The sequence below is a fragment of the Dasypus novemcinctus genome, chromosome 23 (assembly GCF_030445035.2).
Source record: "Dasypus novemcinctus isolate mDasNov1 chromosome 23, mDasNov1.1.hap2, whole genome shotgun sequence".
NCBI lineage: Eukaryota > Metazoa > Chordata > Mammalia > Cingulata > Dasypodidae > Dasypus > Dasypus novemcinctus.
In genome coordinates this window covers 49,102,735-49,173,718 of record NC_080695.1, presented here as the reverse complement: position 1 = coordinate 49,173,718, position 70,984 = coordinate 49,102,735, and the positions used below count along the sequence as shown (strand labels likewise).

Here is a 70,984-nt window from a genome sequence, read left to right as displayed (position 1 = left end):
CCTTCTTAATCAGAAACAGAGTGTCCATCACCATCCCAATATCCTCAAGATTGAGAATGAACAAACATAAGGGGGAGAAGCAATTTTGGACTAATGTAGAAATCATTTTTCCAGCAATGGAAGAACTTGTAACATTGTCATAAAGGCAGTGGCAACCAGAGATTCTAAGGCAAAGGATAGGGTGGAATTGGTGCAACACGGGCATTTCTGGGACAATGGAATTGTCCTGCATCGCATAGCAATGACAGACACAGATCATTTTATTTTCTGTCAAAACCTATAAAATTCTGCAGTGAAAAGTATCAACTATAATGTAAATTATACACTATGGCTAGTACAATGCCTCAATATGTGTTCATCAATTGTGACAAATATACTATAATAATGCAAGATGTTAATTGGGAAAAGTAAGGGAGGGATGGGGATGGATTTATGGAAATTGCCCCACATTTTTTCTCTCTTTATTTTTCTTTTTAATTTTACATTAAAAAATATGAGATGTCCATATAATGCCCACCCCACACACACACCACTCTTCCCATATCAATAACCTCTTCCATCATTGTGGGACATTCATTACATTTGGTGAATACATTTTGGAACACTGATGCACCACATGGATAGTGGTTTACATTGTAGTCTACACATACAATGTCCAGCATCTGTCCTTGCAGTACCATCCAAGACAACTCGCGCCGCCGGCACGGATGTTGGTTTCGCTTTCTCCACCACCGCCGCCGCTGTGGCTGCTGGAAACTGTCCTTGCACTGCCTTCATGAGCCACGAGCTGTCGACACACCTCACCAGCCTTGCGCCAGGGACTGCTGGCCGGGGCTGCTAGTCAGCGAAGAGGGACCGTGCTGCAAACTCACGCAAGCCACTGGCCAGGAGAAGTAGACAGCTTTATGGGCAATAGTGGGGGAGCCAGGGCGCGCCGGCTTATGAGCGATCTGCGAGCAAGTCCGGGGAAGGGGTAGTAGATGGGAGTTATATAGGGTGAATGCAGAAACATTATCTGATTGGTTGGGACAGCAATATATCTATATATGGTAACTATAGATTTACTAAACCAAACGGTGGAAGGAGATGAAATGGCAGTGCAGTGCATGTGCACTGTCCTCACCCCGTGACTCAGCACTTTGAAGACCATCCCTGAGTTTACTCAAGGGGGTGTGGGGCCTAGAGTTTACTCATAGTCCTGTGTCTTGTAGCACGAGTCTCATGGCTTGGACGGCTGAATGGTTGGGCCTTCCCTCAAACTCCAAGACCTGAAAATGCCCCCACATCATATCTCTTCTTCCCTCTCCCTACCCTCAGCAGCTACCATGGACACTTTCCACACATCAATGCTACAATTTCTTCCATTACTAACCACAATAATTCCATAGTAGAAAAACATTAAGTGCACTCTAATCCATACTCTATTCCTCTATCCCGTGGACCCTGGGATGTTTATGTCCACTCTACCTCTATCTTGAGAGGGAGCTTAGATTCCACATGGATGATGGATGTAATTCTCCTGCTTGCACTTGTAGGCATTCATGGCTCCCTGGTGTGGTGGTTGACGTTCTTTACCTCCCTGTTGGCTGGCCAGGGTAAGAAAAGAAGCTCTGAATAGCCAAAGACATACTGAAAAAGAAAAATGAAATTGGAGGAATCACACTTCCTGACTTCCCCTACATTTTTGATGTAGCATTTATGTAATTTAAAGCTTCTTTCAAAATAAAATTTAAAAATAAAGATTGTGGCCCCTAAATGTTTGTGATTGTTTATATTACAAACATGGCTCAAGATGAATATCCTTGAATATATGACCCTTTGCCATCTATGAGACTATGTGCAGAAAATATTCATAGAATTGAATGGAACTAAGACAAAGATTATGTATACTCTTAATTTCAGTAGTTTTGAATCAACATCACAAAAATGCCCTGCAAACAGTGTAGTAATAATTTACATAAGCAATATAATAGAATACATATTTCCCCATTCTCACTAAAATAAAATAAAAAAATTCAGCCCTGTGCAGCTATTGTGGAAACCAGTTCTTCAAAACGTGACCTGGAAATTACATTCCAGGTATATTCCAAAAGAACTGGAAACTGGGACTCAGATACCTGTACACCAACGTTTAGAGCAGCATTATTCACAATAGTTAAAAGACAGGGGTAAAACCCATGTGTTCTCCAATGGAAAATGGATAAGCAAAATGTGGTATATATATAACAGAATATTATGACTCAGCCCTAAAAAGGAATGAAGTTCTAACATACTTGCTACAATGTGGATGAATAGTGAAGACATCATGTGGAGTGGAATAAGTGAGACAGAAAAGGACAAATACTGTATGATTCTACTAAAGTGAAGTATCTAGATTAAGCAAATTCAGAGACAGAAAGTAGATCAGAGGTTGCCAGGATCTATGGGTAAGAAGAATGGGGAGTTAATGCTTAATGGGTAGTTTCTGTTTTGGGAAAGGGAAAAGCTTTGTAATGGATGGTGGTGATGGTAGCACATTGTACATGTAACTAATGCCACTGCATTGTACACTTTAAACTGGCAACTTTTGTTACATCTACGTTACCACAATAAAAGTAAACCACTCATTTATAGTAAATTAAGGATTACCCTAATTCAGTTTGGCCTCATTTTAACCAGTCACATCTATTTTCAAATAGATCCCACATTCAGAGACTAGGAGTTGTATATGAACCTGCCTTGTTAGGGTCATAATTCAGCCCATAATTTCTGTCATAAACAATCTTCAGAGTTCAAAGTTGGAACTCTAATAAGAGCTCTTTAGAAAACTTCATCTTCATTGTTTCAAGTTTTCTAGTCCAACTGCCCATAAAAAGATAAAAATGTTTCAGAATTCTTCAGACCTGAAATAATAAAGAAAATATATTACAGCAACACACAGACTACGCTCAGAGAGTCTCAACTAGGGAGGCAGTGAAAGACGATCAAGTATGTCACTTCCACAATAGAGCAGGCTAAGACCTCAACACAGTAGCAGCCTTCTGCTCCTGATCTACTTTAACACCTTCTTTAGTATCTTCTGAACTAATGCCCCTTAACCCAACTTTTATGTGAACATGTACCAAATCAAGAAATATTCTAAGATAAACAAGATAAAGAGGTTCATTCCACTGTAAGCAAGGGTTCAGCAAGATCTTTTTGTAAAGGATCATATTAGTAAATATTTTCAGTCCCATGGGCCACACTGTCTGTTGCAACTATTCAATTCTCTGTTTCATCATGAAAGAAACCAGACAACAAGCAGGCATGGCCATATTCCAAAAATCTCATGTACAAACAAGGGCAGTGGGCCAAATGCCGATCACTCAATCTTTATTAATTGACAAAACTATAATGTATTATTTTTCCAGAGCAGAAAAGATGCTTACTTAGAAAAATGAAAGAAATTGACCATTCCATAGAAATTAAAACCTGGGGATTCTGGAAGAAGGGATGTGTCTAAAGTTTTAGTTCCAAGAATTTTGACCCAGGTTTAGAGATGTACAAAATACACTGATAATTACCAAGTATTTATTACATGCTGTGACAATTTGAGATTATTTATGAACCCCAAAAAGAGAACGGTTATATTTGTAAACTTACCTGTTCCTTGGGTGTGATACCTTTGATAAGATTACTACTTAAGATTGCTTTCAGGGCTTTCTTTGATTGGACCACTGTCAGTATGGTGTGACTTGGATTGAGTTGCCCCCTTGCTGGGTTTGATATAAAAGAAAACACACTTGGAAGACACACAAGAGAGAACTTTGTCATTTTGATCTTGCCATGTGACAGAAAGAAGTCTCAAAGTTAAAACTGGTTTTATAGACCAGCGATATTGACCAGACTTTGAATAAAGTTCCAATTGAGAGCTTTATTAGCCACATGGCAACTGCCTCATCCTACACAGAGGAGAGAGCAGCCCCAGGTTGCAGGGGAAGTTTGCTTATATAGGCTTTTAGGTTGGGGGGGGCAATAGCTCAGCAAGCAAGCACATACAGAAGGAGATGTTTGCAGTTAATTAAGTGCTGGGGATTCTATCAGGTGAGATAAGCAGTTGGGGAGTTTTTGTTATTTAAAAGGGTCTGGGTCAGGTTGGTCTTTTGGCAGGGGCTGACAAGACTTTCTACAGGAGGAGGATTTGAGATAAGGTTTTACAGTTGAGCAAGCTTGTTACAGAAGCAAGATATATGTGGTTAGGGGGCTGTGGAATTTTCCTCTTGGGTGGGGGTTGTCACAGGCTCCTACTTCTCCACACTGGGGGTAGACCATTTGCCTCATGGCTTACAGTTGACCATGGGAAGAGAGCCTGCTATTGGAAGCCCAGAGGGGAAGGCCGAACCCTCACAGAGATTGCCCACCATTTTGCCTCAACACCCTGGCAGCGAAGTTTGGTGAGGAAGCACCTCTCATGATACCTTGTGTTGGAGTTTCCACAGCCTTAGGACTATAAGCTTTTACCCCAATAAATGCTCTTTATGAAAGCCAACAGATTTCTGGTACTTTGCATCCACACTCTTTTGGCAAACTAATACACAAGGTAACATGTAATATTTTTCTCTGAACCTGTTTCTTATCTGTAAAATGGGGATGTGAAAAACAGGTTCAAGGAGGTTAGATTTTTTTTAGTTACAAATCCAGAGTGTGGGGAAGCTTAGCAGTTAAACGCAGGCTGGGCTCTCTTCAAAGTTCACAGCACATAGATCTTGCACTCCCTTGGGTTTCTCTTTACTGTTCTGAAAGTGTTTGTTTATTTTTCTTCTATTGCCTGGACACAATGTAAAACACCAAATACAGATGATACAATAACTCTTTGTTTAGCTGTGATGCAGGTTTCCCAACCCCCAAAGTTATACTTCACAGAGCAAATCTAAGACGTTAGTCTTTTCATCCACTAATATATCCCATGCAACAAAATATTTTACCTTAAATATTAATACAATTTTCTGTTTGAGATCCCTTAAATTAAACCACAGGACTATTCTATAAAAGAACAGTGTGACTGAAATTACACTTAGTCTTGAATTCTATTTTTAGTTATCTCAATTGACTCATAACAGATATTCATAATTTATCTGTGCACACAAGGAGAATTGATGGTACCAACTTGTTATCAATAGTTTAGGAGACTAGCAGTTTTAATATGTTTACAAGGCAAAAAAATTCAAGGACAGAATATTCTATAGTAATATCGATAGAAAGTTTAAATGAGGAAATTTAGGCAGAAATTTAACCTCTTGTAAGAATTTGGTGGGAATTCCCTTAGGGAAAATGAAACAAGAGTCTAAATTTTTTCTAGCTCATCTACTCTCTGTGCAGGAATAGCAGCAAACAGTTACATCTTATTTACTGTCTGACACTCTGTACAGGTGTTAATCATTGCAACCCTAGAGAGGACTGTTGCCAACCCCATTGTACTGATGAAGAGAGGCTGGCCCTGGGGGTTAGTAACTGGCTAGTGAATGAGGGTGGAGGCGCCTTAGGCTGCAAACCCAGGCAAACTGTATTGGGGTTAATGACTGTGCCTTGCAGGTGGCCCCAGCAAGCTGGGAGAAAGACAGATCCTCCACCTTTGCTCACTGTCATGGCTAAGGCAAATCAATTGACAATTCATCTGAGTTTGGGTTTAAATTCATTTCTTTTAAAGTTTAATCACAGAAAAGAGCTCCTGTTCCTGCAAGATAAGCTTTTGGAAGGCGCTGTGCTGTGCCCCTTTCTAAGGAACTACACGTCCTTATTTCAGGGCCAGATTCCAATTTGTCTGCTTTTCTCAAAGTGAAGATCCCCATGCCTTCAGGGGGCCCCTGGGCACATGGAGAGGCAGAGTATGACCCCCAAGGGCCAGGCCTGGCCCAGGAGTTTGAGGGCCTTTGCCCCCCTGGCCTTGCACCACCACTCCCACCTCCTGGGATGCCTGGCATGGGGCCGGGGTCAGGGGTGCCCCCACCCAGCCCACCTGACTCCAGGTGAGGTCCCACCCATGCGGGGCCTGGAAGGGAAGCCTCATGATCACCCCGGGGTCTCCTTGCCTTACCCCATCCCCACTCTGACCCTGCAGGAGTCTGGCCTTCCTGCCCCAGGCTGCCCCTTGCTTGTGGAGGAGAGGGGTGGTGGGGCAGGGGATGGAGGGACTGGGCAGGGCTAGGGGCAGCACCCTCTTCTTCCAGGGCCCCCTCTCCACACCCCTGCAGTTTGTCCTGGGTTTTTGGAACTGGCTCTATTTCACCACACACACCCCTGTTGGAGTCCAGTAATTGGTTTCACTTTCTTTCAGTTCCTCCTCTCTATTTTATGCTCTTGTTCCCATGTGCCCCTTTCCAGCCATTGCTCATGCTTGGGCTTTCCCCACCTGTCCCCTGTCCCCGGCCTCCCAAACCTCTTTGGGGAGAAGACCTTACTTTGGGCCCTCAAGGTCCCTAGGACCTTCTTGAATGACATGTTAATTTCTCTTATTCCCTGGCAGGTATTCAGTCAAAAACCCACTTGCAAAGCACATAGGATATGCCACATAATCTGACAAGTGTTCATTTGTAGAATTACGTTAGGAGTTCCTGTGTCCACGGCACCATCAGTCTGCAAAGTCTTTTACAGAGAGGACCTCATTCTCTGCAGAATCCTGAGGGGCTTCAGCTTAAAACTCCAGTGTTCCTCACTTACTGGGTTCCCTTTGTCACCCTAGGAGGGGCACTAGCATTGCTTTTGTACAGTCCTGTATTTTGTAAAACTGGCAAATCTAAAATAAAATTTTAAGCACACAGGTTAAGGCTGCTGTATCTTTCCAGTTTGATTTTTCTTCCTATGCTTGGAGAGGACTTGGGATTTTGCTTTGGTATTAATAAATTCTCTGTGGTGCTTAATGCATGCAAGAGCTCTGGCTAGAGATTTGTGGGGCCAGGGAGGTCCAGGAGTGGTGGTGGCTTGCAGGTCTTCTGAGGAAATGGCTCTAGAACCGAGTTTGAAAGATTTCTCAAGCAAATAAAGAGAAGTTCATTCCAGGCCTCCCAGCCCAAGGGAACAAAGTGGCCTTAACAAAGGGAGTGATGGAGGCAGAATGGGGTGAAGCCACCAGATCAATCCTGTGTGGCTGGAGCCCAGGGGTGAGGCTGACAGCACATGGCTCCTAATGCTTGTGTGGCCTGGGGAGACCCTCATGGCTTAGGTAGGCTGTCCTGGAGAAGCCCTCATTTCTGATACTGTAAGATCCCTTTGGGTTTTTTGATGCTGATGTAAAATCTAGCTGCTAGGGCAGCTGAGCCTAGAGAAAAACAAGCCCTGGGAGAGAGACAAGATGTCCCAGCCTATGGCTGAGATTGGAAGAAGCTGGGACCATGGAGCTTTGGGAGGAGGAAGACTGAGCCCTTGTGGACATCGTCCACCATCTTGAAATGACACATGGCAATAGATTCAGGCTGAGAACTTATGGCACCGTGAGTTGGACACTTCAGGGCCTGGTCACTGTAAGCTTCTACCCCAAATAAATATGCTTTATAAAAACCAACCAATTTCTGGTATTTTGCATCACAACTCATTTGGCTGGTTAATACAGAGGGTGGAAAAATCTTAACTATTACAGGACCACAGTATATAAACCGATAACAAGTATATCTGTGGTATTACAGTGGACTTACCCTGGCCAGCTGACAGGGAGGTGAAGAGGGTCAACCACCACACCAGGGAGCTAAGAGTGCCTACAGCTGCAAACAGGAGAATCGCATCCATCATCCATGTGGAATCTAAGCCCCCTCTTGATATAGAGGGGAACTGGACATAACCATTCTAGGGTCCACAGGATGGAGGAATAGAGTATAGATTACACTGGACTTACTGGTGTTCTGCTGGGAAACTATTGTGATTAGTAAGAGAAGAAATTTTAGTAGTGAACTGGAGTGAGTGGCCACAGTGGCTGCTGATGGAAGGAAGATGGAAGAAGAGATATGGTGTGGGGGCATTTTCAGGATTTGGAGTTGTCCTAGGTGGTGCTGCAGGGATGGATGCTGGATGTTGTGTTTCCTGCCATGGCCCACTGGTGGACTGGGGGAGAGTGTGGACTACAACATAGACCACTGTCCATATCATGCAGAGGTGCTCCAGAAGGTATTCGCCAGGTGCAGTGGATATTCCACAATGATGGAAGAAGTTGTTGATGTGGGAGGGTGGGGTGGATGTGGTGGGAGGTATATGGGACTGCATTTTTTAAAATGTATCATTTAAAAGAAAATAAACAAGAAAAATAAGTTTAATGAGGGAGAGGTTAATTAGGAAGAGAAATGTCTAAAAGGGCCCCTTATGGGAACAATAATGAAAAAGTTTGAAAAATGCTATACTAGAATAGTGCTGTCCAATAGAAATACAATGGGAGTCACATATATAATTTAAAATTTTCTAGGAGATGAATTAAAGTGAAAAGAACAGGTGAAAATGCAAAGAATATATTTTCTTTGATCCAAAATATCAAAAATATCCTTGCGTTTTCGGGACTTGGAGTTGTCCTGGGTGGTGCTTCACAGACAACTACGGGACATTGTAGATCCCCCCAGGGCCCACTGGATGGGACGTGGGAGAGTGTGGGCTATGATGTGGACCATTGACTATGGGGTGCAGCGATGCCCAGAGATGTACTTACCAGGTGCAATGGATGTGTCATGATGATGGGAGAGAGTGTTGCTGTGGGGGGAGTAGGGGGTGGGGGTGGTGGGGTTGAATGGGACTTCATATTTTTTGAATGTAATATTTTTTAAAAAATGAATAAAAAATTTAAGAAAAAAAAGAAATTTTACCTTCCATTTTTCCACTCTATTTGAATCAAGTGAGTATGCTACACTTACAGCACATCTCAATTAAAACTGGTCACATTTCAATTGGTCAACAGCCATAAGTAGCTAGTGGCTACTCTACTGGACAGCACAGTTCTTGACCTTCCTTGGAGTCGTCCAGTCATCCACTGAGTTTGGATTCTGAAGAGCAGCTAGAGAACAAGGACAGCCTTGGTTGGTTTATGGCCAGGCTTGGAAGTGCCAAACCTCACTTCCATCCATATTCCTTTGCCCAGAAACCAGTCATGTGGCCCTATCCTAATTGCACAGTGTTGGGTGTTGGAACTGGGAAATATAGTCTACCTCTGTGCCCAGCAAGAAATAGGACTGTTTAGAATCAAGGCAATCTCTGCTGCAGCCCACCCCATGCTCTCCAAATATCCATAATAGAGCCCAGATTCAAGGGGAAGGGATATAGACCATACCTTTCAAAGGGAAGAAAGTCAAAGAATTTCAGGACTATGTATAAATGAGCCACAAGAAATTTAGGGACCCTTGTTTAAAATAGCCTTCAGATATCTATTTTATTAGAGAAATTGGTCAGTTTTTCACAGACTGGAATGCCATTTCCCCACCTTTCTGCTGTTGAAAGACTGCCCATTCCTTAAAGATTTTAAATTGATTTTCCTTCTATATCCTCTCAGTTACAATTAATCCTGGCCTCTTCTACTCTTCTGTAGCCTAGCTTACCTAGCCTTGCTTCCTCTATTTCCACCATTGCACTGTAAACCACTGGAGGGTAAAATTTAGAGTTAATCAATTTTCAGTCTTCATAGGGCCTGACATATTACACCGTACATAGCAAGTACCCAATAAATGAATGACAAATAAAGGATTGATAATTGGGCAGCTGGAAAGGGCAGAAAGAAGAGAAAGAGGGATCAGAGCAGGCAAGAGTCCCATTTTCTGTTTGAGACCTCAGGCTATATGGTTGGATATTGCCTCCTCTTAAATAATAACCAGGTGAATTTATGATAACCAAACATCTAGAAAGAGGAAGTATTGTTAGAAAATGCATCACTTTTCCCTCTGTTGGGTCATAAGTATTTCTGTGGCTTCAAAGGTTCTAGCTCAGGGCAATAATGAATGATTTTTTATGTAATGCAGCAAACAGATAACTTGACATATATTCCTTATGTGGGAGTCTTTCCTAAGAGAGGCATTTATAATAATAATAATATCTCCAACCTCTTGTTATTTAAAAAGTCAAATAGTAGTTAGGCCCAGGCACTGTCTCACTCACATTTGATTATAAATTCTCTCCTAGCTTTATATTCCTAAACAGTTTGCAAGGCACAATTTACTAAGCACAGCCCAAAAATGTGGCAGCAGTTCCAAAACTGAGATCTGAGTTTGATTCATTAATAAATGTTGCCACTCCATCAGTCTCAGAAGACAAGCAGTGATCAAAGCTTGCAACATGTAATAAACCTAAAATGATTAATAAATGTGGCATTGGTGTGGGAAGGGTGGCCATGGTGGCTGCTGGGTGCAGGGAATGGGAGGAAGAGATGAGATGGGGAGGCATTTATAATAATAATAATAATAATACCTCCAACCTCTTGTTATTTAAAAAGTCAAATAGTAGGTAGGCTCAGGTACTGTCTCACTCACATTTGATTATAAATTCTCTCCTAGCTTTATATTCCTAAACAGTTTGCAAGGCACAATTTACTAAGCACAGCCCAAAAATGTGGCAGCAGTTCCAAAACTGAGATCTGAGTTTGATTCATTAATAAATGTTGCCACTCCATCAGTCTCAGAAGACAAGCATTGCAGGGCACTCCTTGCATGTATCAGTGCTGCACATGGGCCAGCTCTACGCAGGCCAAGGAGGCCCGGGGTTTGAACCATGGACCTCCTATGTGGTAGACAGATGCCCTAACCACTGGGCCCAAGTCCGCCACCAGGATGTTATTTCTAAAGCTCACCTTCCTTTCCTTAAAACTTTGTAATAATTGCTCATGATCTTCAGAATAAAGTGGCAGAACATTAGGGAGAAGGTAAGAAATTGTTACTCAGTACTGAATGTGTGCCAAGCACTTTTCCATTTGCTTAATCAGTACCACCATCCACCCAGTTGCTGAAGCCAAAATTCAACTTCTTTTTCCATCCTGACATTCCTCTGCAAGTTCTGATAACTCTCATTCCAAAACATGTTAAACATCTATCAGCGTTTTTTAAAATCTCCCCACAACCACACCCACCCTAGGTCCAGTAGCTTCCTAGAGCAGTGCATGCTGGGGTGGGCCCTCTGACTCCCCCTTCAGGATGGAACCACTCATTCCTCCAGTTGCTGGGAAAGCTTGCTGCTGTTGTATCTTAGCTGAGAAACTCCCTGGCTGAAAAGACCTGCCTTACCCAAGGTTATGTCCCCTCCCTGCGGTCAGCCCTCATGCAATGATTGCTTAATGTGGAGACACAAAGGACTGGTCTCTTTGCCCAAATTTGGGATAATTCTGAAGGGCCATCCCAGCTTCAAGAACCCCAGGTTTCAATGGAGTCCCTTGAAGCAACTGCGTCATGATTGAATTTCTCTGTCTGCCCAACCTTATTTTTCTCACTGCCCCATGGGTGTGTTGCCTAGAGGACATGCCAGTGAACTTCCTGTGGGCAAATATCCCTCTCAGAATCTCCTTCCCAAGGGGCTTGACCTATTACACCTATCTAGTGTCTATTCTACCCCCTCTGTTGTGGGGCAACCATACAATTTGGATGGGATCAACCACACTCTTGGCTCTGGGATGGAATCTTACTAGCTTACAGCTGTCAGCAGAACTCTTTCTCCCTTGCAGCAGTTATTGGCTCAGGATGTTGAGGAATAAAAAGCATAACCTTGCAAAATATCTAACAAGTCAGTCCTGCCCCCACTTCTGTGGATCAACCTGTGAGGGCATCACCTTGCAGGAGAGTATCAAATACATAACTTCTGCCCCTGTTTCTGTAGATCAGCCTGTGGAAACATGGTCTAGTAGAAAGATATCAAACGCGTGACTTCACCCCTCACTTCTGTAAATCAACCTGCAAAATTGCAGCTACATTCTGCCTCTGCAACCCCACTGCTTACAAAATTTCACCTAGTATTGCATTAGCCAATCAACAAAAGTTGTGTTGATCCCACCAGAAATCCTATAAAAACCTATGAGAACTGAAAAATTGGGCTCAGAATTTGGAGATTGACTCTCCTCTGGGCCCACACATAAGAAAATTATCCATCCACCTTTCTGGCATGCTGGTTGTGAGTTTCTATGGTTCAGATCTTCTGGCTTTGCTGTAACATTTGATTCCCTGACCTGGAAACCCAACAGCGTTGACCGTTTGAGCCTGCAGTTTGGGGCTGGTGGGCATGGCCTGTGGAGAGATCTCCACACGAACAAGGCAGCAACGACTGTCCTCTTAATGGGGCCTGCTTCAGGGAAAGGATCCCTGTGGGCCGCCTCCTCCACCCTGGTCTGACTCAGTGGAGAGGTAGATTGAACATCAGGAATCATCAGAAATGTAAAGCCCCTGGGTTCTGAGTCCCAGTCTGGCCCATCTCTAGACGGAAGTGGAGATTGATCACCTTCCAACATCTTGAGATTTGAAAGTTCAGATAGGACAGTCCCTTGGGTGGGACTGCATAACCTCTGAGTGATTGAGTGAATGAATGGGGACTGCAGAGGCTTGCCTCACTGATCCAGTTTGTGGCTCCACGGCATGCACTACGGAGTGTGAGTGGTCCCCAACCTGCATTCCGCGGCCATGTCATATGGTGTAACAGCTAATCCGGACTCTACAGAGACACCCTAGCTAAGATGAGCCTCAGGTCTCATGAGAGACGTGGACAGGCAGGCATCTGAGTGGCCTCATGAAGGACCCCCCTCCTTTGTTTGTCCTGTGACACCAGTTCAGGGATGGTATCATCACAGTCCAAACACACAGTCTTAGAGGATATGATTAAAAAAAAAAAATTCAAGAAAGGTTTTCCCAGGGATTATGGTATCCCTATGTCCCCTGGAACTCTCTGGACCTTGTGTGAGTTGGAGTGACCGCCTTTGGTATAGACTGGCCCTCAGAAGGAGCCCTAGATGTAACCAAGGTTCATGCAGTTTGGCAGGCAGACACTGAAGCCCCTGGCCACCCTGATCAGTTTCCCTACATCAATTCCTGGTTAAAAATTGCCCAAACCCTGCCCCCTTAGGTTCAATTCTGTGTTGAAAGGAAGGGTCAGAGCAGGGTCTTAGTAGCTCAGGTGGCCCATCCTCAAAAGCCTATTATTCTACAAGGACCTCAGGAGGAAGACGCTTTACCCTGCCATATGTTTCAGTCATTCCAGGGCATCTCCCTGTCCTAGAGCCTCCACAGGCAGATCTCCCAGAGACTCCTCCACCTTCAGTCTTCCTGGGCCAATAGGCCTCCCTGAAGGGGGGATCCTGAGACCCCTTTGGCAAGAGAACTTCAGTCTGCACAGCCTATACTTCAGATGCCCCTGCATGTGACACAGAGCTTAGCCCACATCAGTGCAGATGTGACTGTCCAACCTGGGAGACCAATCCTGTTTTGTCAGCCTTTCACAACTACAGCTCTTTTAAACTGGAAGCACCACACCCCTTCATATTCAGAAAAGCCTCAGGCTCTTATCGACCTCATGGAGTTCATTTTCCAAACCCACCACCCCCCTTGGGATGATTGCCACCAACTCTTCCCAACTCTGGTCAATATGGAGGAGACACAGACACAGGATCCACGGGGACTAGAAAGTGGTTGGAGAACAGGCCCCACAGGTGTCTTGGAGCCACAGGAATGGGCCCAAGAGGTGGCACCGGAAGCCCAACAGGCCTGGGACTTTCACACAGATCAGGAGGGCTGCCCTTCAGCGGGATCAAGAAGCCTCCACAGAGGGGTATGGGAAGGAGCGAGGCAGCCACAAACATGTCCAAGATGGCCTCTGTCACTCAAAAGCCTGAAGAACCTCCAGAAAGTTTTTATAAGCTACTTCACAAAGCCTTCAAGACTTACACTCCCTTTGACCCAGAAGCCCCAGAAAGCCAGAGAATGGTCAACACAGCTTGTGTCATCCTGGCGGCACTGGACACCAAAAAAAAAAAAAAAAAAAAAAAAAATTACAAAACTGCTGAGGGGAAAACAAAAAGCAAATGAAACAGGAGGTCTCCTTGTTAGTTGCAGCCTCTAAAAATCCAGACCCAACAAATCGAAAAAGGCCACCAAAAATGGGGGGGGGGGGAACACTTCACCCCAAAACTCCCCACTGCTGCCCGTACCACCTGGGGCCACTGGGTTTGTGTGTCCAGATTTAAAGGACTCAATCAACTTTGACTCAGGTGCCACAAAACTTAAAACACACAAACAAAACTCCCCCACCTCTTTTCCTATATCCTGACACTTTCCTGCTGATGGAAAGAGGAACTCCTGGGTGCAACTGTGCAAAAGTGACAAGAAGGGGTGTACCAGCCTCCCCAACCTCCAGGACAGGCCATTTCCTTGCCCAGATCAAACCCTATTCACAAAGGGCAGTGGTTTTTTCAGAAATGAGGAGAGGCTTACTAAGGTGCAGTCGCCACAGCTAAGTAAGTAGTGAGGGCGGCTCCCCTGCCTGGGGGGTGGTCTGCACAGCAAGCGAACCCTGGGCACTGATTCAATCCCTACAACTGGCCACTGGGCAAACGGTGAACATTTGCACTAACTCTGAATATGCATTCACTGCTGTACATGTCCATGGAGCAATTTACAAGGAGAAGGGACTTCTAACTGCAGGAAAAAAAAAAAAAAAAAAAAAAAGGAAAATCCTTCAATTGATGAAGGTGGCCTGGAGGCCAGGCAATGCTGCTGTCATGCGCTGTCAGCTGTCAGGAGCTGTCAGATGCAGTTGCTGGGGAAAATGCACTGGCTGAGCAACCAGGGCGGCCCTCAAGCTGCAGCCCCATCACTGGTGCCTCACCTGTCCCTTTAAAACAATGCACTGAAGACTGAAATGTAACAGGGAAGCAGGAGTGGACAAGGAAGGGCAGGGACACCGTTAGAGCAAAGCCGGGAGTTCTGAACCATAGAAACTCACAACCGGCACTCCAGAAAGGTGGATGGACAGATGTATATTATGCGCAGGCCCAGAGAAGAGTTAAACTCCAAATTCTGAGGCACATTTTTTAGTTTTCTTAGGTTTATATAGGATTTAGGTGGGATCAGCATAACTTCTGTTCATTGGCTAACGTGTTGCTAGGTGAAATTTGCAAGCAGGGGTTATAGAGGCAGAATGCAGCTGCAAGTTTCCGGGCTTATTTACAGAAGCAGGCGGTGAGGTCACTCTTTTGATATCTTTCTCCTGGGCCATGTTTTCACAGGCTGATTTACAGAAACAGGGGTAGGAATTATTTGATATTTTCCTGCAAGGCCATGCCCTCACAGATAGATCCACAGAATTGGGGGCAGGAGTGGCTTGTTAGATGTTTTGCAAAGTTATGCTTTTTATTCCTCAACAACACCAGACCCCCAGGAATGGCTGGATACACCCAGATGGCCAGGTCTTCATCCCAGAGTGGGCCACCTACATCCTTGTTCAACAATACCACCAGCTCACCCACTTAATATATAAAAACTGCTTTAAAGGCCCTGCTCAGAAAATATTTCTACATTGCCAGGATGACCTCGCTCTGCACCACTGTTGGCAGCTGGTGCCAAACCTGCACTGAGAGCAACCCCTCCCAGGTTCCCCAGCCCTGGCCAGCATCCAACACATGCAAACTGCCCCTTTTCAAAGCTTAACAACGGAATTTGCAGAAGTGAAACCAGGTCGAAGGTATAGATGCTCCTTAGTAATAATGTGTAACTCTGCGGGCTGGGTCAAGACCCTTCCCATCCACACTGAAAAGCAAAAAGTAACTAAAGCTTTGTTCTGAGAAATAGTTTTCCAGCACAGGATACTTTTATCCATAAGCAGCAACAATGGCCCAACTCTTGTGTCAGCTGTAGTCAAAGAGCTGGCAAAATGTTAGGAATTAAGTAAAAACTCCATACAGCATGTAGGTCCCAAAAGCTCAGGGAAAGTAAAACTCCTAAATTAAACCCTCAAAACCACCCTACCCAAGGTCTGTAAAAATAAGTAGATAAATAAAAAACTGGCCTCCCATGAGTAAATCTACTCCCATTAGCCCTCCTTAAAGTCAGACTACACCCCTGGACCCTCAGGCTTTTCACCTTTTAAAGTTCTGTTTAAATAACCACCCCCAATTACTCAAACATTTTAAAAAATCTCAGGTGCCTAGGAAAAACTGGCCAGGATTCTATCCACAAGTAGTTAAAAAAAAACCTTGCCCAAATATGCAAAACTGTCCCATGTTGGGATCCCTTCCCATTAGGAAAACTAATTTGAGTTAAAAAAAAAAAACAAAACACAGAATTAATAATAACAAAAAGTAATTTTATAACAAGGAAGTTTTTTGGCAGCCATCCTCCCCTTCCAACTTGTTTCTGAAAGACTGTTTCTAGTATTACATGACAATAGGTAGTTAAAATAAAAAAATTTATTTGCATATTACCTAACTGAATCATTATTTTGACAAGTTTATTTAACATTGATGGCAATTGTATGTTGTAAGAGGTTTGCTTGGAGACAGTTTCCTAAATCATTTTGATAACTTATGTATTTACAGTGTATAGAATGTGTTTGTATTATTAGAGAAACAGAAAATAATTTCATCCTAAGATAAAGTGATTCATTATTAAGAAAGAATAAAATGTGGAACAAAACCTGAATGAATACAGAAAGTGCAGAAAGTTTGTAAAAAAGGAATTTTTATGGTTAAAGTTAGGTAAGATTTAATGGGTCTATCTAAAAATTTTTAAAAGCTTTAGTATCAAATAGTTACTAATGCAAAGTTAAAATTTTGTTCTTTCTCTGTTAGTGTGACAAAATTTCTCAAGTCATTAGTCTGTTTTAGTAAAAGTTAATGGAGTTTTTCTCCTGAATAATCAATATACAAAAAGGGTCTGTTTTATCAAAATAGCTTCTTGTACTTTACCCTTATCATTTCCTTGGTTTTCTAAGAAGAAAAAAGTCTCATCTCTTTTTAAGGAACATAATGTTCAAACCTGCTTTCTCAAAAAGAGGTCCTGAAAAATATCTTTTTATTTCAAACTATTGCAGAAGATTTGTTTTTTTTTCCTTTAATGTATTACAAGTTGAATGGAAAGTGTTGAAAAGTGTTATAAAATTAAAAAGATTGTTTGGCCCTCTGTTAATTAAGTTTGTATAAGTAGGGGGCTCATATGAATACTTAAACAGTATATAAAATTTCCAGAAATCTACCAGTGTGTCAGCATAGTGTTAGACAGAGGTACAATATTGTTTACCATGGTTACAATTATTTAATAATATGTGTCACAAAACCTGAAAAAGAGCCCCTCCAACCTACCTGGACAAGACCACATACTGTTGTCCTTGTAACCCCCTCTGCTTTCAGAGTTTCAAGTATTGGCCCTTGGATTCATCATACTAGAGTTAAAAAGCCACACTCCAAGAAGAAACAAAACAATGGGACAACTCACCCTGTACCTGACTGTGCCTTGAAAATCAGAATTGCCTGGAGCCACTGAGAATTGCCATCACCTGACTAGATGGGCTCCTATTTCCTTTGGTTCCTACTCCTCTTAGGACTGTTCAGCTTGCTGTTTGGGATTGGACTGGCAGCTACAGCTCCCAGAGACTGAAGTGTAGCTGAAGGGACACTAATCTTAAGAGTGTACTTGACTCTTATTGAATGCTTTACTACCTGAAGTTGTTTTTCCATGTAGCATAAGTGATGCCCTATAAAAAGTGATTAGGGGCATCAGAGGGGGGATTGTTGAGGAATAAAAAGCATAACCTTGCAAAATATCTAACAAGTCACTCCTGCCCCCGCTTCTGTGGATTGGCCTGTGGGGGTATGACCTTGCAGGAGAGTATCAAATGACTGACTTCACGCCCCACTTCTGTAAATCAGCCTGCAAACTTGCAGCTGCATTCTGCCTCTATAACCCCACATGCTTCAAAATTTCAGCTAGCAACACAATAGCCAATGAACAAAAGTTATGCTGATCCCACCTGAAATCCTATACAAACCTATGAAAACTGAAAAATGGGGCTCAGAATTTGGAGATTGACTCTCCTCTGGGCCCATAAAACTGTTCATCCACCTTTCTGGGGTGCCGGTTGTGAGTTTCTATGGTTCAGAACTCCTGGCTTTGCTGTAACAAGGAGAGTCTTGTTGAAGCCGGCTAGTAAGGTAGGGAATCAATAGATGGATCTGGAACCTGGCAGAGAGTCCACGTGGACATCAAAAACCTCCAAAACGGCTGCAGAAGACCCTCCCTAAGATTCTGCCACTCAGAAGGTGACTTCCTCAGAAGCCAGGAGAAGCCCTGGATATTCCCCAAGGACTTTATCTTTGGGCCCTCCTGGGTGATTGATGGGAGAAATAAGCAATCAAAACAGAAAACAGCTGGAACTCCTCCCCTGCCATTAGCAAAGGGGTGGAATAAGGAACAATTCAAAAGGCAGGCCCCAAGCCCAAGCTCTCCCTCATGTGCTCTCTTGTCTGTGGACCCCTGTCCTGCCCTCTGCACACTGTTCTCACCATTTTTCCTCTGCCATGTGGCCACACAAGTAAAACTTGGGCATTTATAACCTATAATGGGGAATTGTAGTCTGTAAATCAGCCCTCTTTAACACTTTTCAGCCCCTTCCTCTCTACTTGGACCTCTGACCTGTTATTTTCTCCCATTTTTCATACTTTCCTAACTGAGTAAATTAATGTCCTAACTCACACAATGTGTTCCTTAAATTCATTTCTGCAGTATAGTCAAGAACCTAGACAAAATCTGGTAACATTGTTACCACTACCCACAGCTAAGACAATTGTCAATGACATTCCCATGCCACAGTGATTGTTTTATGGGTAAGAATGTGACCTAATTTGGACCAAGTAGAGTGTTCAATGTCTTGGGGAAGAGAGCAGTTTCTCTCAGGGAAGCCTATAGCCCTGGTTGTTCCTAGAAGCTGCCCTGCAACGTAACAGAAATCCAAGTGAGGATGAAGCTGATGCAAGGTAGAGGGCAAGGGCTAAGAACATTTTAGAGAAATGTTGAGAGGGGCTGGGGTGGTCCTTGGCTGGGTTCATTTGCTTGATGTGGAAGAAGAGAAAGACACATGAAATTAAGCTAGGAAGGAAAGGAGGGTTTATTAAGCCTCATCCATCTGCAGAAATTGTAGTATGTTATCCCATTGGGGTGCTGATGAGTAGTTGAGGCAGAGCTTGACAAAGGTCCCTTTGTTAATAAACATTAAGGGGCTGGACATGATGGGGTGGGTACCACACCAGTGAGAGTTACAAAGTTACAACCATTATCAGAGATCAAGGTTCTGGGAGAGGAAATTACAGAATAGAGGTCAGGCAGAAGGTTTTCCATGTGGCTATTAAACAGGAGGGTGGAGGGTTACTAGCACAATGGCAAGTACACACAAAGGTGAGCCTTGCTCTGAAATAACCATAAACAATGGTAAATTCATTCTTGAATTACCATCACAATAGTAAGTATGTACAAGGGAGAGGAGAAGTCTAGAGAACCATACACAGGAGTGGGATCTGTTTAGAATGACCATTGTAATAGCAGGATTAGGCTAAATCTGGCCTGTTTCAGCAATTTCAGATATTGATCTTTTGCAATTATATATAATATAAATATAAACTTTGTATCACAATTATTTCTTAATTCTTAACTCTCAGTTACAGTTTTTAAAAAATATTTTTGAGATATATTCATATATCATATTATTATCCAAACTGTATAATCAATGGCTTTCATTATAATTACAATGTTTTACATTGATCACCACAAAAAATTTAGAACAATTTCATTGCTCCAAAAAGAAAAACTCCACAACCCATAGTAGTCACCTCTTGATCCCTCTCTTTCCCCAGCCCTACATAACCACTAATGTAATTTCCTCTTTATAAATTGGTTTATATTTACATTTTATATAAGTGGAATCATACAGTACATGGTCCTTTTGATTCAGGTTAGTATGGAGAAAGGGGGAGGCAGCTGAGGCCCTGCTGACCACATGGCCATGAGACCCCACCCAGAAACCTCCTGAGGGATACCTCAGACCCTGGCCATGAGAACCCCATTTGGAGTGAGAATCACATTTGGGGTCATGGGAGAGAACTGGATATCCTCAAAAGTACTCACCATTGGCCCCCTGGGAACTGACTGTGGGGGCAACCAATCAGAACAGGAAACACCTGGGGCACCCCCAACATTAAGAAGGGGGAGGAGGAAATGCTTTAAAAAGCCTGACCTGGGGCCACAGGTGCGCATCTCACTCTGCAGCACACCCGTGGTCCATGCCTCAGACTATGCACTTTTCCTCAAGCCCCTGCTGAAACAATGCCCTAGCACTAACTTCTTCCTTCCTGCGATTCCTTTACTTAGAGTCAACATGGTTTAGTTTCACCCTGAACACTTCAAGTCACAGGTGAATTTGCTAGGCAGTGGAGTGAGAATTAGACTTGATCTCTAACAGATTTGATTGACTCTGCGATCCCACAAGGCTAACTAGGAGCAGAACACTGCCGTGCACCCGCTCAGCCTTCCCCTTGACCCTGGGGCTAGGACCACCACATTGCCCAACGCCAGGGCCCCCATTCCCATTGTAGCCTATGTTTTGTGTTGTGAAACCTACTTGCCTAGTTGCTCTCCAACACCTAGCCCACCTCTGCAAAACCTCTGCAAACAGCTATGGAGGTTGCAAAGAATAAACCCCACTGGCCATGCTGCCTGGGCAGAAGGGACCCAGTCCCTTCATGAGTGTAAGTCTCTACAGGCATTGCGGGTATGCAGCCCCTCAGCTTGTAGCTGCCATTGAGCTGATGAACATTCTGGCATCTATGGGAGTTGTTTGAGAACAAAATCCCTCAAAGTGGTTATTATTATTTATGGAAGTTTGAGATAATTTTCTGAATTCCAGAAAAAGGAAAGATTATGTTATTTTTAACAAATAAATTTTATTGATGCACTTTGAAAAGCATAAATCCACACAAAGTATACAATCAGTAATATTTGGTATGGTCACATAGTTGTGCGTTCATCTCTTCAGTCATTATTAGAGTATTTTCGTATTCCAATAAAAATAATAATAATAAAAAATCAATCAGACAAACAAAAGCTCATCACTTCTCAATCTGTCAGTTCTTCCCCTGCCATACATAGCTGCTACTGTGTCCATCTCTCTAGCTTATTTGTGTTGATATTTTGCAAAACAGTCTGATATATGCAATATCACTCATATTTGTCAAAATAATTCCAATTATGTGCACTGCATTAATGAATGGATACTGAAATGAAAGGATTACAAGAGCCCTGTGCCCAAAGGCAATAGAAAACTCTCCTCTGGCACCAGCACACCCACTGAGACCTCAAGACAATTTGGGAGAATTGACTAAATTAGGGTAGTTCCTGCTGAACATTGGTCTTTACCAAAGCTACCCCAAACGTTGCTTGGCCTCAGCCAGAGAGCGATGGTAGCAAGTGGCTCTGCCTGCTGAACATTGGCTTGTTTGTGGATGCCCTAATGCAGGGCATCCCTCCTCCAAGGAATGCCCCATCCACCCAGGGCTGGAAGGCAGCATCAAGCATCACATCATAGCCAGGGCCAGCCTCAGCTGCACCCATGGCTGAGATCCCAGCTATTCAGAGAAGGCCTTCCCAGGGCCACTGCAGCTAATGTGCTGAAAGTAGGGGTATGTGGCATGGTTTGCCCTGAGTTCTTCATTAGATCTGGGAACGAGACTCACATGGTCAGGGAGACCCCAGCCTTGAGCCCAGGGAGCTGTCACACATAATCTAGAATCTCCATATCCATCCCTTTCTCAGTCCTGTCCAAGGGATTGAGAGTCTCTCCCTCCTCTTCATCCTTCCCTACTCATCTTCCCAATAATCATACATCAGCTGCCCTTGCCCACCATCCACCTTGGTTGGGCTAGAGAAGAGAGCTGGAGCCAGAAGGACACAAGGCCTTGCATGTCCTCAGGGAAGGCTTTCTGATTGGTCCCCTGGTGCCCTAAACCATGTCCACAGGTCACCTGGAGAACCTGTGTAAAATGACAGGTGTCAGGGATCAAGCCCTCAAGAAGCTGCTTTGAGAAATATGGGGTGGAACCTGGGAATCAGTGGTTTTAATATAGGGACAAAAATCAAAATAGACAGGTTAGAAACCCATTTACCCAAAAAACCTTGAGCAGGTTTCATGGTCACCTGATGATATTACAAGCCATTTTGTATAACTGCATTTTCCTGTGCAAGCATCTGTTGGGCAATGAATCTCGGACTCCAAAAGAAATCAGCACTCCTATGGTGTGATCCCATTTACTAATAGGACATTTGAAGGTCCTAATATTATATAAGGTGTGGAATCATTTGTGAGTAGGATCTTGAAGACCTTACAAACAAAGGAACTTGGACATAGAGCCACAAGCCAAAAACCACGAGAAGCCAGAGAGATGGGGGGGGAAGATAAGGAGAAAGAGGGAGGGTGAAAGGGAGAGAGAGAGAAAGAGAGAGAGAGAGAGAGAGAGAAAGAGAGAGATTGTCATGTGATAGAGATAGAAATGCATCTACAAACCACAGCAGAATATTACAGACTCTCAGAGAAAACAAGCACAGCCAGTGCCTTGGTTTTGGACTTCTAGTCTCCAAAACTTTGAGCCAATAAATTTCTGTAATTTAAGCCAACAAGTGCTGTTGAGGCAGAATCCCAACTGGGACACCTCAGGCCTGCCCCAAGAACATGTCTGAAGGTTCTGTAAAGACCAGTGTCAGAAGAGATCAACGTTTTATAGGCACTGAAGCTTTAACATTTGAGAAGTACCACTTTAATGAATGACAGGTACAGATGTTCGCAGCCCCACGTGCCATGGGCCACTGTATCTTAATCTTCAGGTCCATCCTTAATGGTCAAGGCCTCCTTTCCTCACAGTCCAACTTCAGTCATGGTATGGTGGTTTGAAATTATTTTATGAATCCCAAAAGGAAAATGATTGTATTTTTAAACTAATGTATTCCCATGGGTGAAATTATTTTATGAATCCCAAAAGGAGAATGATTGTATTTTTAAACTAATGTATTCTCATGGGTGTGGTGACTTTTGATTGCATTAAAAGCATTTGAGAGTCCTCTGATTAGATTACTTGACAAGATTGCTTCAGGCCTTTGGTTTGGACTATGTCAGTGAGGCCTGACTCAGGTTGAACTTCTGCCCCTTGCTGGGTCTGATATAAATGGAAACACAGAGATACATAGAAAGACACAGGAAAATTATGCCGCCATATTTGATCCTGCAATGCCGAGACTGAGGAGGAGACCCACTGAGAGACAAGCCCTGTGCCAGGTTTGCCTGCAGCTGCAGAAAGGCAGAGAAGGCAGCAGAGACGTCTTGCTCCCCCTTGTGGCAGCTGATTTTGGTGAGAAAGGACCTGTTCAGGTGCCTTGAGTTGGACCATTTGTGGTGTTGTGAGCTTTTACCCCAAATAAGTCCCATAAGAAATGCTAACCCATTTCTGGTTCTTGGCATCGGAAGGCCTTTGGCAAACTAGAACATGTGCCCTAAAGGGCCTGGCCCAGCACACCTGTGCTCACACTGCCCAACAGTCAGGCTGCTCCTTGCCCCATGCCCACCCCACCACCTGCACAATGCCCATGGTGTCTCTGAGCTGCCAACTCCTCCAGGAAGCCTGCCTTGATGTGTCCCCTTTGGATTGGGTGACTTTCCTTGTTCCAGTCACACCTTCCTCTTGTCTCTGTGTTAGCATTTACCATATTGTTATGCCCAACTCTATCCTTCCCCAGTTGTCAGCAAAAACAGAGCACCGACAGGGCCTGACACCCTGTGCCATGGTGCTGGACACCCAGGAGGCACTTCGCAAAGGATTGTTGAGTGACTGAGGCAGTGGAACAATCCTGAGTGGAACATGACTGAGGCAGTGGAAAGAAAACAGATTTAGAAGGCATTCCCAGAACCACCTCTGAGCTGTATATCACCAGGCTGGTAGCTGCATGCTGGTGAGCTCCTGAGGAGGATTAAATAACGTAAAGGCCAGAAGCCCTCTCTGGGACTGACCTTCCTGAGCAGCTGCTTGACTCTTTGCACTGAGACTTGCAGCCAGCATGGTCAAACCAGGGAGATCACTGAAGGACCCTCAGTGTTCAAAGCAGACACTGAGGCAGGCCTCCCATCCATGGCAGGTGCTCAGTGGCCCAGGCCTGGGTGGAGGGAGTTCTTGTGCCCCCTCAGCTCCCCAGCTCTTGCTATTCTGGGTGCTGTGGTCAAGGAGCCCTCCCTGGTGTGCTCCCCCACTCTGCATTCCAGCTTCACGGGAGCCTCCTTCAGCCCTAACCTGGCCAAGGCCATGCCAACATCTGACCCCCTGCCTGCAAGGCTGTTCTTCCAACCCACCCACATCCTCGGGCTCTTCTGTAGAGCACAGATTGTGCAGTCGTGGTGACTGGGGTTGAAACCCACAGCAGGAGAAGGTCACAGCCTGTGTCAATAACCCTGAACCTCAGGTTTCTTGAACGCAAAAGGAAACCAGTGACTCCATCTCAGGAGCGTGTGTTGTATTGGGGGTTAAAGAAGGGGAGCTGAAGGCTCCTCAAGAGTTTCAGTGGGGAGCACCCCACTGAGCATGCCAGGGACAAGGCCCTGCTCAGGAACAGGAACGGGCGAGAGCAGTGCACATGAGTCCATATCAGAGGCTGGGCTTTCTCTCCTAGAGCTGGAGGACTTGATGCCAGGGGTGCCTGCTCACCCACCAATGGGGGACAAAGGCAGGGAGGGCTGGGAGGGCTCCTTATCTGCGTGAGTGCCCCCAACTCTCAGCGCTACCGGTCTGCCCTCCTCCACCCTTAGCTCCACCTGCCCCTCTCACATCCCGCTGGCATTTGTGAGACACTGGGTGGAGTTCAGGTGCCCTGGGTCCTCTCCGTGAGGACACTTGGGAGGAAATAGGAGAAGCACTTGCAAGGCTCACCTGCTTTCTTTCCTGCTGAGACTCACAAGGCTGTGCCCACCTCCAGGTCTGTCTCTTGAGGGCACCTCTCTCCATGTCCTGCATGAACACACGCTTATGCGCTTCCACTTGCAACCAGACAGGTGCCATGTGGAAACTGAGGCCAAGAGGCATGCAGGAATGGTCTAGGTGCTCTGAGGTACGCAGACCACCAAGGGTAATTTAGGGTGACTTGCTTCTAGGAAGGGTTACACCCTTCCTCCTGGTTTGCTTTCAGAATGAGGGCCCCTTGAAGACTGGGTCCACTGCTCAGTAATTTCCCTTATGAGGCAGTTTTCCTTTTGACATCCCTGCATGGCCCAGTGCAAACATGCCATCATGGCCGTGGACCATGGGGCTGGGGTTGGAGGAGGAGAGGACCCCAGGGGTGTGAGCAGGGGTAACTGAGGAAAACTGGAAGCAGCTCTGCTGCTGGGCAGTGCTCCCACTCTTCTCACAATGCCCATGGACTCATACATGGGGATGGGGAGAGATGCGAAGCTGATGGGCAAGAGGATCCCCAAGGATCCAGGGACCTACATGACTGGTGCCATCGCCAGGACAGCCTTGAACTGGCAGGCCTGGTTCAGAGGGGCTCTGAGCTTCTGGAACCGGGATGAACCCCTCCCTAGAGAGGAAGTGGCTCCAGAAGGGTGGCCTCAGTCTCCTCCTCTATTGGGGTGTTTACAGTGGGTGACCCACTAGGGATCCACAGACCAGGGAGCTGTCCATTCACCCTGGCCCTCCTTCAATTTCCCACTGCTCTTCCAAGGGCCTAGGAGAGCTGCTGCCTTGAGGATATTCAAAGAAACTCTGTGCTTACTCCTCTGGGTAGCCTCTTAGGAGCTGCAGCGCTGATGCTGGTCAGCAGGGGGCAGGCAGCCACAGCTCCAGCTGTGCCCACTGTGCCTGCTGCAGCCTCTGGAAACTGGGAAGCATCATCCAGAGGCCTTTCTGGCTATCCACCTATTTCAGACACAACATGCACCTCCCATCATTTGCAGCCATCTCCACAATCTGAGCTGGGCTGAGGCTGGTAAAGGGCCTCTGAGAACATCTCAGTTATTCATACAGTGACTGTGCCAGGAGCACTCACCCTGCAGCAAGCTTTGTGTTCAGTCCTGGATGTGGAGTGAAAAGAATCCCTGTGGCCCCTGCCCAACAGGATCTCTGCATCTGGAAGGGAAGGTGGACCAAAGCATGAGGGCAAACACAGGCTCAATGAAAGAACAAGTGGCATAGAGGAAGCTACACAGGGTGCTGGGAGGAGGGCTTTGGCACCATCAGGTCTGGGGGCATGGCCCAAAGGACATATTGAAGTGACACTTTCACTGTGAGTAGAAAGATGAGAGGAGCCAGCTCTGTAAATGTGTGGTAAGAGGGTGCCTGGGAGAAGGCACAGCAGGGGAAGAAGCAGTGGCAGAGGGACGGTAGCACTTTGATATGGTCATGAATTCTAAAAATAGATACTGGATTATGTTTTTAATCTGGTCTGTCGCTGGGTATGATTGAGTTATGACTGGGGCTTTGATTGTGATTCATCCACATCATTAGGCCTTTGAGTCAGCACCACTTGGTGGATGGGGACTCACAGATAAAAGGCATGGCAAAGGTCAGATTTGAGGGGTTTTGATGTTTGAGTTTTGCTGTTTGAGTTTGATTTTGAAGCCTTAAGCTGGAGCCCCAGGAAGTAAGCTCACAGAGGAAAGAGGAGTAAGATGCTGGAGGGGAGGAACCCAGGAAGCCCAAACCCTCACAGACATCAGCAGCAATCTTGCTCCAATGCGAGAGAATAGACTTTGGTAAGGGAAGTAACTTATGCTTTATGGCCTTGTACCTGTAAGCTCCTACCCAAAATAAATACCCTTTATAAAAACCAACCAATTTCTGGTATTTTGCATCAACAATCCTTTGGCTGACTAATAAATATAGGGACCTTGGCCAGAGGAGGCTAAGAAGGCCACTGCTGATGGCAGAGCCTCACCTGAGGCTTACCTGGGGGAGCAGGTGCTTCCCAGCTCTGCTGTGTTGATCAGCAAGATTCACATTGGGATGGTGTCCAGAGAGGGAGACTTCACTCACAAGGGAGAGTGGTGAAGACAGAAAAGCACTTTGTGTAAGTCATAGCAGGACATCCACATTTAGCCACTTTGTTGAGAAGCATGTCCCGAGGCCAGGACTATCTCCAAGGGGGGTTCATGGGGCTGCTTGTACCTGGAAGTAAAGATGTCAGGGAAGGAGGGCACAGGCAGAACAGCACAGAAGTTGAGAGGACGCACTTGCTTCTGACCCTCAATATAGTGGGAAGCCTCTGGAAGGATTTCTGGCCCAGCAGCAATATCTGACTTTCATCTCATTTCAACCACATCAAGATACAGACTGAGACAGCAATCCAGGAGTGGGAGTGAGTTTATGAAGATCCCACAGCCCTGCCCAGGGCTGATTTGAGTTATATTCAATGTTCCCTCCATCACCTTCCTGTTTATTCCATGTCTATATCTGTGAATTCAATCTGTTACACAAGACTATGGGGTTTGCAGTGTTTGCCCCACATTGACTTGACCATGTGCCCAGGAAGCAGATGCTAGAATGATTCCCAGTGTATTGGGCAGGAGAGTTGGGAAGCCTCAGAAACTAGTGTGGTGTCACAAAACTGAAAAGAAAAGGGAGTCAGGTCTGCACCCAGGTGCGTCTCCTCCTAGCCAGGGCCCGAGCTGAACACAGGCCTTCCAGGAAGCTGTGGGGAGGGACGTGTGGGCAGAACTTTGACCAGTTAACAAGATGATCTGGGTGAGGGGGATAGACAGAGGGAGTTTTGAGGAGTTTTGTGGAGTTTTTAGTCCTGAGAGGGCACTGGGAAGGGGACTGAAGGAGGTGACCTCACTGCCTTTGTCACAGACCCAACAGAACTTGGAACCCTGGTAACCAGGCCCCCAGATTCCAGAGGCAGCCCCTTCCCAGCTCACTTGGCAGGAGACGCTCAAGAGAGCAGGATGTTCTCCTGCTGCGTTCGCAGACCCCGAGGCTCAGGCCTCAACCAAAGTAGGAATGAGTCCTCTTCCGGTGGCTTTCAAAATTGGCTCAGGCCTCAGCCACAAAGCCCCAGGCCAATGACCAGGAGGTCCCCAAAGGTAACATGGGGTGACCTAGGAACAGCCAACTGAGCACCTGCCACTACTGAGCTCCTGCCTTGGCAGCCCCATGTCCCATCCACCACCCAGTGTGGGGGAGGCATAAGCAGGGGCCACCCTGGGAAGCAGCAGGCTGTCAGGGATGGGAACCCAGTAGGTCCTTCCCTGTCACCTGCCACACCATGGCTGGAAGGGTGGGAAGGTGTGTCTTGGGGGTGGCTCTCATGTGGACCAGTGTTAATCCTGAGCCCTGAACTGTCATCTCCTCTCCAATGGGGCTGACCTGGATCTTGGCTCCAAAGAAGTGCTGCATCCCCTGTGGTTTGGGGAAGGCCTCTCACTGAACCACTTGTCCCACCTGCTGGGCACTGTGTTTGCAGAACTCCATGCAAATGGTGGGGGAACAGCTGGAGGAGGGGCTCGTCTACACCATCTACATAGACAAGGTGCAGGTCCGTCGAGGCCCTGGCCAGGGCCAGCGCTGGTACCAGGTGGGAGTAGGGATCAATGGTGTATGAAACAGCAGGGTGGGGGTATCCCCAGAGCCTATCTCCCATCTGGCATCCCCCACTTTCTCTCCCAGGGCTTTCTCCCCTCCTGTGCCCAATAGCCCACTTCCCAAGGAACCTTCCACCACACTGCCATTCCATGGACCAGGGAGAGGTCACCTCAAAAGTTTAAGAACCTCAGAAAGGAGGCCTTAGCAGGGATTTCCCTGCAGGGTGGGCTGCAGGGTGGGCCCACATCAGATCTGTGTGCATTCAGCTGCTCTATTTCTGTTTCCACTCCTTGGCCCCATGTCCCCGGGCAATAGTCTTCATGACTGTCCTCCCACACCTGTCCCAAGCCACACAGCTCCTCTCCTTAGGAGGGTTCTTGCCATCTCCCATGACCATCCTCTTGCCCTTCTCAGGTCAGGAGCTGAGGCCTGACTTGGCTGCCAATATTCCAGAAGCGAGGAGGCTTAGAGCAGCGGTTTGGCCTTCAGTGCTGCTGGACCTGGAACATTCCTTTCCTTTTCCCTTTTCAGCATTGGTGCCCTGTGTACCAACCATGGGTCCTAAGCAATATTCCCTCCCCCCACCCCAGTAGAGGCTCTTTGGAATGGGCGGGGTGGGTAGAGGACACACAGACAGCCCTTTCACCAGCGAGCGACACGGGAACTGCCTAAGCCTGGAGCAGTTCCATCACCATTGGCTGTCTCTGTGGGTGGCAGCATCCATGCAGCCCATATGGAACTGTCTCTTTGCATTTTCCTTTAGTTTCCTGGTCTTAGTTCTGGGTGGCAAATGGCATCATATTGTAGCTTTGGCCCCATGAGCAGTGGAGGAAGTCGTTTACTGACCAGGTGGGTCTGCCGGACCCTGAGGTGTCAGTTCAGCTCCTCGGCCCTGCAGTGGGGTTCCTCCCCCCAGGGACACCCAGGCCCTTGTCCTTTGCCAGGTCTGGAGTCTCACCTTTCAATTACCTCCTCACCTCCAAATCAAAAGGAGGCCGAGGACCTTTCTCTGCTGGAGGCACGCACGTGACCCTGGCCTCAAGGCGCTGAGGGCTTGGATACAGCAGGACTGCCCAGAGCCCCAGCCCCACCCGGGGGTCCCCAGCTCTGCCCCTCAGCACATGTGACTCTTCTTCCCACCCTAGAGGATGAATGTCTGGGCCCGCTCGAGGGAGGAGCACCGCATGGTGCGCATGGTCAAGGCAGGCCCGTGGGAGAACCTGGCCGAGCACCTGGTGCCCGCCTTCCAGGAGGGGGACCTTGTCCTTGTCAAGACCTTCCTGGGGACATACCGCGTGTTCACCACCACCGAGCAGGTCCTGCACCTGTTGTTCAGAAGGTGAGTGCCCGCCCCGTCCCTGCTGCCTTGACTGCTCTGCCCCCAACTTACTTGTGTCTCAGAACTGTCATTTCACCCACCGGCCTCAGTTTCCTCCTTGGGCAGGAGGGGGGTCAGGGTACCTACCTGCAGGGTTGATTGTAAGGATTAAGAGTGAGGATGCATGGAAAGTGCTTCCCTGAGCCTGGCTCCCTGGGCAGGGAGGCTGGCGGGGCAGGGTTGTTCCTTAACAGGATTTTCCTCCTCCCAGTGAAGAGGCTCCCGGGCTCGCCCCCTTACTGACCCCGAGTTTCCTCTTTACTAAGGGAGTTTGAGGTCCCTTTTGGCCCTCTGACCTTGGTGGGTAAGAGGAGGGACCAGTGTATCCAGTCAGAGGGGTCCGGGCCCACCCTATGCCTGAGAAGGTGCCACTTAGGGCACTTCTTCATCAAGTATATACATCAAGCGTCTACTAGGTACAGGCACTTCCTTAGGCAGCTTCACGCAGTGAACAAAGCCAGCCAAAGTCCCTGCCCTTCTGGGTTCTATTGGAGTTGGGGCTGCAGGCTGTAACAGGTGTCACCTTAAGCAGGGGTACTCTCAAAGAGAGTCAGCCATGACATGCCCACGTCTCCCCTAGATATGGACGGAGCCTCCGTGGCAGAGACAGGCAAGGAGGATGCCTGGAAATGAGGAAGTGAGTGCACTTGGGGGGGAGGGGAAGGGGCTCTCCTCTCCAGAGACCAGTGTTGGAGTTTGGGGGACAGGTGGCAGGGAAGGACTGGGCAGAGCACAAAGCCCCGCCCATCTTATGAGCTCCCTTGAGAGTAGAGTCCAGAGGGCTTTCCCCTCCACTTGGAAAGGCGTCAAGGGAAGCTGTGGGTGGGGTCCTGGGGCACTGGCTGCAGAGGACACTTGCCCAGCACAGCCCAATCACACCCCAGGAGCCCAAACACCACCTTGTGAAGACCCACAACAGGAGGTGGTGAGCAGCCAGCTCCAAAGCTGCCCTGACCTCACTCCTGTCTGCCTGCATGGATGGCAGGGTGGCTGCACTGCTGACGTTTGGGAGGGCAGTGTCAGTGGGAAGAAGAGACACACACGATGCATGGCAGAGGATGAGGCAGCTGTGCAGGGCAGAAGTTGCTTGGGGGGAGGGCCACGAGGGCCCGGGGGAGGAGGACAGATCTTCTTCCCTTATCACTGACATACTGAAGAAGCTCCCACTGTGTGTCCATGCCTGGCTATGGAGAGAGCAGTCAAAACCTCTCCTGTCCTTATGGACCTGGTTTTCCAATGGGAGGGTCCCTGGGGCAGTGTGGAAGGAAAGGCCCATGTCTGACTCTGCTGCCCCCTCCTGTCCTCAGCACCGTCTCCTCGCTGCTGGGCACCTGGATGGACCAGTATGCTGAGGATTTCACAGAACCTACAGGCTTGCCCTGCCTCAAGCTGTTGGTGGGCTACGCCCAGGTGTATCTTCCTGGCTCTACCCTGGAGTGCCGAGCCATAGCTCTACTGTCATGGAGGAGCCATCTGGAGCCCATTGAGGCAGAGCCAAAGGGTGAGGGTGCCTCAGGATGGGAGCATGTGAGCTTGTGGGGTGAGGACCGGGACTGGACCCATTGGCAGGGACTACCAGGGGTTGCCACCAGGTCAGGAACAAAGAGGAGCCCCAGAGAAGTCACCTGGAGACTGAAGTCTGGGAACAGTTTTGGGGGCTGGATCTTCCCCAGAAGGTAGTGGGAGCTTCAAGTGGGAGCTTAAAGACACTTAAAGAAATTCATGGTTTGGAACTTACCTCTTCTGCAGCTCATTTGTCAGCCCCAGAGCAGCAAATGCCTCCAGGACAACATCCACTGCCAGTTCCACCACCTGTGGCAGTCACAGGGGCACTTCCAGAGCCTGAAGAAGCTCCATCTCCACCTCTGCTGCCAGCTCCTGAGTTTGTCCCAGTGCTTGGACAACAAATAGAGCCTGAAGCATTAGGTGATGTAGCACCAGCTCCGGAGCTGAAGGTGGCTCTAGCACCACCACCACTTCTACCCACAGTGCTAGGGCCTGTGACACCTGTGGAGGTACCATCAATGCCGACTCTGATAGTAGAGACAGCTCCATCCTCAGATGTTGCACCTGCAGCCATGCTGGAAGAAGTCACATCACCATCTCTATCACCAGTTCCTGAACTGGAGGCACTCCCACCACCACCTCCAGTGTCACCTACACATTTCAAGTCAGTGCCCTTTATGGAACCACAGCCTCTTAACTTGGCTTCAGCAGCAACGGCTCTTGAGGGGGAGGCAAGTCTGGCACCACCACCAGAGCCAGTGCCAAGGCTCGACCCAGCACTGGGGCAGGCCACACCCCCAGAACCTTCCTGCACTTGTACTTTGCCTTTGGAAATCAGGCTGAGTGAGGAGAATGCTAACCTCCTGGCTTTCCCTCCGGAGCTGGTGGCACAGCAGCTGACCCGAATGGATGTGGTGAGCAGCTGGACATGATAGGGTGGGGCTGGGAGGCTCTTCCTTCTGGGAACTGCTGCCCACCTTACCACCCCCTGAATCAGAATCTTAGGATCTGGGTTCAAACACTGGCTCCACTCCCAGAATTTCAACCTGGGCAAGTTTACTACTCCCTAAGCCCATGCTTCACTCCTCTGGAGAGTAGCTATTGGACAGTAACCATCTCTGCCTCATGCACTGACTGGGAACATGACATGAGAGCAAAGAAATAGAAAGCCTGAGGAGGCTTCATCATGGAGGCTTGAAGGAGCTCACTGTGGTGCAGTCAACCCCATGGTGTCCCGCACAGTGCTGGTGCTCTCCATCACATTGACACTAGATAGGCCCTTGTGTGTGCTGGATCCTTAGGCAGGGACCCAAAGGCTTGGGTCCCCACAGGGACCATGCACCTGACCACATGGCATCCGAGGATGCATTATAATGAGGGTTGATGGTGCTACCTGGGCCTGTGGAAGTCTGAGGCACCTTGGGGGCTGGGGGCTGTGAGATGGACTTGAAAATGGAGCTCTCTCCCCTGCAGGCCTTGGGGCTGAGGACTCTAGAGTGCTAGGTCCCCTCAGGGAACAATGAACACACCCTGTCCTCAGCCTGCCAAGCCCCACCTGAGACCCCTGGACCCTAGCCTAGGTCAGGAGGGCCTAGGGCATCTGAGCTTGGCATGGTTCCTGACATCCCCTCCTCCCCAGGATCTCTTCAAGAAGGTGGTGCCCTATCACTGCCTGGGCTCCATCTGGTCCCAGCGTAACAAAAAATGCAAAGAAGAAATGGCGCCCACCGTCCATGCCACCATCACCCATTTCAACCGGGTGATAAACTACGTCATGTCCACCTGCGTCGGGAACCAGAGCATGAAGAACCCAGCCAGGGCCAGGGTGGTGGAGCACTGGATCGAGGTGGCCAGGGTATGTTCAGGGGGCTCTCTCTGGTGTCCTGAAACCCCACTTTATACTTATTGGCTCTCAGGACCACAGGCCCTCCTGGCCTGTAGCACAGTCCTGCACTATCCTCCCTTCCCAACAAGGCTACCTCTTCAGGACGGCTGTGGGTGTCACTCTGTGTCCATGACGTGCCTCAGGGCCTCCATCAGTGTCTATCTCATCCTGGGAGTGGATATCAACTGTGGGAGCTGAAGCTGGAGCAGGGGGACACTCACACCCACTCTCATGGTGTATCTTTCTCCCTCCCAGGAGTGCCGAATCCTCCATAACCAATCGTCCTTCTATGCCGTCATCTCTGGTCTCCAGAGCTATCCACTCCTCTGTCTATTGAAGACATGGGAGGAAGTTTCCAGGTGGGCAGGCCTCTCTCTAGGGGACATAAGATTGGGCCAGGGACCTGGGGAAATCGCCACTTAGGGAGTCTGGGAGGCAGCAGCTCCTGGGTAGGGCCAGGCAGATTGTAGCTCTAGGTCTCCATATCACCTGAGGTGAGCTGTTTTGCCTCAACACCGCTTCCCTCCTCCGTCTCTTAAGGAGTGGAGCCAAATGGGAGCATGTTAAGGGTTTGCTTCTCAGCAACACACTCTGTCAAAATGAAAAAAGCATGTGCAAAAAGAGCTGCTGATGGAAAGGGATGGGAGTCCCTGCTGTGCACACATGAGAGCTCAGCTTAATAGTCCACACTGTCCTGCAGTGCTCAGATTTACCCAGTTTCAACACCACCCACCCAGGCAGTCCGAGTCCCGAGCAGCTAAAAGAAGGTGGTTCAGCCCTTACTCCCTCCCCCCCACTCCAACTTTTTCCTTCCTTCTTGCCCTCCCCCAGGGACAGCTTCTGCCTCTTTCTGACTCTGTCAGAGATTTACTGGAAGGAGCACAACCTCTCCCATGGCAGTGAGCTGATCATCAAGGTAAAGAGGAGGCTGGGGTCAGGGCTCAGGAGGTGGGGTGGTTAGTTTTTCACTGAAAGTTTCTGTGAAAACATCCAGCCTGGCCTATTCTGGAAGAAGATGAAGAAGGATGTTTGGCTCATGGGCAGGGGGAGGGGATCATTGTAGGACTCAGTGCTGTGTCCTCACACCATGGATGAAAAAACGGGCTCAAGAGAGCAGTTCGCATGCACAAGGTCATGCTGGGGACATTGTGCACGTGGTGGCAGCAGATTTCCCGCAGGCCACTATTCCCAGGTGCTCAAGACCCACGGGACAAAGGGTGAGGGGGAGGGCCTCACTGACCTCATTCTCCACCCTGGCAGAGGTCCATCTCTAAATTCTCCACCCTGGAGGCAAATCCCCAAATAGTCCAGAGGCAGCACCAGCAGCAAGAGAGGGTGAGTGTGCCTGAGGCCAAAGGAGTTGGGGTGAGGTGGCCTCCAAATCAGGATGGGGGCCCTTCTCAAGCCTGTCTCTCCAGTCCACTGAGCCTGGAAAGCCTCCCTTCAATGTCCCTTCTCCTGGCCTTAGGACGATGAGCTGTGGGAATCCTGGGGGTCTCCTTGCAGCCAGTCAGAGCAAGAACCTTGAGGAGCTGACTCAGGGTGGCTGGAGTAGGGGAGGGGTACACACGGTTACTGAAGAAAAGTCAGTCCTGGGAGGTGGCTGCAGAGAAATTTGGGGTCTTTGGAGGCTTTAAGGGGAACTTAAGGGTTACAGCAAAGTGTCCTAGAGGAAGGCTGGGTGGTCCCTGGAGTCTGAGACTGAGGAGTTTCCCAAGTGGTGTCTTGGGGGCACCTGAGAGCCTGTGCTCATCCCCACCCTATCCAATGCCACAGGGTGACATCCAAGGTGTGGTCCCATGCCTGAGAACTTTCCTCACACAATTTTTGCTTTTGGAGTATGCCATGCCAGAGTATCTGGATGTGAGTTGTTCGGGGGCCAGGGTAGGTTGGGAAAGGGGCCCTGAGGCTTGGGTGGACAGGTCCTTCTGTGAGCCCTGAGCTCTCAGCAGTGAGCACATCATGTCTCCGGGGAGCCTCACAGATGCCCTGGGAGCTGGGGTGCCATGAACTTCTTACAGAAGAGTAGATGGAGGCTGATCCAAGGGGCCTTCTCTCCATTGGTTCATCAAAACTTGGACTGGAAGGTCTCTCTGTCACCACTCCCAGTCCCCACTAAAGGAAGCGAGGGGCTTGCCTGAGTCCATCTGTGGTCTGGGCTGCCCAGTGCATGTTGAACCTGCAGTAGTAAAGCATGACAGGGGCAGAGAGGCAATGGGCTTGACAATGGCTAGGAGCCCCTTTATGATGAATGCAAATTCTCTGCCTTCCAGGGAAGGAAGATTAATTTCGAAAAAAAAAGGAAGGTGAGTAGCTGTGGCCATCACTACAGGGGTGGGGCTGGGGTGGGGTCAGGGTGATAAACAGAGACCCTCCTGGGCAGGACCCCCCAGGGCTGCTCATAGCTTCCTCTGAAATTGAGGGGGATAGTGGGTGGGGTTGTGCATGGGATGAAGAACAACTTCTAGGAGGATGAGCTGTGTGAAGTCAGCCCTGAGGGCAGGCAGAGCCTGGAAGGGAGTGAAGAGGTGGGGGATCCACAGGACTAAAACCAGACCCCATCCCACCCAGCAAGCCCACCCAGGTTTTGATGATACATCTTCCTTTCCTTGGCTCCAGGAATACCAGATGGTGGAGGAGCTGCAGCAGCTCCAGGCGGGCTGCTGCTATGAGGCCCTTGTGCCACATGAATCATTTGGAGCCTGGTTTGCGGCCATGGAGCAGCTCAGTGAGAAGGACCAGTGAGGCCAGGACAGAATCAGGCCATAGTAGGAGCGGGATGGTCCTGGTGGCTCCTGGGTCACCATAAGACCCTGCAGTTGGCTCCTTTCATGTTCTGAAAACCTGTGCTGTGGGTTGGGCCCATTCTTTGCTCTCCAGGATGCAAGAATTGTCAGGGACCTCTCATGCATTTCCTGTCCAAGACCTGGACTCACACAACCTCCCAGGTGCCCTCTTCTCTTTCCATGTAAAATAGCATTTAGAGACCAAAATCTACACATGAGAGGAGGATTTTGCTACCAGATTTTCTTTACTTATAGGTCTGTTCAATAAAGAGAGCTAGAAGCTCTTTTTTATTTATCGAGAAAGTGGATTATTTCAGACATAGATCAGGGACATATCAGGGAAGTGCCTGCCTGGCCTGGCCCACTGAGGTTGGGGTGAGCAAAACTACTTGGCCAGGCAGACCTGGGAAGGGGGACCCTGAGCTGGCAGGCATCAGGGCCATTTAGAATTTCCCCTTTTGGAACTTGGGTCCCTTCTGCATACTCCCCAGAAGGGCTGAGATAGCTCTGTCCTTCACCTTGGCAACCACAGGTGTGTTTTGCTTCAGGAGAAGAAGATGGTGATGGGCTGAGGGATCCATAGTGTAGTAAACTTTTGCACTGTGTGGGATCTGCAGCACTGGGGGGTGGGATAGAAGGGTGGTCAACTGCCCTGGAGGACCCCAGGACACCCCAACACTTCTGCCCACATGAGAGAAGGCCCCAGCCAGGGACCTCAATTCCCTATTCCAACTCCAGGACCATAAAGGAGTCCTGGGAGTGACACCTGCCTGAAGGAAAGACTCTGCAGAGGTGCAGCTAACAATGAAGGACACTTATTTAAAGAGTGACTCTGACTCTAACTGCCATCCTCAGAATGGAGCTGCCATGAGATCATGTACTCTCACCACCATGCCCTGCCAGCTTCACTGCTCAGGATCCAGGGGCTGAAATTGACTTTCTAGAACCCAGTGCACATACACCAAATCCAGCACTACCCAGGACAAGACCACTAAGGCCCAGCAAAGACCACCTGAGCCAGGCCTTCCGAGCGGGATCCTAAAGTATTTACACTTTGACCCTATTTTCCAACTGTCTTTGTGGCCTAGAACAAGCTAGAAAGAAACACCAGACTGGAGTTCCTGCTCTGGCTTCAGTGACATGGTGACTCATCTCCTTTCTTAATTGCTCCAGTCCTCAGTCTTCCTGTTCTGTAGGACAGGTCCTTCTGCCCTATTTCACACCTCCCAGCTGCAATTTCTCATTTGAAAGATGGAAGAGGATTTCGAACCTCCTTCTAGGAAAGGTGGGAGTTATTTTACTTCGCCTGGGTTAATGGCTGGGAGAGGAGGATCAGCTCACTGGGAATAAGTTACCCTCACTGTGCACAGGCATGCTATGTGTGCATTCAGTGCTGAATTTTCTCTCCCCTATGGGGATAAGGAGCAGGCCCAGGAGTGTGATTAACTGATATAAGGGCTCAGAGTCAGGAAGTCTGGCTCTGGGTCAGTGCTATTCTGGATTCTTTCACTTCCCCACTTCCTAGAATACTGAGGGGGCTCCCTCAAGCCTCCAAAGGGGATTGAGGAGACTTTGTCTAGTTTTCACTATCATAACAAGATGGTCTGTGCATATTTGGCACTTGTGTCCATCAGTCATGGTGCTTTTGGAGGTGCAGTATCACAGAACACCCTTAAGTTGAGCCCCTCTTCTTCATCATCTTGTGAAAAGCCCTTTCTTTGCGAACCTCAATGGTGTTAGCTTTGATCTAGGTTCCCAATGCCTGGGTCACATCCAGGGAAGGGTACACAAGGGAGATAGAGCAGGTAGGGAGAAGGTGCTGTGGGCCCTGTAGGCTGCCATCGGCACCTTGTTTTTGGACAGGGTGCCTTCTCACCCTGCTGTCAGGTATACTGGAACCAGTGGGCCTCGGATCTTTAGGCTGTGAACAGGGCTCATGCCTACTCCCTCCAACACCACCCTCTCCAACACTCCTCCTGACTTACTTCGATTGTCTGATATGATTTGCACCAGCTTGTAGTCTTCTGGCTTGTCTTGATGCAGGCTGTGTTCTTCCAGGGCCTTGCTGATCCCGGCTAGAGCCCTATCTTGGCTGGTCACCTGTGGTGGATCAGGGACAGACTCTCAGGGCCTGAGTCCTGGAGCCTGATCCCTCACAGTGCAGTTGCCAGAAATCCTATGGGCCAACTCTATTCAGGGTGGGGTCTATAGGGGCCACATGCTCTTCCCTTGGACCCACAAGAGATCATGGAATGAGGCCAAGAACTCAGGGGCCAAAGAGTGACCATGCAACAGACTGTGGGAACTGAGGAGTGAAATCTGGCCCTCACGCTCTCACTTCCTGCCTCCAAATCATGGGAGATGGTGTTCCCCTGCCCTGCCCCTGACCCTCCAGGACCCCTCCAGGTAGCAGTGAACACCCAGGAAATAGCCCACATCCAGTGTGAGCCCAAATGTCAGAGAGGAGGAGGGGCTGGATGATACACTACAGGTCAGCAGGACTGCCCTGGGCTCCAGGATGCAATTGTGGTCAGCAAGGTCTAGAATGCAGTTACCTTGAAATGAGGGCCAATCTGGAGGCAGGATCAGGACATGGGTCAGACAAGTGAGAGCTTAGTGAAACTACCCCTGCTTCTGGCCACAAGAGAGGAGCACCCAGGGTGGTTATGGAACAAGGCTCCTAGGCCCAGTCTCTGTGCAGGGGGCCAGGCGTGGCTCCATATGCACATCCCATCCAGCATCTACCCCTGCTCACACCTTCATGGCCACTGTCCTGGGGCAGATGCTATAGTCCATGCTTGTCACAGCAGCAGCCCTAACTGGCTGGTATCTGCATGCATCAGCTCAACCTCCACTTTGAGGCCAAAAGTCACCTGCTATCCCTGTTCTCCTCTGACCCTTCAGTGGCTCTGTCTCCCCCCGTGAGAAAGTCAAGCTCTGTCTAGCAGTCACAGGGCCTGATGTGACCCACACCTCTTTGGACCCACCTCTTCCCCTTGGTTCATGTTCCTTCAGGCCCTGGGCTCCTGGCTGATCCAGGGGCTGCCCAGCACATGTCTTCCTTGGGCCTGGTGGCCTGTCCCCTCCCTGATCCTCTCTGGGGCCACCTCAGCAAGCTCTTCCCAGGCCGTGCTCACTCCATGTGCCCACCTCAGCCCCTATGTCCACTATCCTTAGCCCTGACTGCCTCTGAACTCACACTCTTCCTGCCTCTGCAGGTGGTTGCCTGTCTTTCACCATCCACCAGGAAGTCTGCTCCATGAAGGCAGGGAGGGAACATGTCCTTCCTTATGTGTCAACTGCCTGAACCACTGAGGGGCCCCAGGGGATTTCCACATGCCCAGCTCACCAGGATACTCTTGTACTTGACGTTGTCCTCATACAGGCTGACACGGACAATGCCGCAGGGCCCCCCTTGCCATTTATAGAGCACGCGTGAGTAACCATGCATGTGGTTGGTCTGCATGGCCCTGGATTGGATGGAGGGAGATGAAGAAGGCATTCCTCCAGATGCTGATGTGACTACGGACGAGTTCTGTGATGGGGAATACAAAGATAAGCAGAAGGTCTGGGAGCTCAGGGCAGCCCTGGGCTGCTCTAGAAGCTCCTATCAGTTCTAGAAGTTCTTTAGCAGTCAACAATCATCAAGACCTTTGTGGATGGGGGTGGCAAACAGGCACAGGGAAGGGAGGGTGAGTGGAGGGCCAACACGGAGAGGAGGTGGGCATTCTCTTTAAATTCCTGGCCATCTTTGGAATCTGAGACATGGTCCAGGTGGATTTTACCTTAGAACTGGAGGCATCAGCTGTATGTATAGGACACGAGTCAGCTGCATCCCTGCTGCTGAAGCCTTGGCTCCACCTGTGCTGGACACTGGAGTGGATGGTGCTGACACCACTGGATTCAGGGACATGGCGGCTGGAAATGAGGGTCAGCTTACTTTGGGGGCTTTCCCCAGGATGCAAACAAATCCCTACACAGCTCCCACTGCACCCTGCTAAATGCTCTGACTACCTCAGAGATCATGCAGCATCATCCAATTTCACAGAATAGGAAACAGGCCCAGAGATGGGGCAACTTGCTCCAGTCACAGGGTTGTTTTGGTATAGAGCTGAGATCCTGTGGCTAAATCATCAGTCTTCCCAAGCCCATGCTTAGCCTGATGGTTCCCTGAGTCCAAAGACAACCCGCACTTAATGCCCAGGACAGGGAAATCACTTTTTGTTCTAAAGCTTGATGCTTTCCGGTAGGTGTTTGGCTTTGACTCTCTTACTGGCCAACTGGGATGGGGGCTCTAGCTCCTGAGACAGGTGCTAGCTACAGCACAGAGTGGCAGCTGTGAGCTTCCCAGAGCCACACCTCATGTATCCCTCCCGGTGCCCACACAGCAACTGTCATTTACATGCCCCAGATGTCTTCAGGTAAAGGTCTTATGGTCAAATCTGGAACATTTGGTATCATCATAGCCAGAAAATACCAACAACTCCAATGGCCATAAATGATGAAGGCTTACAGAGAATGTAGTTTATGCATCAAATGGGATATTCTCAGCCATAAGACATAATGAAGTAGAGATACATGCTGGAACGGAAGGGGCCTGAAGAACATAATGGTAAGTGAAAGAAGCTGGACACTAGTGGCCACTTACAGGATTCCTTTGGTATGAAGGTTCCACACTGGGCAAATCCACACAGAGAAGATAGATTAGTGGTTGCTAGGGGCTGGGTTGAGGGTCGTAGGGAGGGAGTTAGTACTATTGGGTCCAGGGTTTCATTTGGAATTATTGAAACTTTTCTGCAATTAGGTAGTCGTTATGGTTTTACAACCTTCTGAATACACTAAATACTTTGACAATGGCCCTTTAAAAGGCTAAAGTTATGTTAATTTTCTTTTAAAGATTTATTTTATTACTCTCCCCTTTCATCCTCCCCTCCTCTCTGTGTCCATTCGTGTGTGTTCTGAGGCTGCTTGCATTCTCCGCGGCACTGGGAATCTGTCTCTTTTTTTTTTAATTAATCACAGATAATTTTATTTTTTTAGGATTTATTTATTTCTCTCCCCTTCTCCCCCCCCACCCCAGTTGATTGTTCTCTGTGTCTATTTGCTGCGTGTTCTTTGTCCACTTCTGTTGTTGTCAATGGCATGGGAATCTGTCTTTTTGTTGTGTCATCTTGCTATGTCTGCTCTCCTTGTGTGTGGCCCCACTTGTGGGTGGGCTGCACTTTCTTCACGTGGGGCAGCTCAATATGGGGTCCACTCCTTGATCGTGGGGTTCCCTATGTGGGGGACACCCCTGTATGGCATGGCATTCCTTGTGCAGCAGCGCTGCATGTGGTCCCGCTCACCACATGGCCAGGAGGCCCTGGGTTGGAACTGTGGACCTCCCATGTAGTAGGCAGGCACTCTATCAGTTGAGCCACGTCCATTTCCCTGGTGTGTTAATTATATCTCAGTAAAACCGAGGTAAAGTCCATACTGGAAGTCCATAATATAGTTTGCCCTGAGTGGGCCTGGACAGCTTGTGAAATAGACAAACACCTGCACATTCACTGCTGGTCTTAAGAAAGCCTTAGGGGCTTTCAGAGACTAGAGGATTGGGGAGTGGCCAGGTGAGTGGCTCTGACCCTGGCTCTGATCTTCGCCCTGGACTGCATCTGTCCCCACCCCCTCGCCACCCTGGCTGGCCTCCTAGGAAGCCATTCCTCCCCTCATTTATGTTGTGTGGAGCTCAAAGAGTAACTTCTCCTTACCCTGAGCTTCTGTGCAAGCTGTTTGAGTCTGTGAGTCTGCCACAGGGAAGAAAATGTCTTTGTGGGAATTTGTGAAACAGCAGGTGGTGACAGTTGTCAGGCACTACTGTACTGGTTGGTAAACTACCATGGCCTTGAGTCCCCCAAGCACCAGCCTAGACTCCCTGCCCCTTTTTTGGGACCCAGGACCTCCCTATGATCTGTCACCTAAAGGGTTCTTGCTTCATGGCAGGGGCCTCAGGGCCCCGACCAGGACTGGTTTTCTTTGTCTTGACCAAGCTGCCTGCCTAGCTCCTTGTGTGCCTCTGCCCACTCTCAGCCTTGTCCTGACTACCTCAAAACTTATCTTGTAGCTGTGGGACTACAGAGAAAATCCATGCACAATTCAGAAAACAAAGGAAAGAAGGTACTCTCAGGCCCTAACATTTCTAAATCTCACACTGGCCCCTGATCTTCCCCTCCCTGCTCCCCCTCACTCAGGCCTTTAGGCTGCCCTGGGGCTGAGAGGCCCCTGACCAGGCAGTTCCTTCCCTGCCTCTTCCTCTCCTCCAGCCTCCAGAACCCCTGGAGGCCACATCACCGCTGAGGAAATCCCTCCACACTGGGGGACTCATGGCAGCAGCCTCAGTCAATCCCTCACCCCAGGTGTGACCCCCATCCAGTCTTCCTGGGATTTCTGCTCACCCACCCCCAGCCTCACAGAGCAGGCTGGCCTGTGCTTCAGCGGGATTTGTTCTGTCTCTCCCCAATCAGGGTGGTAATGATGAATTCATCCTTGCCTGTTGCACAAATCTGGGGCAAGTTTTGTTTTGACAATACGCATTGTGTCTAGGGTCTTTGTCTATTCTGACAGGTCTTTGTCTATTCTGATAGGCTATTCTGATAGGCTAGGATGAAATATGCTGATTACCACCCCAATACAAGAAAGTTTACACACACTCTCACATAGGACCATGGGGAATGGACAGAGAAAGGAGCCAGCCTTGCCAAGAGTTCATTTTAAAGAAACCTCTGTCCTCTCAAGAAAACATTGCACTGTTGCTATCTTAATTTTCAATCTACTGTAAACCTTTTCTTTCATTTGACCCATGAACCCTGTGAAAAATATTTGGATAGACCTTCACTTTGACACATTGCTTTTTTTAAAAGCTGTTTCCAGAGAGCCCACTTATTCCTAGCAAATACCAAAGTCTACACTTTCTTTCCAATCTTACATGTGAAGAAATGTGAGGCCCAGGGAATGAGAGAGACACATCAGAGTCTCAGCAGAGAGAAGAGGAGCTGCCTTGGGAACGTGGGCCTCTAAGCCCCAAGCTCCATTTTCCTTCTACCACTGTAGAAATAAAGGAGTGTGGCTCCCAGGCAAGTGTGGCTAAATGAACCAAAATTTAATGTAGATGATTTCCATTTTTACCATGCCTTCTTCTACCCCATATTTAAAAAAGCAAAGCCATTTCAGGTCACTGTGAGGCCAGGAAGAATGAAAGAACCTAGTGGCCACATCAGGAAGTCACATTTGGCAAGAAATATCAGGTGGAGGCATCAGGGAGCTAATTGGAACCAGGAGACCCACCAGGGCAACCCCTTGGCCTGCAGGGAAAAACCCTGATGGCATGGCCCTAGAGCTCCCTCTGCTGGCCAAAGCCCATCCAAGCTTTTCCTGCTCATGTCTGGGAGCCACCAAGGGCTTCTGGGCATGATGGGTAGTTGTTTGCCAAAGGGGCCCAGGAGAAGGGCCCTGTGTCCCCAAGAAGGGGAGGGAAGATAACTTACATTGAAATGTAACTACATTGAAATGTAACATTTTTAAGCACCTAAAGGAAGGGCTTGTCTAATAAACAAGGCCTGAAAGCTGAAGGGATGAGGGAGCTGACCCAGAAGTAAGCTGAGAAAGTCAGTCAACAGAGAGAAAAGGCACAGTGAGGCAGGGAGCAGAAAGTGGGGCCTGAGAGGAGCTAAGCTGGTGTCCATGGGAGTCAGAGAAAAAGAGAGCAGCCAGGCACCAGTCTCCTTGTCCCACTGTCATCTGCTCTATTCTTACCCCAGGGCTCCAAGAACTAGTTTGCCTGGGCCCCTGCTTCTTGAACCAAATTACTGAGCAACACAGAACTTGGCCAAGAATGGGCGCCCACAGACTGTTTGAACCCATGTTCATAGGTGCATGTGATTTCCAAGTGATCTTATCTGTGCATCTCCCAAAAACCATTGCTGACAATAAGACAATGGTGGCTTCTGAGGTTCAGCAGTTGTGATTCAAGGGATGCCTGCATCCTGGAGGTTCCCAGGGTCTCTGCAACACCCCTAGTGCCATGTCTGATCCTGGACACAGGAGGAATCAGCTTGGGACACAGAAGAACAGGTACTCCTGGCTCTCCACCTCCTGAGATTTGATCAGTTCCTTGAAATGTCATCACACTTGTCCTCATCCACTACGTCTGCCCTTGGCTGGATCCCTGGATGAAAGAGAAGTTAATGGCACTGAGATGAGCTTCCTCCTTGGTATGTGTCTTGCCTAATAAGATCTCAAACTTCCAGAGTCTCTGAATGTCAGTGCTGAAGGATCACCTTGTCTTCCATCCATCAGGTATAAGGTGTGCCCTCTGGCACATCATATAGAACAAAGCTCATTTGTCACCTTTTCTAAGAAGTCTTCCCTGGCATTCCCCAGGCAGATGAATAGTTCCCTCCTCCAAGTTTCCATAGAACATTTCAGGTCCATTTATTATAATACTCATGCCCTTAAATCACAGCCAGCTATTTTCCTCTTCTCACTCCTTCTTGTGGACTTCCAAGGGGGTAGACATGCTTTATACATTTGAACCCCTCCTAGCCCTTGTGTGCACAAGGCAAACGCTGGGCACTGGGATTCAGTGCTGAGTGGGACTGGATCCTGCCCTTGGGGAGCTCAGAAGCCATTGGGGAGAGGTGTTTAGGATGATTGCTGCAAGAACACCAAGTGAGGCCACTGATGGTGGCAGGGCCAGGTCTTCAGAAGCCATCCTGCATCCAGGCAGTGGCGCGTACATGGAGCTGGAGCTTGGTCAGTCTTGGCTGAAGGCAAATGCGGAGGCTTGGTGGCAGTGGTAGCCTTAGATCTTGTTTAGATTAAATCGATCCAAGATAGTGGTAGGGAAGGGACTAGAACCAAGTGCTTCTGACTTCAGGTCTATTGGCCCCTCCACCATGATTGTTATCAGTAAGTGAAGTTATGGCTAAGCAACTCATCCATCATTGCCTCATTTCTTTTTTCCTTCCAGGGGCCCACCATGTTACAGCCCAGAGATGGGGAGAAAAATTGGAGAAGGTTCTTTCTCCATGGAGCTGACAGCTTAGAGATGGGCAGGCAGACACTGCACAAGTCATCACAAAATATCACAATACAGATACCAATCACTGATACTTATTGAGAGTTTAGGATACATCAGGCACTAACTTTAGAGTGCTTGAACTTCCTTCATCCTCAAAACAATTTGAAAGCCAGAGTGTATTGCCCTATTTTAATATAAATAAAGAAGCTGAAGTACAGAGAGATAAAGGAACTAGACCAAGGTCTCACTACTAAAAAATGGTATGTTGAGGGTTTGAACACTCTGAGCACCAGTTTTCTAACTTTATAAAGGCAGGATTACAATGGTTAAGAAAGGACTAGTTTACCATCAGTGCTCAATAAAGATGCTGGAATTTCAATGCTCTGCGATGGCTGAAGTGGGCACAGTCTTACCTTTGCCCTCCTCTTGGCATCCGGGGCCCTTTCATGGGCTGCTCGAGGGATTTTTAAAAGTCAGACATTGAGTGAGTGTAGCTCAGTGGGTGACCACCTGATTCCCATGAAGAGGTCCTGGTTTCAATCCCAGGAACCTGCCAAAAAAAAAAAAAAAAAGCATTTGGTAAGTGTTGGGCTCTCTACATAAAAGGCAAATCCTAGGCCTCAGGGCCTGGCAGCTGGGTCCTGCTAACCAACCCCAGGCCCTGCACCCTGACACCAGATGGCTCTCACCCCTCAGTCCTCTCCTGGGCCCCCTTGTTCACATCACTGTGCTCCTGTAGCTCCCCACCTGGAATGTGCTCCCACCCATCCTGGCTTCCCTCTGGAGGCCACTATCCCACCGAGCCTGCCTCATCCCCGAGAACCTGTGCTGCTGCTTCGTGCTCACACCCAGCCCAGTCTGACCATTGGCCATGGGGAGATATGGCTTGGTTCATGCCTTTTTGTCCTCCGAAGTTGGTGGCCAGGATCACAGATTACTCCTCTCCTACCAGCCCTGAGACTTTAAAAGGAGCAGTAAGGAGGATCTTGTTGAAGGAAGCCCACAATTACTTTCAGGGGAAAATCTGTCCTAACATTTAAGAGATCAGGCATTACAATGACAACCTTCCTCAGTGACAGAAAGCTCTATCTGGTAGCCAGACCAAGTGCTTCTTAACATTTCAGTCCCCAAGGCTGCCTTCACACCATGGAGAGTACAGGGCATTTCTTGAGTTTATTTTGTTTTCCCCAGGGCTGTGAAACCATCCTGACACTCCACCAGGTAAGCTGTATCCTGAGGGACATGCGCTGCTTGCCACCTGAACCTCCCATGCTACTGCTCCTCACATGGCAGGGAAAGCTACTCTTGAGCATGGTCCTTCTCTCAGGCCAGAGCCTGGCCTGGTCAAGGAGCCCTTCTCAGGGGTCAGAGTCAGGTCTCCAGGCTCATCAGCAAAACCCAGGGAGATTTGGACCTGTGACCCTCTGTGGATGTGCTGGGCTCGATGAGTCTGGGTAGTTGATTAGTATCTGCAGCAAAAGCCTCCTCATCCTGGGCCTTGCAGAGACACGGGGTCCCAGAATATGTCAGTACAGAGAGACCAGGGTAACACAGTGAGCCTCTGCCCAATCAAAGAGGCTGTGGTCAGAGCTACCCAGAAAGACTTTGGTGTGGCAGGAGGACCTGGACAGGGTTGTCTGGGGACATGAGGGGTCCCCAGGGATGTGAGATTGACCCACAGAGCTGGGCATCTGCTGCATTCCAGGACAGTGATGAAGACAGCCCAGATTGGTGGTGTGCCCACACTCTGACAACAGGCTACTGGGTGGGCTTCCAGGAGATGAGGGTGCCTACCCATGGAATGTGAGCTGGGGCTGGACATTCAGGAGCCTGAAGGGAGCTAGAGGTGATGCCATGGATGGAGAGCTTGTGCTGAGCTCCACTAGGAGGGTGCCTGGCATAGGGTCTGTTCCAGCAGCTGGGACTCAGGCAAATGGCGAGGGAGGACTCGGCCAGCAGATGGGAGCAGCCAGTTACCAGGACAAGGACACATGGTCTGGAGGCTCCCATGGCCTGCCTGTCTGGGTGCTCATTCTCCTGAGCTCATGGGGAGGAGGGTTCCCCAGCACAGGTGTGGGAGAGCAGGGACACAAAGTTAGTGTACCTCGGCCACGTCAGTGTCCCTGCTGTCCAATCCCAGTGTAGCATCAAACATGAAAAAATATCTGCTGATTAATTTAGGCACCAGTGTGTGATGTCCCACTCAGGTTCCTCTCTGTGGCCTTTCATCAGGATGTGACAAAAGCTGACTAGCACAGAGTTGGTGTGATAGTGTTCCACAGAGAGCATGCCAACCTGTGCACTGAACCCCAAAATCCAGAGAGTATGTCAGACAAGGCTTTACCTTCCCAGCATTGCTCTGGGATTGCTTCATCTGACATGACTGCAGTGCCAGATGTTGCCATGTGGGACCCTTGTCTTTACTGAAATATTTGATACAGACGTATAAATAGCTCCAAAGACCAAAATATCCAAAGAACCCTTAAAACTCAATAATAGGAAAACATAGAAATTAGAAAACAGCAAAAACTAAACAGAACCTTCAACAAAGAAGGTATGTAGATGGTAAATGTGTAAGAAAAGATGTTTAACATCATAAATCACTAAGGGATTGCAGATTAAAGCCGTTTGATTCCAATCTATACTCCAGGCGATGGGGTGAAATCCAGAACTCCAACAACAAATGCTTGTGATGATGTGGTGATACATGAGTAATCATTCGTTGCTGGTAGGGATGCAAAATGGTTCAGTCACTTTGGAATACAGTTTGGAAGTTTCTTATGAAGCTGGGTAGAGGTTTACCATGGGACCCAGCATTCACACTCCAAGCTATTTCCTCAAAGAGTTGAAAATCATGTCCATGACAAAACCTGCACAGGAATGTTTACAGTGGCTTTATTTATTACTGACAAAAAGTGGAAGTGACCAAGATGCCCAATCATAGTAAATGGAAAAGCAAACTACACAGCCCTACAATGGCATGTATTTCAGCATTAAAAAGATTGTTGCTATGGGGGAAGGAGGGGGGTGAGAGGGGTGGGGGGTATATGGGGACCTCATATTTTTTGAAAGTAATATTAAAAAAAATAAATAAAGACACATACACACACACAAAAGAAATGAGGTATCAAGCCACAAAAATTATGGAGGAACCTTCAAGGCCTGTTGCTAAATGCAAGTAGTTAGTGTGCAAAGGCTCAGTTCTGTGAGATTCCAACTATGTGACCTTGTGGAAAAAGCAGAACTGTAGAGACAGTAAAGAGATCAGTGGTTCCTGTGGTTTTGGGGGGCTGGTTGGGTGGGATGACTGGGGGAGCACAGTGCATTATTAGGGCAGTACAATTATTCTGTAGGATCATGGATTGCTGGATACAGGGCATGATCCATTTGTCAAAACCCGTGACTGTTCACACAAAGAGTGAACCCTCATGTGAACTATGGGTTTTGGTTACAAAAATTGCATCAATATTGGTCTATTTCTTGCAAGGAGAAGCCACATGTGTAGGAATGTATTCTCTCTATTTTTTTCTAAAGCTGAAAAGTCTATTATGTTTAAAAGAAGAGTAGAAAGATTTCTAGAGAGATATTCCTTCCCATCAATGTATGGGGACTTGGAGCTCATAGTGCCTGGGAGCCACCATAGCTTGGAGCATGCCCAGGTCCTGACTGTGGATGACGGGCTGTACCAGGCTGTCCATGAGCACCAGGGCAAGGAGGCTCTGCAGCCTGAGGATGAGGAGGGAGCCTGTTGGCAGGAGGAGCCAGTGCTCACTAAGGCCCTTAGTGATCCAGCCCTGCATGCCCCTACCTGCAGACCACCCTGTAACTTCCCACCACACCACACAAAGGACTTGCAGTCTCCTGCCTGGCACATTTGCACATGCCATTTCTCCCAACTGGCATGACCTCCCCTTCCTGCCTCCTGAACTTCTCACCCTCACTGCTCCAGGTCAAATTACAACTCCTCTGTAAAGCACTTGTACCAGCCCTGGGCACGGAGAGTCACTTGCACCTCTGAGTCAGTGCTGCTCTTAGCATGCACAGTCCCATGGTTCAGGACAGAAGTAAAGATTTCCTATTTCACTGTGGGGTTCTCCCTCCAACCTGGATGTCCCTGGACAGTAGGGACTAGGGCTGCCCCTGGCTCACCTCTCCTCCTTTCCTCTCCACTGGCATGTCAACTAGTCGAAAGCCAACTTTCCCTTACCCTTAATGGTAAGTAGAATGATCCAATAATTGTTCAGTCAAGAAATATTCCTCAGACCAGCTCTGTGCCAGATGTGGTGTCAGGTGCTGAGAACACAGAGCTCAACATGAAGGTCAAGAAGGAGCAATCCATGGATGGTCCAGGACAGATGAACATATATTTATCCTTAGACTAGCAGAGAAAGTGTTACACAGGGACTCACAACATAGAGGAAAAGGGCCAGGGCACATGCTCCGTGAGTCTCAGACTTGAATCTCCAGTTTCCTCTGGCTCAGGTTGGGGATGTAATAGAATGATTGTTGATGAATGGGAGGAAGGAGGAATGTGGAAATCACATATGCCTTGAGGATGGCATGTGTGCTGTGCAGGAACAGGCCATGAGGACACTGAAAGCTGCTCTAAGGCTCACAGGCACTCACCTTGTCTCCCAAGGGAAAAGTGGACAGTGTTGCACAGAAGCATCCAGGCTGGGTTCCTGCTTTCCCCTGTGGGACCCTTGACAGTTCTATGAAATGAATTTTCTCTAATTTGCCCACTTCTGGAAGAGTCCAACCATGAGCACCCTGCTGTGATGCTGACAGAATGCTGGCTAGACCCTCTGAAGCCACAAGTGCATTCCCAAGAGAGGAGCCACTGTGGATCTTGGACAAGGCCCTCCTTCCCACCCTGGGCCTCAGTCTCCCCTTCTGTGCATAGGTGCCTGTGGTGGTTCAGCCCATGTGAGGACTTAGCTAGCTTATGCTGTGCTGTTGTGCAGTCAAGCAAGCACTGGCCTGCTTGTTAGAGTATTTTGTGTAATTAAGCTATCACTTGATTGCATCTAGTGCTGGTTACATCCACAAATAACTGAGGAGATTGCCTTCAACCATGCGAGGAGTCCCATCTAATCAGTTGAACACAGGGGGAGGAGCAGGTGAACTCTGGGGATTTGATGGTCTGTGGTTTAAACTACAATGTTGGGAATGTGTTGGCAAATATTCAGGGGAGAATTACTGGTATAGGGTGTTGGATGTGGGGGTGCATATAAGACAGGGTGCACCTGGGGGAGGTTTCTATGGAATATGTAAGTGTTCATCTTGTCATACTGTGTTGTACCATTGGGCAGCTCCCCAGACAATAAACTGGAAAATATTGAATTCCCATCCTGGATAGTCATGCAAAGTTCCCAAATAGAGGGGCAAGAGTCCCCTGAGAACATAGGCAGTGGCTACTAAAAGAGAGACCAATATTTCAAGCCCTCAATATTATTGCAAGTAATGATGAAATTTGTTCTTCAAAAAGTGAGACTTAGTGGTTACCATAATGCCTGAGGAGAGATGGAGGGAAGCCTAGAATAGAGTCTTCATAGGGCACTATTGCAGTATTGGAATTGTTCTACATGATCTTGCAATAATGGATACAGGCCATTTAATTAATTAATTAATTTTCCTTCTTGTTTTTTTTAAATGATACATTAAAAAAATATGAGGTCTCATTATACCCCCCACTCCACTCACCCCACTCCTCCCACATCAACAACCTCTTTCATCATCATGGCACATCATTGCATTTGGTGAATACAGTTTGGAGCACTGATGCACCACATGGATAGTGGTTTACATTGTACTTTACGAATTTCATCAAAATTCATAAAAGTGTACAGTCCAAAATGTAAATCTTAATGTAAACCATGGGCCATGGTTAAAAGCAATGCTTCAATATTTGTACATCATTGTAAAAAATAAACCATCTACATCTAAAATGTTATAATGGGGGGAAGGGAAAATGGGAAGGGCGTTGGGTGTATAAGAATCCCCTATATTCTATATATGACTTTTCTGTAGCTAAATGTTCTTTCAAGATAAAGTGAAAAAGTAAAAAGTCACTGAGGGACTACATGGAAGAAAATGTGACTGTACATATAAGACAACAAATCTTACAGGGCTGAAAGACAGAATGTCTAAAAATATATATTTTTTATTATTTAAATTTCTTTTTATTTTTTAAACAAATTTTGGATTTTGTGTCATTTCTAAAACTCTCGTTATTATTTCATTTTCTTATTCCTTTTATTTAGTTATTTTCTTGGCTTCATCTTTGGACAGGTTTTGGATCACAAAAGGATCACAGCTGTGGTAGGGGAGTGATGGTGGAATGCATGTGAGGGGGTTCACCTGAAGCATGGTATTAAGGCATTTGAATGTATTCAGGTGTTCAAGGGGCATTATCACAGTCTGTGGAGATCTAAACAATAACTGAAAGAACATCCAATTGACACACTGGGAAATACTGCTACATTCTCTAATGAGACAGTAAGACCCCCTGAGACAGGGGTGGTGCTTGGTTAAAGAGGATGGACTACTGTGTCTGACCTTTGATACTGAAGATTGTACTAAAGAACCTTTTCTTGTGAAATTGAAACTCAGTGTAGTGTTATTGTCTAAAAGTTACCTCCTGAGGGCCTCTTTGTTGCTCAAATGTGGCCTCTCTTTAAGCCAAACTCAGGATACAAATACACTACTTTCCCTCAAGGTGGGACATGACTCCTGGGGGTGAGCCTCCCTGGCACCAATGGATCACTACCAAGCACCAATTAACAATGCAACTAGAAAAAAGACCTTGAGCAAAAATGGGGAAAGGTAAAGACAAATGAGTTTATATCACTAAGAAACTTCAAAGTGAGTGATGGTAAATGAGGCAGGGGTACCTGTTGAGCTGTGCAGATTAACAGATAATTCAGGTGCCTGGTGTGGATGAATCTCAGTAGGCAAGACTGGAATTAAGGAGAATAGCTAGGAACTGAGCACAGAGGTCCACAAGAGTGAGGATGAGGCCAATACTGGGAAGTGGTAGTGGACATGAACTGAGGAAGATAGACCAGGGAGGGATTCTGGTGGTGAAATCTGCAGAACAAATGACTGGCTGGATTTGGGAGTAAGAGTACAGAGGAGAAAATACGATGTTCCCAGGTTTCTTGCTTGGACAGCTGGCTACTTAGTGGTGACCCTCTTTGGCATGGAGGCGCAAGAAAAGTATTTGAGGGACATTCAGGTGGTCATCTGATGCTAAATGTATGTAGAATGTTTAATAAGGGGGATTGTAAATATGTGGACTGAGGTAGAGTTGATGGTAAAACATTAAAATGAGTATAACTAACACTGCAGGTTTATAAATGTTGTGACTGAAAGGGGTCATCTCTGGAGGTTAATGTTAACTGAAAGACTGCTGGAGGATAACCTAGGGACTGTATAATATAATGATTTCAGTTGTAGATGAGAATTGTGGTTAATAATACAAATACAAGAATGTTACTCTACTACAAAGTATTAAGAATATAGTGATACATGGGGAAAATATAACTAATGTCACTCATAGACTATAGTTGACAATACTACTGTAATAATTTTGTAGCAAAGGCAGAGAAGGCCTATATCAAAGCTCAAGGTAAAAAATAGAATATGGGTACAGTTTTATGAGCTGTGAATATATCAAGTTATTTTTTAAATTCTTTTCATTAACAAAGAGACCTTGGTCATGTGATTTGAATAGTCTGTGCTGTTTTGTTTGCCTTTTGGAAAACTGGAGAAAGAGTTGAGTCTGTTTCAGGGATTATAAAGGATGAATGTGCCTGGGCAGCATTATTTAAGGTGCCCAAAACTGGTTTCTTGAACTGCCTGAACTTTGGGAGGAGAGCCCCCTCCCCAAGCCCTGAGCTCTCAGCAGTGGACACACCACATCTCCTGAGAGCCTCACAGCTGCCCTGGGAGCAGGGGTGCATTGGCCTTCTTTCAGACTAGTATGTGGAGGCTGAGAATAAGCCTGTAGTTTGGGTCTTCTGCTGAGGCAGCAGAGTCACCTGGCTGTTAAAGTGTGTGAGGTGTGGGCTGAGCGGGGTGCAGCTTCTCCTCAGGCAAGACCATGAGGGAGAGTGAAGTAGGGCCCATCCTAGGTCAGGCAACCCACAAGTGACCGAGTAGTCCATTATGGCTGATTGTCTCTCCACTGTCATCAGAGAGGGTTGGGTTTGGAGGTCCCTCAGCCTCTCCCCCAGGTCCCCCTCCTCTGGGGCCCAGAATCCTGCACAGGTCCTGCCCACTGCGGGGCCCTCATGGTAGTTCAGGAAGAGGGAATGGGGATGGCTAGTAAGTAACTAGGGGACCCTTTCTGAGGGATATTGTCTACCCTAAAAGGGAGACTGATCCACTTTCAAAAGTGGAGGAAGGTGGGCAGCCGTGTTACTTCTTATGTGGGTGGGTGTGGTGGAAATGAGAGACCCACCTGGGCAGGACATTCCCTGGCTCCATCCTTCTTTTAGATTTATGGGGAGAGCCTCAGTCTCAGAGACTGGGGAGACCTGTTGGAATGGAGAGTAGGAGTATGGGGGTGACACCAAGGTCAATTTTCTGGAGGAGGTGCTATATGAACCTGATTCTGAGTAGACATTGGGACATGGATGGGAGTGGAAGTGAGGAGGGGGCCCCATGTGAGCAAAGACTCAGCCTCTGCCCTGTCCTCCCAACAAGTCCACTCAGGCCTCATCTAGTTCCTGTCCTCCCTTCTGTCCCCAGGAATACCTGGTGATTGTCAAGATCCAGCTGCTCCCCAAGGCCAGCCTCAAACAAGAAAGCACAGCTCCTGCAGCCTTCCTTCTCCCCATCTCCCTACCTTCAAAGGAGAAATCCTGTAAGGGAGTAGAGGCTCCCACAGGGCCTACCATTTGGCTGTTTTAGTTTAGTAGACTCCCAGCGTGTGGCAATGATTTTGATTCAGTGAAGCTTGTGGTCTCCCTCCCTTTGTCCACCTCTGTCCACATCACTTCCTTCCTCTCATTGCCCCTGCTCAGCCTCAGCTCCTCTTCTACTAAACACTCAGGAGAGGAGGATCAAAGAAGAAAAATCCTGGGGATGCAGATCAAATCTGGCTTGAAATTCCCCAAATCAGACCTCATTGTTTTCCTCTTAGAAATGAAAAAGAAAGAAAAAGTCAAACCACAAACCCATGAACTTTAAAAGTTGGTGATTTCATCTCAACAGCCCAGTTTTCCTGATGTCCTTATGCCCCTTCCCCCACTGAACAGCCAGGAAGGGAGGGAGGGAAAACTAGCAAATGTGGAAAATGGTGTCATTCTAAATTCATTCATACCTGTTTTACTACTTTTAGATTTCAAGGAACCATGTATTTGTTCATTCATTTGTTAACCCATCCATCCATTCAAGAAATATGCAGTGATCTCCTACTATGTGCTAGGCTTGGGAGACAGCAGTGAACAAAGGAGAGATGCCCCACCCTTGTCCAGCCTACATTTTTGTTTTAGTGACAGACAATAAAGAAAAAGCAAAATAAATGAGAACATAATATCATGCGTTACGAGGGAATGAGGACTGTGAAGAAAAGGAAAATGAGGAAAGAAAGAGGGATCTGAGTGCAGGGATGGGGAGTTCAAGCCACAGTATAAATAAGTTGGACAGAAAGGTATCCTGAAGAAGGTAGAATTTCAGCAGATCCTGGAGGGAGGTGAGGCTGTTTGCCAAGTGGGTCTGGGGAGAGCAGAGAGCCTGGGTGAGCCTGCCAGGGTCAGCATGGGGCCATGGCAGCCACTGAGGCAAGTGCTGTAGGGTTGGGTTCTTACTGCCATGAAATAGGGAGCCATTGCTGGGCTTTGCAGAGAAAATTGTTCTGTTCCGAGTTAGGCTTTAAAAGGTCCACACCCATAAAGCAGTGACCAGGACTGTTTATAGTCCCTGAATTTCAGATTAGTCTGGGTCGCACAGGCCCCTTCCCACCCCCTAATTTGCAGTCCAGGACACTGAGGCCCAGATTGGAAGATGTCCCCTGAATTCACAGGCCTCCCTGGTGGAGGAGTCCAGGTGAGAAGCCCACCTTCTCACCTCTGCTGTGTGCCCTGCACTGGGGCTGGGCCTCGGAGAGGTCCTGCTGTAGATAGACCCTTTGCCTGGCTCTAGACCTCCCCCTGAATGGGTCACTGTGGAAGACTGAAGGGTGTCCCCTGACATAGGCAGGTTCTGAATCTTAATCCACCTTCCTGTGGACCACTGTAAATGGAAACTCTTGAAGATGCTATTTTCAGTTAAGATGTGGCCAAGCTGAAAAGAAAGTGATGGAGAACCTTAGGGAAATGGCATGTAAGGACTATTCATTAAGAAGAAATTAAACTATACATGAAAGTGTTCTACCTCATTAATTTCAACAGTAACCCAAGAAATGCAAGGCACTAAGTTAAAAAATCAGGTCCAATTAACCCACCAAAGAAAATAATTATGCCCATTGTTGGTAAGGGATCAGTGAAACAGGAATTCTCATTCCCTGCCAATAAGGGGACAACTTTTCTGAAGAGATTTAAAAATGCTCTTATATTTGGGCCCTGTAATGGAACTCTTAGAAATTGATCAAAAACAAAAAATTGGAAATGAGGATGGAGACTTAGGTATAACATATTTTTCAAGGTGTTGTTTACAATGGAGAGAAACAGAACAGCATTTAATGTTCAAAACTAAGATCATGGGTAAAGAAATAATAGTACATCTCTACATGAGACTATTGAGCCATCATTTAAAGTTTTATTTTCAAAAACTAATGTATGTAATGGCACACCCGAGCCCACTCCATGGTTTTGAGCAATTTAATTTCTCTCCTGCTGTGAATTAGAAACCATGACATGGCTGCTGGGATAGACTAAGGGGTACAGTGAAAGACTCTTGTCCCCCAGGCTAACCTCCTGCACCATCAGACCTTTCCCTCAACCTTCTGTCATCCTCTGAATGCCACCCTTGGGTTTTGAGCTCTGTGCCCAATGCCCTTTTTGCCTGATTTCAGTTCTGACCTTCTCCCCGACATCATATCACTATCAGCCTTAAGTCTCTAACCCAGATAAGAAGCCCCTTTCCAGGACCTAAGACTCTGCCCCAGTCTCTTCCACCCTGCCAGGGTGGTGCCTTTCTGGCAGACAGGTCTTTGCTGCATTCTTCAGGCAATTAACAAACAGCTCCACTGCCAAAACCAGTCTGCCTAGCCCTCTAAGCATTGGCTAAAGTTAACTCCTTGGCTTCTGACAGCTTTGATACAATTTTACTGAGGCAAAACTAAAATTTGGAAGAGAGAGAAGTAAATCCAGCAAGATATGAATCTGTAGTCCTCCCTTGGCCCATGGGTTATTTCAAAGTGTGATGTTTAGTTTCTGGGTATTTGGAGGTTTCCCAGATTTCTTGATGTTATTGGTATTGAATTTAATTCCATTATGGTCAGTGAACATACTCTGTATGTTTTCCATCTTTTCAATCCATTGAGACTTGTTTTATGGTGGATATGATCTATCTTGCTAAATACTCCAAGTACGCTTGAAAAGAATGTGTATTCTGCTGTGGTTGAGAGGAGTATCCTACAAGTCACAATTAGGTAAAGTTCTATATCCGTGTTGGGTTCTTCTACTTGTTCCTTGAATCATCAAATGGAGATAATGGAGATGCTGAAATTTCCAACTGCAATGAGAGTCTGGCGAATTTTACTTTTAGTTCTAGCAATTTTTGCTTCATGTATCTTGAAACATTGCTATTTGGTATGTAACTATTTAGGATTATGTCCTCTTGATGATATCACTTCTTTTTCACTGTGAAATGGTCTACTTTAATCCTGGTAATACTCCTTACTCTGAAACTTTTTTCTTCTGATATTTTTAAACATGTATTTCTTATTTTTTAAAAGATACTTGGATTATATAAACCTTAAATTAAAAAATAACGGGATTCCTCTATGTTCTGTTTCTCTACAACTCCCTCTTCTGATATTAATATAACTATTCTTTTTAGGGTAATATTCAAGAGTATATATATTTCTATTCTTTGACTTGTACTCTATTCACATTTTTATGTTTAAAGTGGGTTTCTTATAGATAACATATAGTAAAATGGACTTGCTTTTTTATCTAATCCGATCATCTCTGCCTTTTAGTTGGAGTCTTTAGAATTTAGACCACCTGGCTCTTTTCTATTTGTACATTTTTGTTTTCATTACTTTTCTCCTATTTGATTACATTTTTGGGGAGTTGAGTACTTTTCTAATATTGCATTTTCTCTCCTTTAATGGCTTATTACATATATCATTTGATTTTTAGTGATAGCTCTAGGGCTTATAATATATATCTTTATCACAGTCTAGTCAAGTAACACTAACTCACTTTGCTACTAGTATAAAGTATCAAGTATTAAACCCTTACAAGAATATACTTCCATTTCTCCCCTCCTGGTCTGTGTTCTACTGTTACCATACATTTTAAACCTTGCTGGTGGGTCCACAATGACCTTTCACCTAGAGCTATTTTGACTCCTCTACTGAGGTCCTCTCCTTGGTGTTGTGTGTGTATAGAGGCCTTTCCCCTCAGGCTGCTTCTGGCTCCACATGAGCTGTGTGGACTGTTCTGCCTGCTCCTTTGGGTGTTTCTTTCCCCATCCACAGTGGTTTGTTCTCTTGCATGTACTTATCAAAGGCTCAAGGACCACTTCATATCTCTGGAGCTTTCCCTCTGTCCAGCTCTCTCCTCTATGGCACCCTATCTTGTGAATGCTAACCACCTTTGCTCCCCAAAATTTTGAATTCTCCACAACTCATGGAGAGCACCAGGCTCTTTTTGGGTCCCACATCTCTGTGCTGTGGCCTAGAAAATCTCTCTAGGGCTCACCTTGTTTGTCATCTTCTTTCAGGGATCATGACCTGTGCTGGCTGTTATCCAATGTAGGAAAGCTGCTATTCCATAAATTGTGTCCATTTGTACTTGTTTAAGGCTACTGGACCCTGTGGTACTCTATTATGGCTAACAGAATCCTCCACATGCCTCACTTGAAATAGGAAACACAAACCATGCCAACAGCACTAGAACTGTATTTATTTCTAAGTTTAAAATGAAAAATAATAAAACACTTAGACCCACCTCCATGGCTGAATCCATTTTGATCTTACTTAGGTAAAGATTTTAAAACAAAGAAGGAAGGGCTTATAATTCTATCATTTAAAGAAGTCAAAAATTTGAAGTAATCTAGTTTCTCTCCCTCATTTTGATATGAGGAATGAAATCTTAGAGATGTTTAGGAATTGTCAAAGGTCATATTAATTCTGGGCCTAACAGGGACTTGAACACAAGTCTCCCAACAAACAAGCCATTAAGCCATGTTACTTCGGTCCTTTCCAGAAATAATATTATAATTACCATTTTCTTTAGCAGTTTCAAATATTACTTAAACTTCCTGACAACCTTAGTGACATCAGGGTAGGTTGAACTATCACCACTACTTCTCAGTTAAATAACCTGCTTGAATGATTTGTCTAAGAGAGTAGTGCTCAAATTTTGTGCTCTGAAGTCCCTTTAGGGCATCTACTAGGTCAAAACTAGTTTTAGAATATTAAGTTATCATTTGCCTTTTTTTTTTTTTTTTACTGTATTGACATTTGCGCTAATAGTGTATAAGTAAAGATGGGTGAAACCCCTCACTTCTTAGCATGAATCAAGCCAATGACAACTAGGAATTCTCCATCATCTTGCCCAGTTTTAACTTCTTACACCTCTGTGGTTTAAGAAAGATTACAAATGGTCAATATAGTAATTGTTTTTAAAGGAATTGTTTTCCTGGGCACCTTACTTTCTAATTTTTATGTACTCCAATGGGACTGGCCACTGTAGAGCTCAGCCTATTTTCTGCATGTACTTGTAGCTTGCGGTAATAAGTCAAACCACTGAAACTAAACTGCTATTGGGAAATGAAGTATCTCTATTTCCTCCAAGGAAATTACATACTTTGTATTAAGGGAAAATATGTTTTTCAAAGCTGCAGTGGTGGGAGTAGAGGAAGGGATTGGGTACAGGCAGGTGTGGGATGTTACTGGGTGCTGGTTCAGAGGTATTCTAAACTAGCAGGAAGTCAGGTTCCTTAGGGGTTTGGGAGAGACGAGATGGTCAGCTCAGCCTGGACTGAGCAGACAAACTTGGAGACTCACATGGTCAAGGAGAAGGCCAATAGTAACTTTGACTCTGACGAGGTATTTATATTTATATCATTTGGGGGATGGGCGGGTAAGACCCAAGTTCCTGATCTGAGGCAAGATGGTCCAAACATACCTGACAGAAGTACTAGTTCAGAGGAAGTTGTTAGGAACTGTCTCCTGAGGCAGACAAAATGAATTCTAAATCTACACACCATAACAGATTGACCTATAATTATTTATTGACATCTTCTGAATGACTAAAATTTTATTTCAATAAGGGATTTCTCTCCTTAAAAAAAATTGGTCTTAAGATTATGGTTATAGTTGGGACCCTGAAGCCAGGTCACCTGGTCCCAAATCCTAGCTCAGCCATTAGCCCCAGGACCTGTGGATACACCTGTCTGTGCCTTAGTTTCCTTATCCATGAAATGAGAACAGTAATATTACCCACATCTCAGAGCTGCTGGGGGCCAAGTGAACCAGTTGATGAAGAGAGTTCAAGTCCTAGACACAGGACCAGGTGTCACCAGGATTGTTACATGGATGACTCTTTAGACAGGACGAGCACAGGAGACATGGAGAGACTTTGTTTCTGAAGCCACAGCCCCAGAAGAAAGCCCGACTCCAGCAAGCACTGCCGTGATGCAAGAATGGCAAGCACTGGCAGGCCTCCTCTCCTGCCCCCTGGGCATGTCAGGCCCACTTGGCAGAAGTCATCCAGCTCTATATGAACCCACATAATGACTATTTCTTCCAGCCTCAGTCCTTGCTTCTTCCATGCCATAGTGCACCCCCTGGTTTTGGATGCAGGTTATCTTCAGGAGCTGAAATTGGAGTTGCATCCATTCTTGAGCCCTTTCAAACACGCCCTCAGCTACCTGCTGGTCCACCCCTCTTCTGATGGCATTGTTCATTCTTTCACAGGTGTTTTTGCATGTGATCTGAGCTGCCTCTTGCAAAAATGATAGCCACAGTCACAATACAACAAGGACTTAGATATCTTTAGCATCAGGGAAAATATATGTATGTATACATGTACATATATGTACTTATATACATATATATACATCATTTTCACAATGAGGAAATAGTTTAAAAATTCAATGGCACACGTGCCATGAAGGGATGTCCCCCACGTAGAAGAGCCCCATGCACAAGGAGTGTGCCCCATAAGGAGAGGCACTCAGCTTGAAAGAAAGTGCAGCCTGCCCAGGAATGGCGCTGCACACAGAGAGCTGACACAACAAGATGAAACAACAAAAAGAAACACAGATTCCCATGCCACTGACAACAACAGAAGTGGACAAAGAAGATGCAACAAATAGACACAGAGAACAGACAACCGGGGTGGGGGGGAGAGGGGAGACATATATAAATAAATCCTTAAAAAAATTCAATGACACAAGCAAATTACAGTCAATATTGAGATACTTCCTCTCATAAAGAAAATCTATGTGAATTAAGCAGAAGTTTACAAAGCCCAATCCCTCTCCCCCCTCCCACAACAGGGCCAACCAAAAGAAAAAGGCTCTAGAAAGTGAATTTGCATGTAGTTAAAGAAAGTAAGAATGAAAACTAGACCATAGATTTTGGAGTCTAAGTAGCTGAGATTCAGCATGGAGAGGAGAAGCAAGGAATCTAGATAAAGAAAGAGAGTAAAAGGGCTCGTTAATGGCCTTTCCCAGGCCCTTGCAATTATTTTGACCTAGGACAGAGGAGGACAAAGACTTTGAGGAATGAGGGCAGTAAAGGACACTGAGAGGGTGGACAGATAGCCCCTGAGGAAGCAGCGACGCTATTCTCTGGGGGCTGCACCTTCGTAGCAGGACTTCAGGTCCTTCTGAAGAGAGGTGCTGAGAGGTGAAGGATGCGCAACTCCTGGCCTCCCAGGATGGCACTTAGCTGGGAAGCCAGGGTAAAAAAGGCCCTTTGCTGCAATTCCTTCCAGAGCAGCAGGTGGGTGTTCCCATGTAGCAGGAATTCCCCTGTCCTAGGTCATGGCTGGTTGCCTCCAGGCTGTCTTCACTGCTGGGCTGCAAGCTTTTCAGACCAGAGCTTTGTTGTAAGACTCTTTTAAACAAAACCGCTTCCTGCAGCACCTGGTACTGAGGAATTACTCGGTAAATATTTGCTGAGTTGATCTCAAGCACATGCAGGGCAGCCTTGAATGGGATGGTCCTGGAACAGGCCCTTTTGGGTGGGGACACAGGCTATTTCTCTAGTGCTGCCATGTAAGCTGGGCTGGGCCTGGAAGAAAGTAAGCCATGGACAGGAATTTTAGGGACTCAAAATTCTTGATACTTTAACTTCTTCCAGCTTCACTACTTTGGATGATACTTCATATCAGTGACAACAGCGATGGAAACAATAATGAAAATGTTAAATGACTGAACATTTTTAAAACTAAGGATTCTCTGAGGATTCCAGTCTCAGGATTTATTGTCAGTTGCTTTCCAGTGGAACAAACTTGCCCTGGATGTCCCACTCCTCTGTAGCAGCCATTCCCTCTCCCCTACCCCATTATGGCTTGTATTTCCTTATTTCTTTATTTATTTATTTATCCCCACCCCATTGTTTGCACTCACTGTCTGTGCTCTGTGTCTATTCACTGCGTGTTTTCTGTGTCTGATTGTCTTCTCTTATTTTTAAAGATTTATTTTTTAAAATTTCTCTCCCCTCCCCTTCGAGTGTCTGCTTTCTGTGTCCATTTGCTGTGTGTTCCTCTGTGTCCACTTGTATTCTTTTCAGTGGCACCATTTATCTGTGTCTCTTTTTATTGTGTCATCTTGCTGTATCAGCTCTCCATGTGTGTGGCACCACTCCTGGGGAGGCTGCGCATTTTTTTTGCACTGCATGGCTCCACTTATGGGTGCACTTCTTGCACATGGGGCTCCCCTATGAGGGGGACACCCCTGCATGGCATGGCACTCCTTGTGTGCATCAGTATTGGGCATGGGCCAGCTCATCACAAGGGTCAGGAGGCCCCGGGTTTGAACCCTGGACCTCCCTTATAGTAGGTGGATGCTCTATTCATTGAACCAAATTGACTTCCCTGCTTGTCTTCTCTTTAGGTAGGACAGGCAACTGATCCAGGGACCTTCTGAAGTGGGGGAGAGGTGCTCAATCACATGTGCCACCTCAGCTCCCTGGTTTGCTTCATCTCTTATTGTCTCTCCCCTGCATCTCTTTTTGTTGCATCATCTTGCTGCACCACCTCTCCACATGGGCCAGCACTCTTGCATGGGCCAGCACACCTGCATAAGCCAGCACTGTGTGTGGGCTAGTTCACTGTGTGAGTCAGTTTGACTTCACCAGAAGGACCCAGGAATTGAACCCTGGACCTCCAATATGGTAGACAGGAACACAACCACTTCAGCAACATCTGCTTCCTGTATGGCTTGGATTTCATAACTTCTCCTAGTAGAACATCCAGACCCCACAAACTCCTGGGGAATAATAAGGGAAGATAAATAGGCAAATTCCAAAATCCTTCTGAAGAGAAAGCCACTACCCATCCTGGCTACCATCTTCATTTTATAAAGAACTTATCTCCTGGCGTAGGAAACTGTTTTTCCACAACCATATTTCCAACCACTTCTTCTCCCAATTTCCATCATTTTCCCCTATAGTGAGTGCTTAAAAACAACTATGTGAGGCATCAGACCTAAACCAGAGGGCTTCCCACCCAACAGAAGAAAACAGAGCAAAATGTTAAGAGACATTAGTGGCTACTGTGGGATTAAAACCATCAGAAACAACCTTGTGGTCTTGAATATATTTCTAAGCAAATAGAAGGTAGATGAGATCTAACAGTTATCAAATGCTAATAATGTGCCAGGCAGTGTGACTGTGCTAAGCCCTTGACTAAAAAAACACATATGACATTGATGTAATGATTATCAGTTTACAGATGAGAAAACTGAGGTTCAGAGAGGATTACTGATGTGTCCAAGGACACACAGCTAATAAGTGACAGAGCCACATTTTATCTAACTTCAAAATTCATCAACTTTGCACTGCCTATTTGTTTCTACTTGAAAGGATGGAACTCGATCTATACTTTAAAAGACGTGACATTTAGGGAAGTGAAAAGAATGAAGAGTTATTCACCATGGGGATAATACAATCAACAAATTTTCAGAAGAATCCCAGGAGTAAGAAGTAGCATGTTGCAGAGGAGAGAGCATGGCCTTTAAAATCTAGTTCTCTACTTATGAGCTGTACGACATTGGAAAATTTGTGTAATTGCTCCCAATTTCAGATGTTTTCATGTAAAAAGACAGAAGCCACTTAACGGGGTTATTGGGAGTATTTGAGGATATAATTCTTGTAAAGTGCTCAGCAGAGAGCTTGGCACATCACAGTAGCTCTTTCTTTCCTGGCAGGCTGGCTACAGGGCAGGAAAGACTGGAAAAGGCAGCTGGAGAGAGGCAGAAATATCTTGAATGACACTCTAAGGAATTTGGAATTTATCCCACAGATTTCTAAAGAGAGGTTGGGTGGCTATACATAGAATGGACAAGATGCATACTTAGAAACTGTCAGAAAAGCAGGGGCAGAAAATGTGGGTGCTGAGTAAGACACAAGTAAAGGTAGGAGAATGGATGGAGCAGCAGCAGGGGACTGATCACATGAAATCCCAGAGATGGAGGAGAAAGGACATTGGGAACAGGAGCTACATGTACAGATTAAGAGATTCTGCTTCTGTCAATGGGGAATGGGACTGGAAGTCAGGGGAGGAGGGAAAAGGGGGGACACACAAAGAAGTTACACACCCCCAACCCATGCTGCCTCTGTTAGCATTCAGTTTGTCAAACACATACAGAGTCATCATTGGGCCACTTTTCCTTTTCACATTCAGAGAAGGGCCTGACTGCCATGTTCGCTTAACTCTACTCCCTCCAACCAAAATACCCTGACCTGGTCTCGGATCCCTAAAAATTTGATCCCCTGCTACATGTTTGAGATATTTCATAAATAATGGGAATCATAATATTAAGCAACATCTCATTCTCTACTCTAGGTCAGTGTGGGAAATATTTAAATAAACCAAAAAGCAGGCCTTTGTGTTTTGCCAAACACCAAGCTTTCCTCAAGTTGCAAGCTCCTCTCTACACTTCCAGATCTAAAGTACAAATTCTTAAAGATGAGATTCTGGCACAATGTTCTTCAGATGTTTGCTCACAAAGGAATGAGACGAAAGATCTTTACCTGAAAACACCTCCAAACACAGGATCAATTTGGTCATAAATAGGCTGAGTGTGGCTTCACTCAGATCTGTTCTTGCAAGAGACCTGGAGGCACAGATGCCATTCTTCAGGCAGACAGCTTTCAGGTAAAATCTTCGGGACTTTGGGCTGACCACCCACAGATACAGGTGAAGAGGTCAATCTGGATTTCATTCCTCTCCTGCCCAAAGTCTTAGAGCGCAGCTGACCTGTCCTACTGACCCTAGCACTTTTATTTTTTTAAAACATTACATTAAAAAAATATAAGAGGTCCCCATGTACCCCCATCCCCATCACATCACCCCACTCCTCCCACATCAACAACCTCTTTCATCATTGTGGCACATTCATCGCATTTAATGAATACATTTTGGACACTGATGCACCACATGGATAATGGTTTACACTGTAGTTTACATACAATGTCCAGCAACTGTCCCTTTAGTACCACCCAGCACAACTCCAAGTCCTGAAAATGCCCCCACATCATATTTCTTCTTCCCTCTCCCTACCCTCAGCAGGTACCATGAACACTTTCTCCATATCAATGCTACAATTTCTTCCATTACTAATCACACTAGTTCCATAGTACAATATCAGTAAGTCCACTCTAGTCCATACTCTATTCCTCCATCCTGTGGAACCTGGGAAGGTTATGTCCACTCCATACCTGTATCAAGAGGAGGCTTAGATTCCACATAGATGATGGATGTAATTCTCCTGCTTGCAGTTGTAGGCACTCTTGGCTCCATATTAACTTCAAAAAAGATAATAAGGAAATAAAATTAAATTAAAAAAAAAAAGAAGTGGTAGAAAGTTCCCTAGAGATATCTTCCTTCCTAACTATTTTATGGGGAATAGGACCTCATAGTGCCTGGGAGCCACTGTAGCTTGGAGCATGTTCAGGCCCTGGCTGTGGATAACAGGCTGTACCATGCTGTCCATGAGCACCAAGGCAAGGAGGCTCTGCAGCATGAGGATGAGGAGGGAGCCTGTGGGCAGTGGGAGCCAGTGTTCCCTAAGGCCCTTAGTGATCCAGCCCTGCATGTCCCTCACTACACACCACCTTCTAACCTCCCCCCGCACCACACAAAGGACTTGCAGTCTTCTACCTGGCTCATTTGCTCAGGCCATTTCTCCCCCATAGTGTGACTTTCCTTCCTTTCTGCTGACCTCTTCCTCACCCTCCCTGGTCCAGTTTAAATGTCAACACTGTAAAGCACTCATACCTACCCTGGGCATGGAGAGTCACTTGCAAATCTGAGACAGTGCTGCTCCTTGCACGTCCAGCCCCATGTTTCAGGAAAGGAGTAATGATTCCCTATTTTGGTTGGGATTCTCCCTTCAACCTGGATGTCCCTGGACAGTAGGGTCTAGGGCTGCACCTCGCTCACCTCTCCTTCTTTCCTCCCCAGTGACATGTCAATTACTTGAAAACCAACTTTCTCTAATCCTTGATGGTGAGTAGAATGCTCCACCAACTGTTCAGTCAAGAAATATTCCTCAGACCATCTCTGTGCCAGATGTGGGGCCAAGTGCTGAGAGCACAGAGCTAAACATGAATGTGAAGAAGGATGGTCCAGGACAGTTGAGCATATATGTATCCATAGACCAGGAGAGAAAATGGTCACAGAGAGACTCCCAACATAGAGAAAAAAAGCAAGTGCACCTGCTCCATGAGTCTCAGACTCGAATCTCCAGTATTCTCTGGCTCAGGTTGGGGATGTAATAGAGTGATTGTTGATGAAGTGGGAGGAAGGAGGAATGTGGAAATCTCATATGTCTGGAGGATAGCATGTGTGATGGGTGGGTACAGACCACGAGGATACTGAAGGACATTCTACAGCTCATGGACAGGAATGTCCATGGGCTCCTGAGGGAAAAATGGACAGTGTTGAGAAGAAGCATCCAGATCAGACTTCTGCCTCCCCCATTGGACTCTTGACAGTTGATAAAAATGATTTTTTTCTAATTCTCCAACTTCTTGGAGGAGTTGAACCATGAGCAGCCTGCTGTGAAGCAGTCAGAATGCTGGTCTAATCCTCTGAAGCCAAAAGTGTAATCCCAAGAAAGGAACCACTGTGCATCTTGGAAAAGTCCCTCCTTCCCACCATGGGCCTCAGCCTCCCCTTCTGTGCATAGCTGCCTGTGGTGGTTCAGCTCATGTGAGGACTTGGCTAGCTTATGCTGTGCTGTTGTGCAGTCAAGCAAGTACTGGCCTGTTTGTTAGAGTATTTTGAAGATGGAAGCTATCAGTTAATTGCATCTAGGGGTGATTATATTTACAATTAACAGAGGAGATTGCCTTCAACCATGAGAGGAGTCTCATTGAATCAAGTGAACACAGGGGAAGGAGCAGGTGAACTGCAGATTTGCTGGTCTCTGGTTAAACTACAATTTTGGAAATGTTCTTTTGGCAAATATGCAGGGGGAATTACTGGTATAGGGTGTTGGATGTGTGTGGGGGGGTATAAAAGATACGGTGCACCTGCAGGGGGGTGTCTGTGGAATATGTAAATGTTCATCTTGTCATATTGTGTTATATCAGTGGGCAGTGCCTCACACAATAAACAGGAAAATATTGAACTCCCATCCTGAGAGTCATGAAATGTTCTTTTAATCATCAAATGGAGATGCTGAAGTTTCCAACTGCAACATGAGTCTGGCTAACTTTACATTTAGTTTTAGCAATGTTTGCTTCATGTATTTTGAAACATTGTTATTTGGTATGTAACTATTTAGGATTATGTCCTCTTGATGATATAACCACTTTTTCACTATAAAATGGTCTTCTTTACTCCTAGTAATTCTTCTTATTCTGAAACTTATTTCATGTGATATTTTTTAAAATATACATTTTTTATTTTTTAAAAGATACTTAGATTTTATAAACCTTACATTAAAAATTAAGGGGATTCCTATATGTGCTGCTAACCACAACTCCCTCAACTGATATTAATTTTCAGATTAATATTCCAAAGTATATATATATATATATATATACATTTCTATTCTTTGGCTTTTACTCTAGCCACATCTTTTTACTTAAAGTGGGTTTCTTATAGATAACATATAATAAAAGGGACTTGCTTTTTTATCTAACCTGATCATCTCTGCCTTTTAGTTGGTGTCTTTAGAATTTAGATCATCTGGCTGTTTTCTATTTGTACTTTTAGGTTTTCATTACTTTTGTCCTCTTTTGATGACTTTTTGGGGAATTGAGTATTTTTCCAATATTGCATCTCCTCTCCTTCATTGACTTGTTAGATATATCATTTGATTTTTTAATTATAACTCTAGGGCTTATAATATACATCTTTAACTTATCACAGTCTATTCGAGTAATATTAACTCACTTTATAACTGGTATAAAGTATCAACTATTGAACCCTTACAAGAATATATTTCCATTTCTCCTCTCCTGGTCTGTGTTCTACTGTCACCAAATGTTTTAAACCTCACTAGGTGGGTCAACAATGGCCTTACATCTAGAGCTATTTTGGCTCCTCTACTGAGGCCCTCTCCTTGATGTTGTGTGTGTAAAGAGGCCTTTGTGTGGGCTGCTCTGAGCTGTGTGGTTCCACATGAGCTGTGTGGACTGCTCTGCCTGCTCCTTTGGGTGGTTTGTTCCCCATCCATGGTTGTTTCCTCTCATGCATGTACTTATCAAACACTCAAGGGTGACTCCTTCATATCTCTGGAGCTTTCACTCTGTCCAGCTCTCTCCTCAATGGCACACTATCCTGTGAATTCTAATCACCATGGCTCCCCAAAATTTTGAATTCTGCTCATCTCAGGGAGAGCACCAGGCTCTATTTGGTTCCCCTCTCCCAGTGCTATGGCCTAGAAAATCTCTCTAGGGCTCATCTTGTTTGTCTATCTTCTTTCACTGTCCTTTGCTGACTATTATCCAATGTAGGAAAACTGCTGTTCCATAATTTGTGTCCATTTGTAGTTGTTTAAGGCAACTGGACCCTGTGACTGTATTATGGCTGATAGGATCCTCCACATCCCTAACTTGTATAGGAAAAGCAAAACCATGCCAACAGAAATAGAATTGTATTTGTTTCTAAGTTTAAAATGAAAAGGAATAAAATACCTAGATCCACCTCCATGGCTGAATCCATTTTTAGTTTACTTAGATAAAGATATTAAAACAAAGAGGAAAGCATTTATAATCTTATTTGTTTAAAGGGGTCAAAACTTTTGAAATAATCCAGTTCATCTCCCTCATTTTGAATATGAGGAATCAAATCTTAGAGAAGTTAAGGAATTGTCAAAGGTCACCTTAATTCTGGGCCTAACAGGGAGTAGAACACAAGTCTCCCAACAAACAAGCCATTAAACCGTGTTACTTCTGTCGTGCCCAGAAATATTATTATAATTACCATTTTCTTTAGTACTTTAAAATATTACTTAAACATCCTGACAACCTTAGTAGCATCAGGGTATGTAGAACTATTACCACCTCTTTTCAGTTAAATAACCTGATTAATGACTTGTCTAAGACAGCAGTGCTCAAATTTTGGGCTCTGAAGCTCCTTTAGGGAATCTGCTAGGTCAAAACAATTTTTAGAAGAGTAAGTTATCATTTGACTTTTTTTTTTTATCATGTTGACATTGGCACTAATAGTGTAAAAACAAAGATGGGTGAAACCCCTTGCATCTTAGCATGAATCAAGCCAATTACAACTAGGAAGTCTCTTTGGTCTTGCCCAGTGTTAACTTCCTACTTCTCTGTGGTTTAAGATAGATTGCACATGGTCAGTATAGTAATTGTTTTTTCAAGGAATTGTTTTCTCGGGCACCTGAAGTTCCGATTTTATGTACTACAATGGAACCGACCACTGTGGCGTTAAGCCTATATTCTGCATGTACTTGTGGATTGTGGTAATTAGGTAAATGACTGCTACTGGGAAATGAAGTAACTCTTTGCTTCCTCCAAGGGAAATTACATGCTTTGTATTAAGGAAAAGTATGTTTTTCAAAGCTGCAGCGGTGGGAGTAGGGGAAGGGATTGGGCAGAGGCAGATTTGGGATGCTACTGGATGCTGATTCAGAGGTATTCTAAACTAACGGCAAGTCAGGCTCCTTGAGTGTTTGGGAGAGATGAGATGATCAACTCAGCCTGGTCTGAGCAGACAAATTTGGAGACTCATGTCAACAGTAGCTTCAACTCTGACAAGGAATTTATATTTATATCATTTGGGGGATGGGCAGGCAAGCCCCAAGATCCTGAGTTAAGGCAAGATGGTCCAAACATACCTGACAGAAGTATTAGTTCAGAGGAAGCTGTTAGAAACTGTCTCCTGAAGCAGACAAAATGAATTCTAAATTGATACACCATCACTGATTGACCTATAATCATTTATTGACATTTACTGAATGACTAAAATTTTATGTCGATAAGGGATTTCCTGCTTTAAAAAAATTGGTCTTGAGATTTTGGTTATACTTGGGACCCAGAAGCAAGGTCACTTGGTCCCAAATCCTAGCTCAGCCATTAGCTGAAGGACCTGTGGATAAACCATTCTGTGCCCTAGTTTCCTTATCCATGAAATGCGAACAGTAATATTACCCACATCTCAGAGCTGCTGGGAGCCGAGATGAACTAGCTGATTAAGAGATTTCCAGTCCTAGACACAGGACCAGGTGTCACCAGGATTGTAATGTGGATGACTCATTAGTCAGGAAGGGCAAAGGAGACACGGAGAGACTGTGTTTCTAAAGCCACAGCCCCGGAAGAAAGCCCAACTCCAGCACACACTGCAGTGATGCAAGAATGGCAAGCGCTGGCAGGCCTCCTCTCCTGTCCCCTGGCCATGTCAGGCACACTTGGCAGAAGTCATCCAGCTCTATGTGGACCCACATAATGACTGTTTCTTCCAGCTTCTGTCCCTGCTTCTTCCACACCATAGTGCACCCCCTGGTTTTGGATGCAGGTTACCTTCAGGAGCTGAAATTGGAGTTGCATCTGCTTTTGAGCCCTTTCAAACACACCCTCAGCCACCTGCTGGTCCACCCCTCTTATGACGGCATTGTTCATTCTCTCACAGGCTTTTGTGCAAGTGATCTGAGCTGCCTCTGCAAAAATGATAGCCACAGTCACACTACAGCAAAGACCTAGATATCTTTAGCATCAGGGAAAAATATGTGTGTATACATGTACATATATGTACCTATATACATACATATATATACCATTTCCACAGTGATGGAAATAGTTTAAAAATACAATGGCACAAGCAAATAACTCTCTCAATATTGAGATAATAACTATCATTCAGAAAATCTGTGCAAACTAAGCAGAAGTTTACAAAATCCAATCCCTCTCTCCTCTTCCACAATGGGGCCACCAAAAGAAAAAAAGGCTCTGGAAAGTGAATTTACATGTACTTAAAGAACGTAAGAATGAAGCATAGACTTCAGA

General features: G+C 46.5%; 2 protein-coding genes and 1 long non-coding RNA gene across 3 annotated transcripts; 1 reads left to right on the top strand and 2 right to left on the bottom strand.

Moving 5' to 3' along the window:
* Positions 1-22,719: 22,719 nt before the first annotated feature.
* On the bottom strand, positions 22,720-27,121 carry LOC139437415 (uncharacterized). Its single transcript, XR_011647214.1, has 2 exons — positions 26,903-27,121; positions 22,720-26,083 (listed from the first exon to the last, which is right to left on the bottom strand). It is a non-coding gene; the product is annotated as an uncharacterized lncRNA (long non-coding RNA).
* Positions 27,122-28,431: 1,310 nt separating this feature from the next.
* LOC131275600 (ral guanine nucleotide dissociation stimulator-like) lies at positions 28,432-36,387 on the top strand. Its single transcript, XM_058286334.1, has 12 exons — positions 28,432-28,529; positions 29,683-29,876; positions 30,496-30,552; positions 31,223-31,416; positions 31,665-32,335; positions 33,061-33,276; positions 33,562-33,665; positions 34,138-34,222; positions 34,567-34,641; positions 35,083-35,169; positions 35,580-35,612; positions 35,926-36,387. The coding sequence occupies exons 2-12, from the start codon at positions 29,686-29,688 to the stop codon at positions 36,049-36,051; spliced, it is 1,839 nt and encodes a 612-aa protein (XP_058142317.1). The 5' UTR covers positions 28,432-28,529; positions 29,683-29,685; the 3' UTR covers positions 36,052-36,387.
* A 148-nt stretch (positions 36,388-36,535) lies between these two features.
* Positions 36,536-65,311, bottom strand: LOC131275544 (ral guanine nucleotide dissociation stimulator-like). The gene is made up of 6 exons (XM_071211472.1): positions 65,225-65,311; positions 45,564-45,700; positions 39,878-40,010; positions 39,442-39,627; positions 38,078-38,192; positions 36,536-36,711 (listed from the first exon to the last, which is right to left on the bottom strand). The coding sequence occupies exons 2-6, from the start codon at positions 45,596-45,598 to the stop codon at positions 36,536-36,538; spliced, it is 645 nt and encodes a 214-aa protein (XP_071067573.1). The 5' UTR covers positions 45,599-45,700; positions 65,225-65,311.
* Positions 65,312-70,984: the final 5,673 nt, after the last annotated feature.

Excerpts from the sequence above, each read along its gene's own strand:
- LOC131275600 (XM_058286334.1), top strand. The coding sequence starts at position 29,686 with ATGAATGTCTGGGCCCGCTCGAGGGAGGAGCACCGCATGGTGCGCATG. Across the intron at positions 29,877-30,495 it reads CTGCACCTGTTGTTCAGAAG|ATATGGACGGAGCCTCCGTG; the intron begins GTGAGTGCCCGC and ends CGTCTCCCCTAG. Across the intron at positions 35,613-35,925 it reads ATTTCGAAAAAAAAAGGAAG|GAATACCAGATGGTGGAGGA; the intron begins GTGAGTAGCTGT and ends CCTTGGCTCCAG.
- LOC131275544 (XM_071211472.1), bottom strand. The coding sequence starts at position 45,598 with ATGAAAGGGCCCCGGATGCCAAGAGGAGGGCAAAG. Across the intron at positions 40,011-45,563 it reads ATGCCAAGAGGAGGGCAAAG|CCGCCATGTCCCTGAATCCA; the intron begins GTAAGACTGTGC and ends CCTCATTTCCAG. Across the intron at positions 38,193-39,441 it reads TCAAGTACAAGAGTATCCTG|GTGACCAGCCAAGATAGGGC; the intron begins GTGAGCTGGGCA and ends GATCCACCACAG.